This window comes from Callorhinchus milii, unplaced genomic scaffold (assembly GCF_018977255.1).
Source record: "Callorhinchus milii isolate IMCB2004 unplaced genomic scaffold, IMCB_Cmil_1.0 Scaffold3, whole genome shotgun sequence".
NCBI classification, from domain to species: Eukaryota; Metazoa; Chordata; class Chondrichthyes; order Chimaeriformes; family Callorhinchidae; genus Callorhinchus; species Callorhinchus milii.
In genome coordinates this window covers 64,643,990-64,698,466 of record NW_024704744.1, presented here as the reverse complement: position 1 = coordinate 64,698,466, position 54,477 = coordinate 64,643,990, and the positions used below count along the sequence as shown (strand labels likewise).

Sequence of the window (54,477 nt, the reverse complement as noted above, 5' to 3'; positions counted from 1 at the left end):
AGTTGGTTTCAGTAGCCGTATTGAAGATATACTCTTGAAATTAACTCAAATGATGTGTTCTAAAACATACTCCAAGTTTAAACACAATGTTAAATGCATCAAAATAGTCTACGTTGTTCCTATACTGTGTTCAGATTATCCAGTGCATGTCTTTGAAGGCCGGAAACGTATGATCCTGAGTACCATCTCTTGGATGGGGGGAAAGAATCCATTCTTGGGAATCGCTTACATCACTGTTGGCTCCATCTGCTTTCTTCTGGGAATCGTACTATTGATCATCCACAACAAATATGGGAACCGCAGTACCAGTGCCGACATTCCTAATTAATGGCAGACAGCTTTGAAATGAGACTAACTGCATGTGTATCTGTCAACAAAGGCTCATATATATGATGAAGCTTTTAGAAAGCTTAGCCAATGGCTTCAATTATTGTACAGGAAGTGAGATTTGATGGTCTTTAGTGTCTAATGTAGGTCTCGAATGTGCTAAGAATCTTTGAATTGCAAGTCAAGCAGTATGGTGAAGGAAAGCTTGTTTACTTTTTACAACCCACTTATGGTTGAAGATTTTAAATTCTGGGCATATGGATGTTAATATTTCTTTGAGGTATAAATTGCTTTTAATATTTCTCATCAACACAATATAAAATGAATACAACTTTTCGTGCCCACCAAATCCGAATCTTCTCGCACTGTACAAGTTTAGCTAGATCCATACATTATTTTCTGTGCGTGTGTAAGTACTTCACCTGTGGTTCGTGCTGAACAATGCTTGCATCCCTAACAAATATGCATAATTGATAGGCTCTTTTTAAATGCCAGAAATGTATTTTCCGACCCTGTGTATGAATGTGTGCCACAATTGTTTTCTTTCCATAATAGCCTATATCAATATGTTGCATATACAGAAATAAGTATCTATTGGCGATTAAGATTTGACATAACATGATTAGTTTAATATTGGCAAATTACATTACAATGTTTTGAGTATTACCCAAGATATACATACCTCTGCTACTTAAAAACTAATCAAATATATGATTTGCTTCAAAAAGTGTATTACTTGGATGAAAGCATAGTTTGGGGGTATTTACTGAGTGGACAGTAATGCACTTCAGCGAGCCAGCCAAAAATCGATCCAAAAGGGGATAACCATCATGCATGTTAGAGCAGAGTATTAAAGCTGTTGAAATGTGTCTGTGTATTTAGTTGCAGCTATTGCAATATATGGTTAAACTATTCCCTTATTTAACTTCTCCAATATCTGTTACAAAGCAATGGAAGTGTTTTTGTTTGTGTGTCGGGGAAGGCGGAGAACCTGAAATAAATTGTTTAGTCGTCAATTGTAAGTCTTGTCAGCTGTAATTTATTTTTCTTGGTTTGCTGAGTGATCATATTAATGTTTTGATAATGGACGTCTGGCTGTAAGCAGCTCGGTGTTTGTGCTTAGTGCAGAGGATTTTGTGTGTAGGCAAGGCATTTCTACAATTTGCTTCTGATATCGAATAATTAATAACAGAGTAATTCTTGGTTTCTGTTGTGAGACTGAAACATGAAAACAAACTGCAGCACAAATTAGCCATGCCACAGGGTCGTCAGTGTATTGCACTAGCTACTGTTGAGAAAAGCACGTGGAATATGAATGTAATTCAAATGTATTTGAAACTTTTGAAGACGGGTGCATTAATCTGCTTATTCCAATGTTGAATCAGGTTTGATATAACTTGAGAGTACACTTGTCGACCTGTCTGTTCAATTCTGTTTTCAAAGCATGGCAAAGCTGTGCAATGTTTTCTTGCTAGTTCAATTAAAGATCTTTGCAGGTGATATATTATCTCATTCTTTATTACAGAGGATTCTTTGTAGGATATTGCACACAAAAGCTTTTTTGACTGGATTATGAATTTGGTTTAACTCGTTTGAACAAAAGAGTTCACGGGTATTTAGAAAGGTTCGTGTTTGAGTTGTCAGTATATGACAGTGATCATATAATAGTTTTACCCAACTAAGTAAAAACACATTAACTGGCTTACCCTATATTCAAGAGTGAGTTTTTATTTTTGGAACTCACTTAAGCCACAGTGATCTCCAGTCCTGTCCATTTCCATGTACTTTTTAAAGCAAATGTATCATTAAGGCCTGTAGCTCAATGGTTAGAGCACTCACCTCACAAATGAGAGACCTGAGTTCAGTTCCTAGCAGGGCGAAATCTTTGGCAAGTTTCCTTGCTCCACACAATTGATAATAATCTCTCAAAATACAAAACAATAATAAAATAATAATCCCTCCAAAAGAAAAAACAATAATAAATTGGTCATTTTCAATCCACGACTGTTTGTGGGACACTCTTGTGCGCAATTGGCTGCCGAGTTTCGCTCACAAATACAGTCAGTCACTTTACAGTATATTCCGTGAAGCGCTTTGAGACATCTAGAACACGCGAAAAGCCCTATATTAAATGCAAGGATTATTATATTATTATTAAATACAGTAGTTCCACAGCCTATGCATGTCATGTTCATATGATTATTGTTTTGCTTATTACAAAATATAGTCCAGAAATCAAATACTTTCCTACAGTGCCCATTTGGGAAGCCCTAGAAAAAATTAGTTCAGAGAGGTACTTTGTATACCAGCCCTCTTTCAGTAAGGATACTACAAAAACTCATCGACATCCTGGACAATTTGTATTTTAAAGAGAAACTATACTTACGAATTTGCAGGTTATAAATTTCATACCCATCGTGGATTAAGCAAACATTTATTTTGTCAATTTATTGAAATGGAAATATCTGTAGATGAAGCCAAGGTAGGATAAATTAAATTGTAGGTTAATGCTTTCTGAAATGTCTGTTCAAGAAAGGATTCAAATACCATGCGGAAGATCATACTCTGAATCCTAAGTATTTAAAGTGGAATTTGAGCCATGGCCCTTTCCTGTCTGCTGTTTGAACAGGTTTCATTAATTGGAGCAGTATGTCATACGTATACTGCCTTATCTCAAGGCAAATCAAATTATCTTACCCATTTTACAGTTTACAATTGTGCTTTACATTGACTGACGATCATCAACTTGATGATGTCAATTTGAACGAAATCTATGGGTTGAAGAAAGTGCAGTAAGGAATAGTTTGTAAACAGTGTATCGTTTTAGTACATACAATCAAGCTGCTCCTTCAGTTACAGGAGTGTCAAGTCCTTTTTTTTTTACAAAACTTGCTTTTTGTTGAGAGGTGGAGTGGTAAGAGTAACTTCAAGGCCGATGCTGCCTTTCAACCATATGAAAATGCAATACTAAAAGAAATTGAAAATATTCCCAATTATTTGTAATCTTAAATTGCATTTATGTAATAATCCCTGACACTAATACAATGAGCTCAAAGTTCCCAAGTAGGACTTGAGCTTGAACCCATAACCTTCTGACCCAGAGTCAAGAGTGAGCTAAACTGACACTTGATACACATGCACACATTTATATTACACCTTGAATGTCTTGGAGGGTTTCAACTATACCATTCTAACGAATCATCTAGTCTGACTTCATTCCAATATTGTCATGTCCATCTCAACTTTATAATATATCCTGTGAAGTGCTTTGGGATGACCTGAAGTGTACCAAATGTAAGCATTATTTTATTCTCGACCATTTCGACACTGCTGAAGAACATGTGCAATTTCTATAGCTCCTCATAGATGAATTATAGATAAAACAATCCTTTTGCCTTGCTTCCTTTCTCTCAACTTTCAAAAGCCCCTTAAAACATCTGCAATGCTTTTGATCAATCTCGTTAACATTTCGCTGTTCAGTGTTTTCATTTAAACCTATCAAGTACTTTGTTATTCTGTGTGAAAAGTTGAAAGGTACCAATGGAATTGCAAGTTAAAAAGAAACATTTGGCCATTATTCTTTATATCTGCAATTCTGGTCTCTACACTGCAACAGACAATAATTTGCACTTGTTTAATGCCAACCATATGCAAACTGTTGATGCCTATTGCCTAGCAACCTATATTAACAAATCTGAAAAACCTATACAAATGCAGAGAATTCTGCAGAGCTATGAGTTACTTCTGAGACTGCTATAGCTATAATAATAATAATCCTTGCATTTGATATAGTGCCTTATCTCGTCTTCTAGATGTCTCAAAGCGCTTCACAGAATATACTGTAAAGTGAATTGACTATATATTTTGTGGGTGGAACACTGCAGCCGACTGCGCTCAGCAGTGTCCCACAAACAGTCGTGGATTGAGTGACCACTTCATTATATTTTTGAAGGAATTAATACTACCTGAAAAGCGATCCGCCGATCGACTAACAAGCGGGTTCCTATTTACTGCTAGGTAAACACATGAGGAGTGAGGAAACTTGCCAATGTTTTGCCTTGCCAGCAATCAAACCCAGGTCTCTCACTTGCGAGGCGAGTGCTCTAACCACTGAGCATTGGACTCCACAAATTGACTGTATGTTTTGTGGACGAAACGCAGAAGCCAATTACCACAGCAGAGTCCCCCAAACAGTTGTGGATAAAGGAATAAATAAGGGACATATTTACTTCAAAGTATACAGAGATGATGAAATAATACTGAAATGTGGTCTAACTAATAAACCACTGGGGGAGGTGTAATTATTATGAGAATTACCATGACCCATTCTTCCTTTGTTTGCCTTGTGATATAATCCCTGTACCTTCTCATTTCTCATTCCTGTTGCAAGTACTGTATCCTTAATGGCTTGTAAGGTATGAAAGAAATTACGACATTACACTCTGATCAGATCTGAGATGTAGGACAATGTGCTTACCTATTCTACCCACTATTTTACCTCTATCTAACAATTAAATAAGTTGTGATAAGTCTGTGAATATTTAGCTCCCCAAATTACAGTCAATTCTCTAATTACAGCAGAGTCCTGTAGCTCAGAGGTTAGAGCACTCACCTCACAAGCGGGAGACCTGGGTTCTATTCCCGGCAGGGTGAAGTGTTGGGCAAGCTTCCTTACTCCACTGGCCTCGGTTTACCTAGCAGTAAGTAGGAACCTGGTTGTTAGTCGACTGGCGGATCGCTTTTCAGCGGTTAATCAAATACTATATCAAATCCAAGGATTATTATTATTAATTCACTTTCGAGTCTATTCTGTGAAGTGCTTTGAGACGTCCCGAATGTGTGATCAGGCGCTGCATCCAATGCAAGGATTATTTGCAGTTCTTACGAAGGGTCGTGGACCCGAAACGTCCATTCACTTTCCTTTCCCCGGTAGATGCTGCTGAGTGTTCCCAGCGACTTCTGTTTTCAGATTTCCAGCATCTGCAGTATTTTGCGTTGTTTTTATTATTATTATTATTAATATTATTAATTAATCATAATAAGTATTAATATTAATAATATTAATAACGTTGACAATAATATTAACAATAACAATAATTGTAATATTAATAATAACAATAATAATTATAACATCAATAATAATGATTAACAATAATAACTAATGATAATAATAACTAATGATAATAATTAATAATAATTAATAAAAATTAATAATAACGATTATCATTAATAATGATGATTATTAATAATAATAGAGTAGAGGTGAAACTCGTTTGCTCAGTGATGGGCACCAAAGGATGTGTAGTGACTGTGCTCCTGTGGAGGAACCAGGCTGCCCTGTGTGTGTGTGTGTGTGTATGTGTGTATGGGGTCGGGGCACGAAGACTCCGGACAGTTGGTCCGCGCGCACTGCCGCCACCACGCACCGTCACCGCGGGAGCCCGTACCAACAAATAGCACGTCACGCCCAATCGGGCGGGTTTTTCGCTCAGCGGTGCGACTTTGGACCGTTTGGGCGTCTAATTTTTAACGAATAATAATAATTTGAAAATGTTTAACTTAAACTTGCGAAACGTTCCCCCCCCCTTTTCTGACACAGGTCCTGACCCGCCGCTCGGCTGCTGCTCACGCTGTCGCATTGGGCTACTTTTGGGGCTACTATTTTGATGAGCGTTGGGGCTTCAAACGGACGACTGCCGTTGCTGGGCGGCCCGGCTAGCGCTCTGCTCCCGCTTCACGTTTCGACACTGACGCCGTGGAGCGCAGCGGCGATGGATTCGCCCCTCCCACCCCCCCCCCCACCTCCCCCCATTTAATACATATATATATATATAGGAGAAGAATGGAAATATTACGCGTGTATTTTTTTTTAACCCCCTCCCCCCTCCCGCACACAGTGAGGCGGGGAATGTGCGGCCGGGGGTGGAGCGCTGGCTGCGGGGGGTAAGATGTCGGCGGCGGAGGAGGACACGGAGCTGCGGGACCTCCTGGTGCAGACCCTGGAGAGCAGCGGCCTCCTCAACAAGATCAAGGTCACCTCTCCCCCTCCCTCCCTCCCTCCCTCCCTCCAGCACCTCACGGCATCACTTGGCAGCTTCTCCTTCTTCTTCTCCCCCCACCACCACCGCCGGCCACAACTCCACCCCCCCCCCCACCCCCCCCAGTGTCGGGGTCAATGGCGGCGGCGGCTTTGACTGGTTATGATTATAATAATCTATAATAATAATAATAATTAATAATAATCCTCGCGTTTGATGTGGCGCCGCACCACGTCGCCCCGCGCGCCTCAAAGCGCCGCACCGCACCTATACTTTGAAGTATGTTTGACTTCGCGTTGCCCCAGAGCTGGTTCACAGACATCATAATAGTACATAATAATAATAATAATAATAATAATACAGATACCCACCTTACTCGCATGTGTGCACCATCAACAGTACCGGGGTTGCATTTATACACCGACCGTGTAACCTGAGGTCCCGCGTCTGCTTGTTTGACTGGAGGTGAAGATCCGATGGTGCTCTACGAAAAGAGAACGCCATTTCCCCCGGTGTCCCGGGCAACTCTACCCCAAATAAAATTGGTCATTTTATTTGTTCACGGCTGCTGGTGGGACATTGCTGTACGCAACCGGCTGCCCTGTCCGGCTACGAATGCAATCACTCCACAGTACACGATGCAAAAGGTTCTCCTTCACTGTTCCGAGCTCCAGGCCATAAGGCAGAGGGGTTCCTTCAGCTCATTTGTGGAGTCCAGGACCAAGCAGTGAGGGAATTTGTGGTTAAAAAGAGAGAGTGGCTGCAGAGGGGCAGGGATCTGGCCAACACTGATCTATTACTGAGAACCCTGGAAGCTGGAATAGGCTTCAATGTAGGAATGTTCACATGCGGACCAGGGTTAACCAGTTGGTGCTAAGTAAGCCTGGTACATAGCGTTGGACTTAGACTTCTACAACATGAAGGTTGCTGGGATGTTACAAGCTGTCCTGTAAAGGTCCTCCCACCATGCTGAAGGCAGATGTCCATCAACTAGCTAATGAGAAAATTGAGGCTTGGGATGACAGTTGCTGGAAGGCATTACCTTGAGCTTGGATTTGTGAACTCAAGCTCATATATCCAGGATTTGGTATTCAACTTGATTGGTATGTAGCAAGATAAATAGCAGTTTCCTCATCGCCAGTGTCCAACTGGTGGAACCATCACTTAGTGGGTAGCGATGTGTGTTCGAACTGTGGATGGTGGCAAAGCTCTCAGCATTTCATGTTGCAGTAATCTTGTCAATGTTTTGATTGTGCAGATTTGGATTTCTGTGTAGTTGATTCTGCAGCTGCGGATTGAGGTAACAAGAGGTTTATTTATTGGAGGTTTCAACACATTACCTTGTAGAACACTAGTATGGGCTATGGTTCCAGATGTGGTCACATACTATCCTAGAAATTATTTAAATCTGTGTTTGAGAGGATAACTGAGTTTTATCAAACTGATCACCAAAGCTCGGATCTGACAGGGTGGATTATTATGTTGGAGATGCTTTAATTCTCTAGATGAAGTCTGTTTTGGGGCATTGAGGATGTCATTTGTCATGGTTTGAAACACTACAATAATAATCTTTGCGTTTGATATAGTGCCTTATCATGTCTTCACGACATCTCAAAATGCTTCACAGTATAAACAGCAAACTGAATTGAATGAATATTTTGTAGGTGAAATATATACCCATTATTATTAAAATCTCCTCTCAAACTGTACCAACTGAGCTACTCCTTCCACTAAGAGGGCACCGGCCTGCTTCATGCCATCCCACCCCACTCATCTGCCCCACTGCTGGCAGCCAGGCTTTCAGCCAATCAGCACCAACTCTCTGGAAGCCCATCCTAGAGTCCCTCTGCATGGTCCCCTCCCTGGCCTTTTTCAAGGTCCATAACAAAACCTTCCTCTCTCCTTGCCTTTGGTCATCTCCTCCCCCCCCTCTACACGCACATACATACACACGCACACACACTTCCCTTGGTTCCCCACCCCAGCTCGGGTGCCCAACCAGGACTCTAAAGCACCTGGGGAGTTCCTCCCGATGTAAAAGGCATTATCTAAATGTAAATATGTTGATGCTGTTATCTTGTCTTTGTGCATTAGTCAGCACCTATCCCTTTATCTTCCGACACTGTTCTGATATAGCTCAGCTGCTTTTAAGAAGTTAGTGGTGGAGTAGCAGCAAAAGATTTGCTGGTGCTGAATCCAGACAAGCATGCCAGGTACACAAGAGCTGCTGCAGTTGCACTTTTATATTCTACATCTACATCAATCGGAAAAGTTCACACAGAGATTAGCGGTGACTTTTTGCAATAGGGTCTTTTCCCAAACTACATCAATACCTAGAACTCGGTTCCCAAGTTCTAATATAGTTTATCATCACAGTATGTATCAGCTTTCTGTTTAAGGAGAACAAATTATTTGTCAAAGCCATATGGAAAAAGCAATAAATCTAACCATTGTTTATAATTTTGCTAAAATATAAAAACAACAAAATTGAACCAGATTTTTGTTTCAGGCTGAATTACGGGCAGCAGTGTTCCTTGCTCTTGAAGAACAGGAAAAAGTAGAGGTAAGGGCTGTAAAAAAACATGGATGTCCTGTTTAAAAACATTTGGTAGTTTGTTATTTGAAACCGAAGCTTATCTTAGGATAGGTTATAGCAGAACAACATATTGTTAACGATAATTGCATATTACAGTATCTGCTGGAGAAACATAACATTTCTCTTCAACCAAATTTAAAGGATGAGATCAAATGTCTTTTATTCACACTGCCATCAGAATAGCCTCCCTCTATTTTACATTTCGTTTCATCATCTCTCTGTATAATTTGAAGTAAATATGTCCTTTATTTATTCCTTTATTGCAACATTTGTGCTTAGACATTGAAGGGTGAGCTTGAGATATTGAAAGGGAATAGGAAGCACAAAATACTTCTGGCGGTAGGAATGGACAGAAAAAATATGGAAAGGTTCAAATAGAGGAGACTGAGAGGTAGTTAACAAGTGAGAAAAAATAACTAAAATAGGGAGAGGAACATTTTAATGGGAAGAAAGACCCCCCCCTCCCCCACATGACATCAGCAGACCCACTTACTCAGGCACTGGACTACCGAGACCACCACTGAGAGTTGACTACATTCTGACATTCCCATACCAAGCATGTCACCTTGCAGCCAGTCCAGCTCATCTTTAAGGGGACTCACTTACCCCCTCCTCTTCCCCTACCCCTGGGGTAAAATCTAATGCTGTGGAGAATTCATTGTTGTTTTATTCTTGCAGAACAAAACCCCCTTGGTTAATGAAAATTTGAAAAAGTTTCTGAACACAAAGGATGGTAAGCATTTCAATACAAATGAAAAAAAATAATCTTGTAATTTTTTAAAAAGGGAGATGCTTAGAAAACTGGTTGTGGGAAGAAATGCAGGACTTATGTGGAGTCCTGGAGCTCAGTTGTTAGAGCACTTGCCTTGCAAGCGAGAGACCTGGGTTCAACTCCTGCCAGGGCAAAATGTTGGGCAAGTTTCCTTACTCCACATGCCTCTGTTTACCTAGCAGTAAGTAGGAACCCGGTTGTTAGTCGATTGGAGGATTGCTTTTCCGGGGGTAATAATTCCTTAAAAAAGAATTGGTCACTTAAATCCACAACTGGTTTGTGGGACACTGCTGTGTGCAATTGGCTGCCACGTTTCACCCATAAAATATACAGTCAATTCACTTTACAATATATTCCGTGAAGCGCTTTTAGACTTCTCGAAGATGTGATAAGGCACTATATCAAATGCAATGATTATTATTGTTATAAGAAATAAAGTTGACTCTTTCTTGCATAGGACGGTTGGTGGCTAGTCTTGTTACTGACTTTCTCCAGTTTTTCAACCTGGACTTTACTTTGGCAGTATTCCAACCAGAAGCAAGCACTGTAAGTTTTAATTTTACATATTTATTTATTTACTTTTAATTACCAAAAGTAAAGAACATAGAATGTTCAGGCTTTGTCAAGTATATTTCTGAAACAGCCTTCAGATGCATTTTTACCTCTGATACAAGCATAAAATGTAATGTTTCTACTTTTAGAAACAATCTCCACAATCTGCAGGTTATCCAGAACTCTGCAGTTTGTGTCCTCTCTGCATCAGGCTCCTCTCTGCATCAACCCTACCACCCCCACCCTCGCCTGGCTCCACTGACTCCCCATCGCCCAGAGGATAGAGTTAAAAATACTTGTCCTCGTCTTCAAGGCCCTCCACAGCCTTCCTACCTCTGTGACCTGCTAACCCCTATTGATCTGTCTGCTCCCTTTGCTCAGCAGGCCTGCTCCACGTTCCCTGCCCGGCTCGCCTCACCATCGACGATCGGGCCTTCAGCTTGTCTGTCCCCACCCTTTGGAACTCCATCCCACATTCCTTTCGTCTTGCTCCCTCACTTGCCTCCTTCAAGGCGAGTCTCAAGACCCTCCTCTTCGAGCGTGCATTCAGCCTCTTCGACCATGCCTTCGGCCACACTCCTACCCCTGCCCTCCACCCCCAATAATCCCAACACCCTGTTTAGGTCCAAATCCCTGACTATCCAGCACCTTGGGACGTCCTCCCGATGTGAAAGGTGCAATACAAATGTAATTTGTTGTTGTTGTTAAAGTTAATAGTTAGTGTAGAAAATAGCATCAGCTCCTATTGATTATTATATGAACAAGTTGCTAAAGCACAAACGATTCTAATGTTATCCTAGGTGAGTACATTTTAGCAAATTCCATGTATTCAATCACATTAAAGCTTCGTAGCTGTTGCATGAAATGGAACTATTTGTATGAGACAGAACAAAAAGTAGAAAGCATAATTGCCTTTTTGAAAACAATGCCAAAATTAAGGAGGTCACATATCCATTTGCTGCACTTTTATTTGCAACAAAACATTGTAAGTATTGTTCAAACAAACTCTTTACATTACTGCTAAACCTTATCAGGATATAAATGGAGTAGTGAATAAAGATGAAGAGGAAAGACAGTAATCTACCATGTTGAAATGTTACACTAGAATTACTATTCTACCACTAGAGGGACCGAAGGTAGAATATCAGCACCATGTCATCTGCTTGTAATTCCTGTCATTGCCATTGATACTCATGATACATAGATTCCACATGTTCAGGTTATAAAGCTTTCATATTTTGTGCTTAGTTCACAGGGCTCGAAGGCCGAGAGAATGTTGCTCAGGAGCTAGGGATCCATGAATCAGAAGGAATGAAGGGAGCGCCAATATTATTGGAGGTGATGAGAAGAAGCCGGCAAAAAGAAAAAGACCATAGCTTTTATGAAGTAAGTCAGTTTACGCAGTGGAAGGTAATGCACGTTCATATTTTGAGATTATTTGCTGTTGTTTGCCTGAGAATTAAAACCTCTGTTTTGCTGATTTGTAGTTCGCTGGAAACTTTGATTTGTTTGCAGCCTTTGCCCTATCTAATCCAATCCAATCCTAGACTAGATCAGTGTATTTCCTCATTTCACATCTTGATGGAATATAAAATTAAATTTACTATTGTTTAGCAAAGTTGCCATTTTAGGAAACGGTGTGTTCCTGACTTTAATGAATAATTTTAATGAATGAGAGGATATTTGTGCATATGCTGCACTCACACTAACCTGAATACTGAATTTCATTCTGATTTTAAATATATATTCTCAGATTTTATTGTAATGGAACATCTGCCTTTGTTTTTGCTGCAGGGTGAACATCGCAGTGTTATTCCTACGGTAATTGTGGTTTCTGGCTTTCTCTGCACCGGTGATGGGTATTGCTTGCCACTGTCTCTTGAGCTTCTTCTTCACAATCTAGCCTTTCATCTACTTTCAGCCTTCAACATATTTTCAGGTTGCACAAAAATAGCTTTTCAGTACACTAGTGTAACAGTTTAAAATAATTTTCTTTCATGTTAAATAATCGATCATGTCAGTCTGGCAAACTTTTTGGCACCTTTCCTCTCCTCTCCCCCCTTTCCCCTGTCCACCTTTCTCAGCTCCCAATCCCATCTTGGGCTCCCATTTGGCTTTGTGCAACACTTTGAAAAGCGCTGTATAAATGTAGTACGTAATGACCTCCACCTCCCTTCCCCTCCTCTTGACTCAAGTCCCCAGCTTGGGTGCAACCCTTCACTGTCCAGTGCTTTTGAGATGTCTTGCCGATGTGAAAGATGCTTTATAAGTATAAATGCAATTTGTTCTTATAAATTTGTTGATCATAACAAGTTGTATCATTACATCTAGTTCTGTTTCAGTAGGTTTTTATTAATTTCCTATCCCTCGCCTTTGATCTGCATTATTTCAATGCCACTGTTATAACCTAAAATTGGTATAAAACTAATACAGGGCAATTATGTGAATGCCTCTTAACAGTAGAACATAGGAATGCAGATTATTGGAAAAGATTGTTGTAGTTGATCTAGCTGGTTCCAATGTGAATTAAATATATATATATACATATATATAACTTCTTTCTTTCTTAAATAGCAATAACATAATGTGTTATTGCTGGTGTCTCAGTTGACCTTTATTGCCAAGTTTTATGTTTACTTGTGGAACAGCTGTTTTGCGCCGTTGGGTCTGAGTGCATCGTGAGTTGTAATGGTGGTGCTGTGTCTCCCATTTCATTGTGTCACAATGAGGACTTTTGCATGTAAAATGTCTGACTCCAGGTGACTTCTTACTGATATTTTTAAAGCCTATAACACCGTCACAATGATCGATGGGATAGATTTAGAATTTTGTGATCTTTCAGTACTTTTTCTCATGTTTTAGCTTCAAAACTGATTTTTTTCTGATTTTCATCAGGAATTATCAGCAAAACAGATGGCAGAAGCCAGAAAAAAGTTTGACTTTTATGATAAGGTAAGCTATAAATTCTCTGATAATTTTTTTCACACAGTGGAGCTCTGTTTATAATATGATGGGTCCATAGAATTCCGACCAGCGTTTTAGTGAAACGCAATTGCTGGCTTCGCTGCACATGTACCTGGCATACTAGCCCGTTTGTGTGCTTAAAAAAGACCATTTCTGAGTCATCAGCTTGTATCTGCCTTCCTGTTTTATGTGTAAAGCAGAAAGTGAGGTCAGCAACAACCTGATGACCAGGAATTCATCATTCATTTGATGTGGGAAAGCTGAGCTAAAATGGCTGACTTCACGTTACTGCAAAGGTCACTTCCTGCACATGGGGCGTCATCATTGATCCAAAGACCTAGAAATCAGGCATTCAGAGCAAACGCTGGCTGGTACAACAAAACCAATAAAACTTATATTTATACCCCTCACACGGGGTAGCATCTCTGAGTTTAACAGTGACAGCGCATAAAAAGAAAGCAGGCAAGGTGTGCATTCACAGTGAATGGAGTCCACATTGCAACCATGTTATAACTGAATTTGTGCCATAAAGAAGTGTGTTTCAATGGGGTTGCATGGTCTGTATTAAAACCTATAATTTCCAGGTCTAGCTGCCATTGCTTCTCTGGATTTGTAGATAATTATGAACGAATCTTTGAAATGTATTGTGTTTCTAAAGGTTACATTTGAAAATGTTTGTCTCATATAATGTTGAGCATCAGTGACTTTGATTTTAGGACAAGAATGGTGAGATCAGTAAGGATGAACTAAGGGAGCTATTCATGGATCTCTTCCCTCATTTTCACAAGTAAGTCAGTGGCTGATACTTCATCTAATATAAACAGTTTTGTTCAAACTTTGTTGTTAAAATCTCAATTTGAAATTCTTTGTTCATAGGAATATGCTGGAAAGATATGTAAATGATGAGTTTAGAGCAGTGGATAAAGATTTTAATAATGGTAAGTGCTGTGGTGCCTAATTTAATGTACTGATTAAATAAAATGTATGTTTTTACTGAGGCTATTGAAGTTCCGGGCATTCAGTAACTTATTCACCATAACAACGTTTTACCTTACTAACATATTTGAAGTGTTTAATAATTAATATGGTGACTGCTAAACTGTATATCCAATGGCTGGGTTACTTAATCTGTAGTTAAGAAATAGTCAAGGAATACTCACAAATGGATATTTCAATTTTAACTGAAAAGGATCAACTGCTAAAAGTCTGGCAAGCATAAATATGTTTATTCCTGTTTGCTACTAAAGAGTTGTATTATAAAGTACACGTGTATAGAATCACGACAATGAATATCTGAACCAAGCTCACTTTGCCAAAAACATTCCACTCCAAATGGCCATCAGATAATGTGACCATTGCTTCCTAAACCTCAAAATACTTATTGTGTTAGAGTGAACTTGGTAACTATTGTTCTAATTTGGACGACTTTTCTTTTCAAAAAACAAAAACAAAAGCATCCAATGCTGGATTCACGATGCTGACTGTGGCATCACAGAACTTGTTTGGATAGGGCATGTGTGTCCTTGATGAACCAGACAGGCTAGTCAACCATCAGTAATGTGGTTGGGACCTGCCTGGCTTTACTAGGTGTGTTTTCTCAGAGCCAATTCAGATAGGGTGTTGGATAATAATGATAATAATCCTTGCATTTGATATAGTGCCTTATCACATCTTCGAGACTTCTGAAATCGCTTCACAGAATATACTGTAAAGTGAATTTACTCCATATTTTTTGGGAGAAACGCAGCAGCCAATTGCACACAGCAGTGCCCCAAAAACAGTGGTCGATTGAGTGACCAAATTATTATTACTTATTTTTTAAGAGATTATTACCCCTTTGGACAAGTAGTGTTCCTACTTACTGCTAGTTAAACAACAACAACTTTTTGCACTTCTATAGCCCTCTCCACGCAGGTTAGCGTCTCAGAGCACTTAACAGTGGCAGAGCCCGGTCCGAGCTGATTGGGAGGGGTGTGGGTGGTGGCCATAAGCAGGCGTGTGGATTAGAGAAATTTGCCCAACGTTTTGCCCTGCCTGGGAATCAAACCCAATTCCTCTCGCTTGCAAGGCGAGTGCTCTAACCACTGAGCTATAGGACTCCACGGGTCACCCTGGGCCATTCTGGAGACTGTCCTGGCAATTTACCTGCAATTGATATTGAAGAAGTTTCGGAGCAGATTAACTGTCTATTCCCTTATCAAGAGTTCGGTGAATATTTTGGTTGAATATTTTGAAAATATTCCACCTCTTCCTCTACACACTCTAAAACAGACTTGGAAACAGAGTATACCGTTTTTTGCCTTTTTAGCCTGCTGCCTTGTTCTAACCTTATATAATGTTTTCTTTATGACGTGTTTTAGGTCATTTAATCCAAAATGTTCAAACTTTCTTCCAGAAGTACAATCCTAAAGATAAAATAACTTGTGTATTCCTTGTTCCATCAGTGATCGATTTTGATGAGTTTCTGGGAATGTACAAACGATTATTCATCCAGTGCAGAAGTGTGGTAAGTAATTCTAACAAGTGTGTATAAATTATCCCTAGCTCTCTTGAACGACAAGGTAAGCCATTCTAGCTCAGCAATTGATCACTAGGGGATATTGGACAGCAACTCAGATTAACTTGCCTTCTTTCTCGCCTCCCACCCCCTGAAGCAACTAATCTCTGGCTGATGGCTTAAGCAGATTAGAAAGCTACCATGTTTGTAATCCACAAGTGTCTGTAGTGTAGCACGTTGGTGCACAATCATGTCTAATTACTGTACATCAAAATTGACATTATCAGAATAATGTATGAGACGAGAATTTCAATCAGGCCATCAATGCAGCTCCTCCAAAAGCTCATGCGCTGCTGCACCTTCATCTGAGAGCAGTGAATCATCAGTAATTATTCTGGTTTTCCCTCTGTTTCATACCTGTTGTTTCTTCATGTGATAGGTCACCCAGGATGGTCTTGGTATTGTACATTCTTCACGCAGGTTTCCAGAAGGGAGACAAAGTGCAAGTTCAAACAGCAAGGTAAAAGAGATAGCGGTTGGCTTTGTCTTTGACACTGGTTAGCATAATCTTAAATTAGTGATAGTAAAACTCACCCTTGCATGTAAAAATAACAACTTATAGCACTATTCACGTCGGGCGGCGTCTCGGAAGGCTTAAATATTTACAACTGATTGAGTGCAATGAATTCACTGCTGCATTAGATTAAAGCTGTAAAACAGCTATCATGTTAGGCTTTATTTGCATAAACAAGATTGTATTTAAAATTAATTGGTAACTGATATAGCAGCAGTTGCAAAGCTCTCGTAAATGTCACTAGATGGCACCAAAAGCCTTAACAAATACTAAACTTGAATGTGATGGAGCTCATTCACATTCAATTTAGGTGTTCATTATATGAATAAACCACTGAAGTCCCTGAAATATAAAACATGATGTTTAAGACTGGTTTTGTAAAATAACATTTACACAATTTGTTTGAAAGATGTTTTGACCTTCAAAGTTTAATCTTCATCTTCTAGAGCCAATAGTTTTTTTTTATTGTTAGTGCTCAGTGAAACAACAACAAATTGTGTTTATATCCCATCTTTCATGTCGGGAGGCTGCCCCAAGATGCTGGAAATAGATTGAAAACTTACTAAAGTACAAATACTGCTGAGATCCCCCCCCATGCATATTTCAGTTTTGTTCCTTTATATTCTTTGTTCAAGTGACAAGATTTGTGGGTATCTATTCTGCTATGCATCAGCAAGCAGGATGAAGCGTTCAACATGGCAGGATGGGCACCCTGCCACTCAATTGAATTCAGTAGTCTGGCTAGCAAGCAGTTACATTTTGTCAGTCAGTCACCAGGCTGAAATTCAATGAAAGTGAGGGACCAAATTTCTGTGGGATAGAAATCAGCTTTCTACTGATAGAACTATTGGCTTTGTAGACTGAATACTTGTAAAATAGTGTTGGGACTTCTGCTAGGTCTTGTGAGTAGAGAAACCAGAATGCTCCTATTTGCAATTTTTTTGTTAAAACTGGGAAATCTGGTGTTTGGGGTGAGTTTCCAACAGGAGGAAATGTGGAGTGCATAAGTCGTACATTTATTCCATTGAAATTATTATCCCTATTAGCTAACCATGTTTCTTCATCTCACTCAACCAGTAAAATATTTACCCAGCCATGGACCAATCAAAAGTGCAAACAAGTAAACTTTTCCTCAGTTTCAGCTAATACATTGTTGAGACAACTGCTAGAGCATATATTGGAGCATTCCCCCTTTCTCTCGCTTGCTTTTTTCCAAACGTCAAGTACCTAGTTTCCACGTTGCATTTTATTCCAACAGCACATTTGAGATAAAGAACTTATTATATGAGAAATTGCAGGAACAAATCTGTGCCTCACCACTGCTTGGCACCACACATTGAAGCATTAAAGCGCTATGTAGTTGTAGCCATTTTAAGTCTATTGCAAATCTGCAATTGTTCGATGTTAGTGCATTTCTAATGTATTTCAAGTCATGCTCTTAGGAGTCCATGCAGGAGGAGTCCAGTACAGAGAAAAAATATATATTGACTCTGACCTCACCTCTTCTTTGACATTTTTGTTAATAATTTGTTGATGTAATACATTTCTATATCCCATTTCTTGCACTGAGTTCAGATAGTTCTGAACTCATTCATAAACACTTTGAATATGCAATTTTTAGGTAATCTATGTTTACTGTATAAATATCTGTTTTACAGTTACCTATTTATTACAAAGGCTGACCCATTACTGAGTTATAGCAGCACTGTCTTTCAAATCCCCCAGAATTGCATGCTGCTGACTAATTGAGTTTTGCTAAATGTCAGCTTGGATTTAAGGAGGAATGGAGCATCGATAGAGATACTAAATAAAATGTAGGTGCTTATGTACACACAGTTGGATTGTAAACCCAGCCACAGTATAAGATTGATTGACCTGTTTGGGTTTATTCTCTCCAATAAGGGTGTATGTTACAGTATATCATTGGATTCTCACAGCTCATTGTTTGGTTCATTTAATTTCATGGTTAACAGTAACACACAGAGAATATGATGAAATTGGAAGAAATCCTAAATTTGCAAAAATAAATTTAATGCTAGAAGTTATCCTGAAATTTTCCGATCCAAACTAGATTACATGAGATGCTATCTTGTGTGAAGGGTGCTATTTAAATGCAAGCTATCATCGTATCTTACCAGATGGCACGGAGGGTTTAGAATTGTTAACACCATTATATTACTATAAATGTTCCAGTCTCATTTATAGTGGCTCCATAGATATTGGTTTAATCATATTAGCTCCTAACAGTATTAGTGTAATTAGTCAGGATTTATAAATGTTCCTATTCTGTTATCATTTAAATAGAAGTTAAGCCAGTTGTTAAAAGCTTAAGCACGTAAATTGCGTGAAAGCCTGTAAAGATTTGTAAAGTGATAGGAACTGCTTTAAACTATCCTTTTGGTAGTATTGGGATTGATAAATAGTGTTTTTAAAGTTTTATTGGAGCATAGCGGAAGGTCCAAGCCCTATTGTGCAAAAACATCGCAAAATTAAGTATTCTGGTCTAAATCCTACTCCTGAAACTGCTGTAGTACTAAAGCAAAAATTCTAACTCAGGAAAAAGTAGTTCAGTGATGCCAAGACTGGATTTTAAACACCTGCTAATTGAAAGAAGGGTTAAAGTGCTCTTCAAAATTCTTGGTAATTCTCATATTCTCCATTGCAGTCCCTCCCTTTGCCTCCTTCAAGACCCGTCTCAAGACCCTACTCTTCGACTGTGCCTTCGGTCAACATTAAATATGCTCAACATTTGTAACTGCAGGCAATCAAAGAGATGACCGTGTCCATGAGCCAGCTTGTTAAAAATAATCTTTGCATTGATATTGTGCCTTATCATGTTGTCAAGACATCTCAAAGTTTCTATCAGGATTTTACTGTGAACTGTAGTGACTGTACTTATAGGCCAATTTGTGTACAGCATGTCCAACAAACAGCCCTGAAGTGAAAGACCATTTTTTCTGGGGAATTGTTGGCCAGGACACCTGAAGAAACTCTTCTCTTTTCAAGTATTACCATAATATCTTTAACGTTCAAATGAACAGACAGGTGGAACCTTGGTTTAACATCTCATCCAAAGGTTGACACCTCCGACAATCCAGCTGTACCCCAATGTACCCCAGCCTAGACTGAGTTCAAAGTCTCAACATTGCACTTAAACCCATGACCTTCTGACGTGGAGGTGAGAGTGCTGCTGCATCAGACTGACACCTAAAGAATTTAGGGAAATGTTCAGCTGCTGCACCCTAATGGTGAAACGGCACTAATTTTAAGAATAGTTCCACAAATACGGAGCCAGTAAATTAAAGTTGTGGTTCTTGTATCTGTATTGAAATGCATTTCAGATAGGTTATCTGAACAAAAGTTGTCAGAAAAGAATAGAGAGGTATTAAAGGGGGATAAGGGGGAACTGGGATGAATGGAAAGCTCGTGAGTATAAATACTGGCAGAGACTAGTTGGGCTGAATGGCCAATTACATTGTTGTACTGTATGTATGTAATTCTATGTAAGCTGTAAATAAGTGTGATCGAGAATTGTTTGAACTTGTGTGCTGACACTAGATGGTGCTCTTATATAGTACATTTTTGCCTTATTACCATTGTCTTTTTGTGATTAGAAATGGAAATATGTGATTGAAGCATTCCCTTTTTATAAAAAAAGAAATTTCCCCAGTTTCTCTCTCTTAGGATATGTTGTGCTTCATTTATCTTCACACAAATAGTCTAGGGTGATTCTTGTTTTTTTGGACAGTTTCCTATTCCTCTTTGTGGGAAAGCATGTAATTTCCATATGCTGCCTCCTAGATCAGGAATTTAACTTTCTCCTCTGCATTAAGACGGCTGCGGTATTCTTATTTTAATGATGTAACCACACAGGAATGCGGTAAGAATCCAGAAAGCACATACAATGAGCCAGAGATGAACTAGATAGTAGTTTTGATAAAATGGGATCCAAGGATCAGTGATTTCAAATGGAATTCCTTAACTGAGGAGTCACATGGGAACCGTCTCTGATTTTAGAGCAGGTATTCTTAACATGCAAAGGCGCTTGAAGCTGAACTGGCATGATGGAGGTTAAACTAGTTTTGCATCTTTTCTTGATTTAAATTCTGTCCCTGCTAACTTGTGGAAAGTTATTTTGTTTTAAATGTAAAAGGACGACGCCCTCTCTTTCTCTCCTTCCTTGCATCACTATGCACTCGAATCAAGAGGGTGGAAACAAACTGTTTCCAGCCTTCCACAAAATACTGCTTTGAGCTGCTCACCAGAAAGTGTGCATACTGGGAATACTGCCTATTGTGAGAAAGTATCAGCACGATACTCAGTAGCGTGTCTGAGATCAGGAGCTTAGTTTTGTGGCTTATTAATGGTACTAGCATCATCCCACAAATATGCAATGCTATGGCAAAGCACTGTTGTAACTTTTAACAGTATGGTACTGTTTTTTATATATGTATATATATACTAGCTGTAACCATTGCAGCCATGCTTGCAACTAAAGGATCCAATATGGAATGTAGATTGACACATATAGACACACAGACAGACATTTCATCTTTATCTATACTCATTTGGGAGGACTCCTGTGGGAGGACTTGGCGCTTTAAAAATGTAATTTTGTTGGTGTTGCCGCGGCTTAGCTTCGTCTGTTATTTTGTTCCCGCCGCTTGGCAATATGTATACTCTATGACGCATGATGCCATAGCGGCACTTTGACTCGGCCACCACCAGGTGTAACTGCAGCGAAAAACTGAAAATAGCTCATGAAGGATAGGAGACACCTGAAAACAAATATCCCCATGTCTCTCCCAGATGCAAGACCTTTTTGATGAGGTATAAATCATGTCTCTACGTCAATCGGTTATTGAGATCCTTCTTGAAGCGCAGACAGACATTGTCATTTTATTAGTATAAAGAAATATTCAAGGTTATTGGCTGAGCTTTTGAATTTATTTCATTCATGTTGTAGACCTGTGACTGTAGGCATTGACTATGAGCAATATTGGTTCATATTATTATTTTATTATCAACTCAAAAATAAGGCATGGAAACAGGCATAGATTTGACCTTAAATTTGTGAGAAGCAGTAGGGCCCAGCTAAAATCATATATCATCTAGATTGTCCCTCAAAAAAACCCAATAATAATTTGGTCACTCAATCCACAACTGTTTGTGGGACACTGCTGTGCGCAATTGGCTGCTGCGTTTTGCCCACAAGTATACAGTCAATTCATTTTACAATGTATTCTGTGAAGCGCTTTGATATGTCTAGAAGACATGAACAGCTCTATATCAAATCCAAGGATTATTATTATTTTATTGTAAATTTTCTTTTTCAGTCTAAGTCAGTCTTTAGATCCATTTGACAAGCTTAATGCCTAATGCCAAATGAATGAAGGGAACATATGGTCAGAAAATCCATTGCAAAGGAAACAGCCAGTTAAAAAATTAAGAGAGAAAGATTAGATGTAAAGAAAGGAAAAAGTGAAAAATATTAGAAACTTATTAAAGGAAGGAATGTTTCATCATGTAAAAAAAGACTTGGCTAAAATGCACACTTTACTGCTGTGCCTGGAATGAAGTAGTCAAGTTCCACTTTATCTCATTTATGTGAAGAGCAGATCTGGAAGCACTCTTTTCTGTTGAAACTATCCCATTTATTCTACAAGGTGGTTTCACCAATAGTACAGAGATAAAGTTGGCCAAAGCACAAGAAAACATGACTAGCACCAGCCACCTAACTCTTATTTCTGTCCTGGCCATCCTCTTAAGTAGTTTTGTGGAACTTATCTTGAATGTGGAAGTTTTAAAATGTGCACAATTGTATCATATGTGCAGTTCTGTTCTGCTCATTTTAAGCTCCTGTCTTCTCTGTACCAAATGGACCAGCACCACCAGCCCCAAGGGAGCCATTGCTCCATGAGAATCATTTTTGCAATGGAATGTCGGAATCGAGTCAACCCTCGGTGGCGGTCTCAGTAGTTTGGTTCCTGAGCCAGGCGGGCCTACAGTACTCCCGGGGACTGCTGATGCAACCCAGCCAGCCTGGCTCATCGGCGGGACTTGGAGGGGGAGACCAGTCTCTGAGTGCTGGAATTCTTCTTTCTCGTATCCAGTTAACACAGCACTCCAGCCAATACTCTAATGGATAGGGTGCCAGAAAAAAAGTGCTCTCAGTGACAATCTCTGGTTTTAGCTGGTGAAATTCCAGCAGTACCTCAACACATATTCTGGGATCCCCAAGCCTTGGTTCTTGCCATCTGCATCCAATATTCTCTGGAATTTAGTAAACAGATAGTGTCCCTTTAGGGAGAAAGTGCACATTCCATTTCAGATGTGGGGAAATTTCCATATGTAGATTGCGTACATATGTGGAACTCTTCTTGGTTTGGATATTCTTAAGCATGATAGTGGGTTTTTGTAGGTGTCAGATACCTAGCTGACCAAAAAAAAGCTGATGCAAAATCAAGTGTGGAGCTTCCCAACAAGAATTTGCATGATACAACAACAGCGACTTGCATTTATGTAGTGCCCTTCATACAGGGTAGTGTCTCGGCGCGTTTAACAGTGGTGGAGCCTATGGTGGGGGGGAGGTGACGATAAGCACAATTGAAGAGGAAGATCTTCAGTTGTGGTCTGAAAATGGGGAAGGAGAGAGCAAAGCCATTGGATTGAGGAAGAGAGTTCCAAAGCACAACCGCCGATGGTGGAGGGGACAAGGGATAAGCAGGAGGTTGGAGCCAGTCGAGCCGAGGCAGTGGATGATTGACTGGGAGTAAGCGGATCGGAGAGTTAGGAGGTGCCAGGGATTGAAGGGATTTGTAAATGAGTGTAAGGATCTTGAAATCGATATGCTGTAGGATAGGGAACCAGTGGAGCTTGGTGAGGACTGGTGTGATGTTGTTGTTGATGGGTATGCAGATTTTAGAGTGGGTGAGTATACAGTTGGTAGAGTTTTTAATTTACGGTCACAAACATGAACAAAATTTTCTTTTGCCCCGTCAATCATGTATGCCACTATAAAAAGGGTGTTAACTGGGAACTCAAGATTTTCATTGGATTTTTATTACAATGCTTTAAACTGTATATAAAATAGGAAAACCATGATATCAACTTGATTTGTTAATAAATTAATTAATTTTATTAAGTGAGAGAAAAAATGTTAAAACAACAAAACTACCATCAGTTTTTTTTAGGAAAGCCATACTTTGAGAATCCGAAAATGTAATAATTTATGTATTTTTATCCCCATTTTGTCGGTTGGTCGTGTAAAATATTTCATTGCTCTGTCTTTCCTGTAAATTTACTGTTCTAACCCCACAACAAAAATCATTGAGCTGTCTCTATATAGTTCCTAAGTGAAAATGTACATTTTAGGTCTAAAGTTTTGAGGATGCATTTGTTTGATTCTTAATGCTTTTGACTCTATACAGTAGTTAGTCTTCCAGTATTTAGTGTTTTGTATTAAGTTGATTGTCAGAATTATGAGCCTGTTCTCTTCATTGACTTTCCAAGTTTATTTTCATGCTTTCCTGTGAAGAATGAGGAGGTCAGTGTTATGGTTCTCTCATGCCTCTTTCATTGTGTTACTACTCGTTAGAAATCTGTCCAACCCATTTGTGCTTTCTAATGAAGCTAGTGATTTGCTCTCCTTGCTAATAAGCATACTGTACATAAAGTAGAATTAATTTATTTTATATGCACTGTTTCCTTAGGAAAAAAACTTGGCCTTGAATTGATTTCTAGTAGAAAAGTTAAATCCATTCCCAATCTGTTTAGACACTCTTCAGTGGGTATAGATTCAGAGAACAGTAACAAATGTTGAAGGAATACAAGCCTAAATGTTGAATTTCAGAGTGTATATTGTTTTACCAGACTGGGTTAACCACTTTATCATATTGTACTGATTCTCCAGTAAAAGCTTTCTCATATTGCCTCACATACTTGCAGGAAGTTTAAATGAGCTCAGCTTCTATTACTAAAAACATCACCTTTTTACCTGCTGACTACTTGGGGTCACTGATTCCATACCAGATGCGGCACTAGTTAAATGACTTCTTTTATGTTCATGCTCAGATACCTAGATACAAAGGAACTGGTAAAGTTAAAGAGAGCGGGGAGAAAGCTGGTGAGAAGGTAACCACATGTTGGCATACGCTCATACATTTACCCTTAGCACAGGCACAGCAAACAAACTCCCTAAATTGTATTGGGAGATATACACAGGGTGTTTTAGAGAATGTGGATCTTGCAGAGCTATGCATACATTTAGATTACCGTAGTTTAAAATTATTAGTAGGTGATACAGCTCACCAGCAATGCTTCATCACCAGACATAATATTTTGGGGGTAGATCAACAGCTACCCAACATTTGAATCATATTAGACAAATTTCAGGAATGGATATTATTACTGCCTTGTCATCTAATTTATGCTAGAAAGTTTTACACTTTGCTTATTGCTCTATTGCCTTAAGTAAGGAAGGAAAATAACTAACTTTTCAAATTCAGGTGCTTAGTGTTATGTGGCACTAACTTAATAGCCGTATTTCAAGCTCTTTGAAATAGTTTATTACATTCTTACAGTTCATTACACTCTTGTGGTGAAGGTGTTGCTATGAGCTGTTTTCTTCTTTTACATTCTGTTTCTGTGCCAATTCAGTATTGTGTGCTGATCTGTGCTAATGGTTAATGTACTCATGAGAGTAAATAGCCAGCCACTGACCTGTAGTCTGATTAACATGTAGTTAGATATCCCACTATGCCTTTCTCTTTAACAATGGAGATATTCTGTGTTTCTTCACAAGCCAAAGCAGGCTTGTATTCCTGGAATATTTGCATGTTTTTGAGCTAAACATCAAATGCTATATAGTGATTCTGATTTGTAACAGACCATTGACTTCATATATAAACCAGCATATGAAACGAGTTTGTGTGACTAAATTTATATTAACTTGAAAGGAACTTGTTGGAAATAATATCTGCTCTTCGTTTACGTCAGATAACAAAAGTCAAAAAGATTGAAGCAAAATACTTATCAATAATGATTTATCCTTTTTCACTGAGACAGATTTTTATCTCCAGGTAATATAGCAACATCTGATTTTACCTACAACACAATTGGAATCCCTGTAGAGTGCAAATTATTGTCAGTATGCATGTTTGAAAGGAAAGGAAGGTTTGAAATATTCGTAAAAACTTTGAAATGTACAAGAAGTGCTCTGTGAACACAATGCTTTCTGTTCAGAATTGAGGTTAATCTGTCATATGTCTGCATTCACAAGGTTGTACCTAGTAGATTTATATGTCCTTAATTCTGGACATTGTGATTTGAACAATCTACCAAAGTTTGTGTTCACGTAGCAAGAATTACATTAATGTAAGACTGGCTAAAAGGATAATTATTGATTGACACAAACACATTTCATTCCTTGGGTATTTATGAAGTAACCCAGACTATCTTTGTAACTAGGTTAGAAGGTGCAGGAGCCTAGGTTTATTTTGCTTTACTTAAATGTGATTTGTATTTCTTAGCAGTTATTTTACAATTAGAATGTAAAATTCTGTTATCTATATTTAAGCACCTTATTCTTCCAGGAGCTCTAGGCATTAAAGGTAAATGTTTTTTTGGTATCTGGGTGGCATTTGGTGGTTTAAACTTCTTAACTGCTTTTTAAGAAACACCTAGTAGTCTGCTTTAAATTTTCCAGATTTCATACAGTGTTATAATAAGTTGTGTTTTTCGTAATTAATTTTTGTGTGCTTTTATTTGCATTCCTAAGGTTGCTGACATGAGTGTTAGTGAAGCCAGCAAAGTCTCAGGTGACCTAAAAAGTAAAATCAATCAGTCCTGTGGAGAGCCAAAACAAGACGTGAAGCCTAGCACAACTGTCAGCCTTCCAGAATTAAATAAAGGTGGACAGCTGGATCTTGATGACGAAGATGAGGGAGACTCGTTCTTTGATGACCCTTTGCCCAAACAAGTGAAAACCTATGGCTGGTGAGCCAAAACATAGGCATATTAAATATAGCATTCCATTTAAAACTGAGAAGATTGTGAAAGAAGGGATCTTCTATTTGTTCTGCCCTTGGCAAAGTTTTAAAGAATGTACACCATCTTGCTTATTTTTATTTCTGTTTTTTAAATTAAAGCTGCATTCTCCACAATTTGTTTTCAATCAATAAGCAAACTGAAATATTGATCCTGAAATATGCACTTTAAAGGATGTGTTATTGTCTGTTAATATATTCTGCAATGTTTTGCCAGGTTTAGAAGCCTGCATGCACAGTAAAATCAACTCAGTGATGACAGCTGCATTGAAACCAATGAAGCTGGCAGACAGAAGGCCCAAAATTCCAACTTAGTTTGTAAGAACAATTTGCCTTAAGATTTCAGATCATGCAGAATTGTGAAAAAATCTTAAATTCATTTTTAATTTGAAAAACAAATTATTTTATAGATAGATCACTTACTTTCCCAATAATCTTAGTATTTACTTTTCTAAAGGGCATTGCGGTAATGTGGTGCCATCACATTACCAACATATTTTATTCACATAATAAAACGCTTTTTGGTAAAACATCACACGACATTGTAGCACACGAAGCATGCTATCTATACTATAATACTGATATAATATAACTGGTAGGTTTCATTTGAACAGTTTTGCAAAGACCTGTAAAGATTCTGATACAATGCCCTTTTGAAAAATAAATACTAAGATATGTTGGGAAAGTAAGTGATCTATCTATAAAAGAATTGACTTCGAAATTAAAAATGATTTTAAGAATTTTTCACAATTCTGCAGGATCTGAAATATTAACACAACATAAACTAGAACACGGTGGAATTTGTCTGCCAGCTTCATTGGTTTTACATCAGCTGTCATCATGAATTTGGTTAGTTCCAAGTCATTTCATCTTGTTAATGTGCCACTTGTTTTTTGTTTTCGACACATTAGAAGTTAAGCTTTGGATAGTCTTTATTTAGCCCAAGTATTAAATGTTTACCATATTGTGGATTCCCCAATTGTATGTATTTCGACATCCAGATCTGGGCGAGTTTATTAGTGACATGGCTGTTTCAATTATTTTTACTTTTACATGAAAGTTGCTATCTTCTAATTATGCTGCATCTGTCTGAGCTTTCTTTTTTGCAATCGAAAGCCACAATCAATGCCTCTAAACTAAAATGGAGTTTAAAGACTGAAAGAGTTATCTGGGTCTCTGAAAACAGAATTGGATATTGTCATTTGAAAACATAGGTTCCGTATCAGGTCTCAGTGCAAAAAGATAAAGAAGAAGCCCAAGCCCATTATTTCATTTACACTTCTCATGTTTCATTTCAAGCCTCACTATTTCTGATGCTTGTGATATCAATGAATTAATAATGATAATCCTGCATTTGACATAGCGCCTTATCAAGTCTGCGAGACGTCTCAAAGCGCTTCACAGAATATATTGTAAAGTGAATTAACTGTATATTTTGTGGGCAAATTCCATCCCATCTAGCTTGATATGGAGCGTGCTTTGCATTATAATTCCAATATCAACAGAATGAGTTTCAAACTGAGCTTTTTGGACTTCTAAGGCATTCCTTTGACAGTGGTAACTACTACATTGCAATTCTCTTGGGTTTTAGCTCACTGAATATTGCTGCAGGACAAGTTTGATTTTGGATCTAGTTGCACTTTATTTGGCCTTGTTTTCCAGATTTTCCCTTTTGAATTTAAGTATGGTCTTACAAAGCTAACTTTTAAGGTCTGAATAATTTTACACTGCCTGTTTGAAATGTTACACTTCAGCTGTTATGCAGAAAATGTTTGAGAACTCCAGCATTCTTTCTAGAAAGAAATATAAGCACCTGATGTCATGATTTTCTGAAGTGTCTGTTTATAGCATATCAAATGTTCACTGTAGCTGCCTACTCTTAAAGGGCATTATCATTTCCACATGGTTGCTCCTCTTCAGGCTGTGCACAACTACAGAAAAACAGACCTTATTGAGTTCAGAATCTTTGTAGAATATTGTGCTCAAACTATCTACCTCTGTTGACTTCTTGGATTATTTGTTACAATCTTTCCAAACCTTAATGAAAGAACGAGCACAGGGTGCATTGCTTATGTGACGTAAAATTTAGAGTTTGAACTTAGTTTCTGTAATTGTGCTGATGATTGGCATCTGATGTTTTGTGATTCAATGCATCCTTACTGGTACACCATTTGTGCTTAGTGGGCACGTATGATTGTGGGAAAATGATTGCTGAAAGAGAGATGGACAGAAACAAATAAATAATAGCGAGTTCCTACGATTTCTGAGACCTCCTGAATGACAGATTGGCAGTCATCAAAGTAATATCACACTATTCGTGGGTAACAAAGCTAAACCTATCTTGTTTCATGTTCCACTAATTCAAAATTGTAGGCAACAGCAGCTTCCATTTTTATAAAAATACTAACAGCTTGTATTTTTATATTGAATTAGCACTTTGTGTCTCATAGAATCTCAAGAGGTAATTGATGTCAAGTGTAGTACCTGTTTGGTTGGCAAATATTGCTCATTAGTCAAATTACTAATTAATCTGGAGGACTGAACACTAGGAGAAACTTGTTTCTCTTTTCAAGTAGTGTAATGGGATCTTTAATATCCTCTGAAGAACAGACAGATTTGTTCTGGAAAGATTATTATGCTTGATAATTTCACTCAATAACTTGGTGGATCAATTTTTAAGATTCATGGCTAGACTTTCAGATCCCTATGCTAACTATTAGCCTTCCAGTGCTGTGTTCCTGGCTCTACACTCTGCTCTTCTGATTCTGGTCTATTTCTCTCTCTCTCTCTACTCCTTCCATTCCACCAAGGCCTCAGACACCATATTCCCTCTGGAATGCTCTTTGCCTTGTTTCTGTTTTCCATGCTTTTAAAAGCCTTCTAAAAATCATGTTTGACTATGCCTTTGGATACCTCCTTTAATCTCCCTTCCCCGCTCTGAGCTCAGCATTACATGCTCTGAATATTTTAGACATGTTTTTCTAAGGTGGTATACAAGGACAACTTGCAAGTTCGGGCCGGTGAGCTCATAGTCCAGGCTGACACAGTTCAGGTGGATGTTAAAGATCCAATAGCATTATTCCAAAATGAGTATAGAGTTTCTCCTGGTGTCCTGACCAACAATCCTTCAGATAATGTAGTAATTCACTTCATCCCCTTTTTGGGGATATTGCTGTTCTGTCAATTTGCTGCTATGTTCACCTTCAAGTTCACAGTCACTACACTTGGCAGTAAATCTTGTGAAGTGCTTTGAGACATCCCTGACATTATAGACATCAAATGTAAGGATTATTATTTTCTTAACTTGTAATCTTTATACCTTCCAAAGGCAACTAAAAAGAAGTTATTTCTAACAATTAGTCATTAATGAACTGCATTATTATTTTAAAAAACTTGCATTAGCTGCTGTTTTGACTATTACAGCTATTAACCTATTGTCTATCTGTTCTTTCCTTTCTGTTGCATATCCTGCTCCTTTTCTTTGTTTAATTTCTGCTGTGATATCAGTTCATCCCAGAAAGATAGAAGCATTTCAGGGCTCCACTCTTCAAATAGTAAAAAGAAGGGCAGCCAAAAAGTGTAAGTACTTCAGTTATTTGTATCTGGATAATGTCGTATCCATAATGGGTACAACCTGTTTCTGTTGGCTCTAAAACTTTGAACATTCAATAATTTGATTCTATAGAACTATAGATATTTATGCTGGCAGGCAGTATTCGTGCTGGTAGTGCTGTGCTGTGTCTTTGTCAGATTCAAAATATTATCACCATTAAAAAGACAGCTTTTTGGCCTCTATGAAAGTTTTGACATTTGAAATATATATACATACATATATTGCACAAAATCCTTGAATCTGAAATTGATGCAGACATTTGAAAGCCTCTGAACACCACGGAAATGTGGTGCCTTGTCACAGAAAGTTGAAAGAAGCCATAGGTGTTGAAGAATATTTTCAACCACTGAGTGCCTGATTTGAATTGCTTCAGTCATTAAACCCATTATTGCTGCCTGATGTATTAATGTTTGCACTGCACTGGAGTGTCAACCTGGATTGTGAGCTTAAAGTCCCATAGGAGGGGCTTGAATCCACAACCTTCTGTCACAGAGGCAAGAATGCTACCAACTGAGCCGGACTGAAACCCAAGTGCAAATTCAAAGATTGTTTTGGTGTGCTTATCATTACCTTTGCTTTGTGTATGATGCATGTCTTTCCTTGATTCTCCATTTTTCATTTCTTTCATGCTGCATTATTTTCTCACTGGGTCAGAACCTCTGATACAAACAGTGACACCGATGAAGAAGCAGAGGATCCCTTTGTAGAGGCAGATGATAAACAGAGTGCTCTGGAGAGGTGAGATCACCTATACCATTTATTGGTTTGAGATTAGCTGAGATTTGTTAGGGGAACATTAGTTGTTTGTAAGTGGAAACAATTTCAAGAGTCCAGGAGTGAAAATGTTTCCAAGTGCCAGGAATATGAATGTGCTTGCAAAGTGTTTGAAGTATAAAAATACTAATAATTTGAGGTCAGTGGTGTAATCTATTTTCAACCTTATTTGAATTCAGTTATTTTGGAAGAATTAACATTTTATAATTATACAAAGGGCTTAAATGCCTCGCAAAGCATTTGAAACCAATCCCAGCTAACTCTGTGATTAGTGTTATTACATGTCCCCTTCTTTCTATCATTGTGATCCATCTGACGTTTTCTGAAGAAATAAAAAATCATACAGTACTCCATCTCTTATACTCTTATACATCTCACTAGATTTCTCAACCAAATAAACTTCTAATTCCCTCCATGCATCAACACTCATCCTTGAGGATTCTATTCCATTCTTTGTTTGATGTTGTTAAATCTAAACTCTCGGTTTACTTTCCCTCTTCTGAGCTTCACTTTTCAACATGTCAATAAAATCACCCTCTAGCCTTCTCTTTAGTATGAAAATTCCCATCTTTTTTTCATAACTTGGGTGCCTAATTCCAGCTGTCAGGCTAGTTACCCTTTGCTATAGCCTCTTCACTGCCAATATGTCTGTACTATAATACAGCAACCAGAAATGCACTCAGTGCTCCAGGTGGTACCAATATGTACACGTTCAGGATCACCTCCTACGTCTAATGCTCATCATTCTAGCTGTACACCCTAAGACCTAGTTTGCTCGCTCTACTGCTTCTGCACACTGATGCGTTATGATGAGCCATGCAGAATATTCAGCTGTTTTAAGTTTGTTAGTGGCTGTGGGAGAGGTACAATGCAGACAAAACTATGGAAACACAAGTGCATAGATCTTTATTAATAAGAAGCAGTATCATTTCAAGGTTGTGCCATACTTGGGATTTTGAATAACTGGGCAAAGTACTTACACTTTGTTCTTGCCAGTTATAACTTCATTCAAACTAATACATTGTATTACAGCTGTGTGCCATTTATCCACAATATATTACTGGCCATGGAATTTCGAAGTAATCCATTGTAGATTGTTTTTTGATAACATTTGCAAATTCTCCCTAATGAATTATGGATCAAGGATGCGACATAAACCTAAACTAATACTAATTGTAAGTAATGGATTCAAGGGAGCGATTTCATGACAGCATTCTAATTTCATCATTCATATGTTAGGTATTTCTAATGCTGTGTTTATCACCATGACACTCTTTGTTCGCAGATAGAGAAATCTGCTTAGCCTCCAGTCAATGTGATTAGGAGCGGAAGTATAAATCTGGAAGTGATATCCCATTGTCGCTTCCAGCAGTATAAATGGTGCATAAATGACTAACTCTTTAATCTTTCACTTTGACAACCGAGCCTCTGTCTCTGTTTAATTCCTGGCAATCATTTGTTAATTATCACTTGATAAATCTATATTGATTATTACAACTATTATGACTTCAGTATGGAAGTCATCCCACATCAATAACAGGGCACATCAGCCATCTACGTCCGCCTTCATTTGCTGCTTGCAAAGAAAACAAACCAAACGCGACATGAAACAACCCCTTGAAGTTCACTGTGTACTTTATTTATTTGGAGTGATTTCAAGGGTCTAATGTCATCTTGAGGTCCAGATGGCAAGTTACAAATTGTTTGAGGTTTACTGCAATGGCTTATGAAGTCATTGAACAATGTGATTTCTAGCCTATAAACTGTTCCTGGCTCTCATTTTGTTATGCAATAGCTATTATTCTCTACCTTTTACTTGTAAAGCTATCCATCTGTATTAATCGGCCAAATCTTGAAGCAAATGTACTTGACTATGGAGCAAACAGTAAACTTTTAAGTTTTTTCTGTGGGTGGTTGAGAATTCCATAATTTGTAATCTTGGTTTAACCAGCTGCTGTCTTTAGTACCTAGTTTCAAAGATAGAAACATATTGGGTTCAATTTAGCATTTTATTTGATATTTATCGCATCAGACGATCTCTTGATGCACTGGTGGCAATAACGTTCTTAATGCTGACGCCCATAGCATTGAACTTGCAGGTCACGACATTCAAGTACCATTTAGTGAGATATCAGCTACTCTAAATTTTTGTTTACAAAAAGGGCAATTACCTGGTAACCAGCTGAAAGTTCAACTCTGGTGGTTCAAGGACACTGAAAATTGCATGGGGAGAAGGTGGGGTCTTTCTCTGGCATATCTAGGTAACATTCAATGCATTACATATCAAATGTACCACTAAATTGACTCAAATAACAGTTTAAAGCAGGAATAGACTTATTAGCCCATCCACCAGCACCTTGGGACGTCCTCCCGATGTGAAAGGCGCTATACAAATGTAATCTTCTTCTTGTTATATTCTACCAAGCCAACGTTTCAAAAAATTCACACCAGTTTCTTCTTGTATAGTTTCTGTATCTACCATTTGAAGAAAAAATGTTGGATCAGATCATAAATTATTCAATGAGAAACATGTAAAAAAATTGTTTTTTCCCCAACTAGGCGGATTGACAAGCCTTCAGATGGCCTTACATCCCTTTCAGATGCTCCACCTCTGAGTGGGGCCTTAGGGTCCCTGGCAGGAGCATCTCCATTAAAAGTAACTGACAAGAGAGGTAAGTGAAAGATGGTCATTAGAACACGTGAGGATATAAACAAGAAGTAACTTCTATTCCTGTAATTATTCAGTGTTCAAGTGACTTCTGAAGGTACTTGCAGCATTTTGTGACTTCTAACTTTTAAGTGAATCTTTCTACTGTGCTCCTTCTTTAAGGTTTAGGCTACTGCTGTACAGTTTCTTCTTTAAAAAGAACATTGAGTGTAAGTGTATACAAATGTTTAATCTGCATAAAGGGTATTTAATGTTGAACCAAATTTTAATATGTACATGCATTACCAAAACAGAACCCTTAATTTGCCACAAATTAGGGAAGCGGTTGAAGCAGGAAGTGTTGAGTCCTTCAAACACAGATTAAATAGTTTTAGGAAAGAACATTATGGGATATAGCGCATAGGTAGTTTGGGACTTGTGGTGCGACCACCAGGAAGGCGAACTAGATGGACCTTGGTCTTTTTTTCGTCTAGCATTTCTTATGTTCTTGTACAAATAACATATTAGCTTTTATAATTCATTGTAAAGAGTCTTCAAGAGTCTGCTGAAGGTAGCACTAACTGAGAGTGTATTGAGTAACTTTTTTTTGGCCTCTATAGGTGGGGATAAAAGCAAAGAATTATTGGATCTTAAGGCAATGAATGAAAACATTGGCACACTGGGCCTAGGTAAGTAACAGCACTGTGAGAAAAAGGATTTGATACAATTAAATTCACCACTGATGGAATTTCAACCATTATTTTGAAATTGTGTTCATAAACCAATTAACATTTGCTGTCTACTTTAGGAACAGGAGATGAAGAAGATTATTATGATGATGACTTCATCAGGTAAGGCAAAGTTTTTCATTCTTGTTTACATTTTACTGTTGTATTCTGGATAATACCTTTTCATGGAACTTTGTTAAATTGAATTTGTTCAGTCAAACATTAATGTTGATCATCCATGGTTAAACTTTATTTAATGGGCAAAGATATCTCCATGTTAAAATCTTTTACTTTGATTGTTTCAGTTCTAGATTTAGCTCATAGACTGCCCGCAGATCTCCATATTTCCAGGAGGGCCTTATAATTGTTCCAAAATGAAATTAATTTTAATAACACATAAAATAAAAATCGTTGTTTCCTTTTTTTTAACTTTATTATCTTTTTCTCTTTTTGTCTACTTATTTTTAATTTTACAAAACTGAGTAAACTCAGTGGGGCTCCCACGTAGTAATCATGCTAGGTCAACAGAACTAATCTGTGACATTCTGAGGATTAAGTCACTGAAATCTGGGTAGCAAGATGTGTAGTGGAGAAAATTCAGACTTGCTGGATATCTTTGCAAAGCAATCACAAATCATACAAAAGGATATGAAATATTGCTGTATATAAGTAAATCTATAAAAGATAAGTGCATGGAAATGATACCATGTTTGGGCATTCTATTTACAAACAAATAACCAGATGTTTGAAAGGATTCAGTGAAGAGCAACCAAAATGTTTCAACAACAAATCAGAAGTAATTGTTACATGGTTGAAATTGGTATGCTTTCAGACTTTTTCAGAACCAATATAGAATCATAACATTTTCATATAGTACATAAGAAAGCCATTTGGTCAATGGTGCTCGCCTCTGCACCCAGAGCTATCACCTCTAATCCCATTCCCCTCCTCTTTTGCCATATGTTTAATATTAATTTTCTTCAAGTATTTATCCAGTGCTGTCTGATCTGAAGGTGACACTTTTAAATAATCCAGGTTCACAGTAATAGTCATTCATTTGAGTAGATAATGTAGCTTCTGATTCTTCTGTTGTATTCTGATTCACACCATGGATGGAAACATTCAAATGTGACTACTTATCTTTTGCAAGTAACTTTCTTTGTACTAATCAAATGAATGAACTCTTCCTCATGGGAGAAACCTACTATCCTAGCTGGAGAGTTAGTCAGATCTTCTTAGTCACCTTCTTCAATGAGCTGCTTCGTGATGACTTGGATATTGAAAGAACTATTATCTTTGTTCAGTGTGGAAACAGTTATAATAATAAATAATAATCCTTGCATTTATATAGATCTTATCACGTCTTCGAGACGTCTCAAAGCACTTCACAGAATATACTGTAAAGTGAATTGGCTGTATATTTTGTGAGTGAAACGGCGCAGCCAATTGCGCACAGCAGTGTCCCACAAACAGTCGCGGATTGAGCGACCAAATTATTATTTTTTTATTGAAAGGATTATTATCCCCAGAAAAGTGATCCGCCAATCGACTAATAACTGTCTTGCTATTTACTGCTAAGTGAACAGAGGAGATTTCAAGATCCTCACACTGGTGTTCAAATCCCTTCACTCTGGCACCTCCCTAACTCTCAGACCTCCTCACTCCCCAATCCACCACCCCGGCACCTCCGCTAGACTAGCACTGACCTCCGGCTCATCCCTTGCACCCTCCGCCCCACCATCGGAGGTTGCGCTTTCAGCCTCTTCCCCGAAACTCTGAAACACTCCCTCAACCCGTGCGCCTTGCCTCCTCTCCCATTTTTCAAGTCCCGCCTGAAAACCTTCCTCTTCGACCATGCCCCCCACCCCCCCGACCTGAAGTCAGGCTCCATTGCCTGTTAAGCGCTCTGAGACACTACCCTGCGTGGAAGCCACTATATAAGTGCAAGTTGTTGTGTGGAATAAGGAAACTTGCTCAACGTTTTGCCTTGCTCGAGATTCGAACCGAGGTTCTCTCGCTTGCGAGGCGAGTGCTCTAACCACAAAGCTACCGGACTCAATTGAATCGAATAAGGCACATAATATCAACTAGAAATAGTTTGTTCTTTGTGGACAGAACAATTTCTTAAGCCTATTTTATACAAAGTTATGTTTATCTTTGGCCATCCCCAAATGTTGACTTGATACAAATATTAGCACAAGGGCATACTGTAGCGATCAATTTTCACCTTGTTGATGCTTGAATAGAAGAACATCTGTAGATTTCCTATTTTATGAGAGAACCATGGAAACATAATCTAATTAGAAATTTGCACATTTGTATTTGATATTGTACAAATATACATACCAAATTTTCATCTGATCTAGTAGAAGGATAGCAATTTTGTTTGTGGCAAAGGTCCTTGGACTAGGTCAGAGACCACTTTTTGGATCAATCTTGAAAAATTGACTTGGATCAACCTTGAAAAATCTGTTGGATTGTCACTTCAAACAATCTTTATAGTATTGCCAAACCTTGCCTTCTTTCATCAAGAAAGGAATTTATAATTTACTACATGTGTTCAGTGCAATTTTCTCATCCGTATTAGAATGTTCACCCTCAACACCATCTTTGGGTACCAGTTAATTTTAATCCTGAAATATATGGGTGGTAAAAAAGGAAATAGCATTCCATGTTTTGTTTGATAGTAAATGTCATAACTTTAGTAGCAACATAAGTGAAACAATAAGAGAATGTAATGAAATATTTGTTATTTCTTTCTTCAGGTGGGAGGGGATTGTCTGATAGAGTATTGCTATCAATACTGCTATGCAGCAGGATGATTGCTGCTGTGGCCAGCAATGGTCCTGATTTTCCCTCAGAAACTCAGTCAAGAGCTAACTAAACTCTGAGCTAATTTTAAATGGTAATCCAGACAGGTATCCAGACTCAAGTATTCGGAACTGAAGTTGAGCATTTCCTAATCAGAAGTATCAGGTCACAATGTTTTCTTTAAAATTCATTTGAAAATTACTTCTGCAGCTGCTATTTGATAGAACATATCTGGTTTTGTCATCTGTTCAACCTCTGCATACAAATAGGATATTGCCAACATCTCATGAGTGAAAATCATCAAGTGTTTCTATCTCTTTAAGATTTTAAGATAGTTGTATTGTGTGGTTGGATGACTTCACGTACTATACTCTAAATAAAGTGCTTTATTGGGGGAAATAATCTGATTTGTTTTTTGCTGATTGCTATATGGACATAAATTTGATTCAACATGAGCTAGTAGTGTCAGATGACTCCAGTCTGGTTACAGAGCACTTTGAGCAGTTATTGAGAGGTTATGGCTTACATTCTCTCTCACTATTGTCTACCAATGAATTGGCCCAGACAATTATTAGATTTGTTTTCCATTATTGAGATGTAATTTTTTCCCCAATTTTATGTGATTCAATAAAGCTCACTGCCCACCCTATGCCATTTTAGACATTTTATTGCCTGTTTTCATCATCTATAAATGTTTTTGGAGTCATGGTACAAAAACTGGGGTTTCACTTAGAAAATCTAGTTATTTTGTTTGTACCCATTGTTTAACATTCTTTTGGTTCTGAATCTTTGAGTTCCAGATATTTTAGTTCTGTTTTTCTTTAATTATTGGACATTTACTTTCCAAGATTGCACATGTTTTACTGCTCTAGGTGTTACTCACAGTGGGAATGTCTGAGTGGATCCTGGCCATACAGCTATGATAGCATTACCTTGTGTCAGTTTTACATCAGTGGTAACATTTTTACTCATTGGCAAGAGAGGAACTTTTTATATTTGTATGTTAAATACAAAGCTTTCCAGTTAAAGAAATCCCTCCCCCAAAATTCCTTATTTGGCCCTCGTTGTGTCCACATTTAATTATTCTATGGCCCTGCCCGGCAGACTCTACAGCTCCTCTACATAAGCTGCAGACAATCCAGAACTCTGCAGCCCTTGTCCTCTTCCACACCAAGGTCTGTAAACCCATTCAAGATCCTCGTCCTCATATTCAAATGTCTCCATGGTCTTGCCCCATCCTACTTTTGTGAACTCCTATAAAGCTAACAACCCGTTTGAGCTCTCTGCTCAGCAGACTGTCCCGCCCCTAATCCACCCCACTGGGTTAGGTTGCAGCCATTTTGCCGCCGATCTCTGGAACTTTCTCCCCTAGTGCCTCCAACTTGCCCACCTCTCACCACACCTTTAAAGCCCACCTCAACTTATCTTTTTAATCATGCTATCGGCCATCTTTCTCACCTTTTCCCCTCCCCACCACCACCTGGGTAAAGTGCTCCTGAGTAACGAGACGCTCTCCTGACACAAAACATAATATAAATTTCTGTTTTATGTTTCCTGTTTATGATTTTGTAGTTTTAAAGAACTTAGAGTTGATGACTAGTAGGCTCATTTTAGTTGTGACTTTTCTCCAGTAAAAATAACTTCAAATTGTATTGGTAGCAAGATTTGTTTACTGTATTTTGTAGTGTTGGAATTATTCTGTACAAATTAATTTTTTTTTGCTGTTAAAAGGTTTAAATCACACATTATCTTTCAGACTTGAGACTAAATTTTTACAATTATGTCTATCACAGTGGCAGCCAGCGTTCAGATAAAACCAAGAGTGATGTGAGCATTGGTGAAGAAATTGAAGAGGACATCTCCATCGAAGGAGAAGATTTTGCTATCAGTGATAAGGTTTGTAATAGTTCCTAGTGAAAATGATTTTCCTCAGTTCCTTGTTCTTAAGTTAAAATAATGAGGTCAAATGCATTTCACATATAGCCTTTCAGCAGCACTGAAAACACATCAGTTTGAGTTTCCCTGTTTTTAGAAATGTAATGATGAAATATAGAATTTTGTAATGTTTTTTTCTCTGGTGCCTTTCCCTGTTTTTTTCGCTTTCCCTTTAAACCTTATACATTACTAGTACAGCCCAGCATTGCTATCGCTGCTTAATTAGTCTAAGTAGACCTGACCAAGCCTGGTGAAATATACTGACAGTATCTGCAGAAACAGTTTAAAATCTTCCAACTTTTAGTATTCACAAAAAATTAAATATATGCAAGAAAATTAAGTGTATGTTATATTTATGTATCTTTACATGGTCAATATGTACACATGGAGTCCTGTAACTTAGTGGTCACAGCACTTGCCTCGCAAGCGAGAGAACCTGGGTTCGATTCCCGGCAGGTCAAAAACATTGGGCAAGTTTCCTTACTCTGCTTACCCAGCAGTAAGTAGAACCCAGTAAATCAATTGGCGGATCGATTTCTGGGGATAATAATCCCTTCAATTTATTTTTAAATTGAATAGATTTCCCTGGATGTTGGTTGCACTCTGGCCTTTAAAATACAGTTTAAATAGTTCTGAAATAGTTATCTGCAGCAGAGTCCATAAGTTTGAGAACTGTGTGGTTATCCGAGTTTTGTTTTTTGACATCTACACACTAGCACAGCATTTAACCTTAAGGTACTAAGGTTCAATGTGTTTCATGTAGATGGTCTGAGCAAATGCTTGAGGTATTTGACAAGCAAATGCAATATTGCCAGAGAAAGTTCTTCCACCAAGTGAGTTTTAACGTCCATTCGTCAGGCTCTAATTGTTTCAAGAATATATGAATAAAAGAGCAGCACCCAGAGTTTATAATGCCTTGTCACTTCTTAGATATTTGCAAATGTTAAGAATGCTCATTACTGATGTAATTTTTTTAACCGATTTTAAGATTTCAGTGTTCGCTCCCATATATTTTTTGTTGATTAAGTCTACCATTATTTTCCTCTTCTTTTCTCATCTCCTTAAAATGCTCATTCTTGCTGGGGTGAGGTTACATTACTGCCAATAGCCCAGGAGGCTCTTAATGTGAATCCTAGCTGATTTTTCTCATCTTTAAGCTAGTGGCATTGATGGAAAATGTACTGCCCCAATTGCCCCTGGTTCAGATATGCTGGGTCAATCAAGCTGAGAATTGAACTTTCAACCTTCTGATTTGTATGTTGTTGTAGTGCACCTTTCCATGCTATGTTACCAGGACAGCATTTTGAAAATATTTTGTGTACATAAAGTATTTAAACTACGCCAACTCCCTGCTTCTCGGCCTTCCCAACTCTTCCCTACACAAGCTGCAGATAATAGATCATCCAGAGCTCTGCAGCTCGTGTCCTATCCGGCATCAAGCTCCATGATCCTATCACCCCCACCCTCGCCCGGCTCCACTGGCTCCCCATCCCCCAAATAGAGTTTGCCTTCAAAGCCCTACGTGGCCTTGCTCCCTCCTACCTCTGTGACCTGCTAACCCCATATCAACCTGTCCACTCCCTCCACTCAGCAGGCTCTGGCTTGATCCACATCCCCCGTCCGGCTCGACCCACCTTCGGCGGACGGGCCTTCAGCCTCTCTGTCCCCACCCTTTGGAACTCCATTCCACAGTCCCTTCACCTCGCTCCCTCTCTTGCCTCCTTCAAGGCATGTCTCAAGATCCACCTCTTCAAGAAAACCTTCGGCCACCCTTTTAACTCTGCCCTCACTGCCCTCCACCCCTCAGGATCCCAACCCTCCCCAGTTCGGATCCAAATTCCTGACAGTCCAGCACCTTGGATGTCTCCCAAAGTGAAAAGTGCTTTACATATGTGATTTGTTTGTTAAAATAATCCAGAAAATATCAGAATGTCTGTTTGAGTCAAATAAGCATTAGTGCATACCTGTGTTATATTGATATGTTATGTGGAAATGATACAAAATATATTGGATGATTTAGAAGTCACAATAGCTTTTGCTTTTTTTTATGTTTTATGAATCTAGAAAATATTTATATGAATTTGTTTATTAAAATTAAATTAGTTTTTTTAAATATTTGCATAAAAGTTTTGTTCTAATGTATTTCATCCTCGTGGAAGCAGTAATTGAATTATACACATTCTTTTGTGCAATATTTCCTCACGCTTTTCTCTGATTTACTTTCTTGCAGCTTGACGATCTCACACAAGACCACACCATCTCACAGTTTAGCGATGTGGCCGATTATTTAGAGGAGGTTTCATAGAAGCTCTGGCCTTTGGATGAACTGCACTGTACAGATCAATGAGTAGTTTTTTACTGCTTCTGTTCAGCAAATACTTTTTAGTCATCGTCCTCAACAGCTTGTAGCTGAACTATTGCAAGCTGCCTGTGCCTTGTTACATTTCAAAGCCTTGATTGCAGTTTAATCCTAAAAGCTGGGAAACCATAGTTTCAGGTTAAAACAATGCAAACTAAATTGGACTAGAAATTGGAGAATCTATCAAGTGGAATACAATACAGTGTGTTGTGAACATTTGGTGTTAAATTATTCCAACTTTAAGCTACATTGCACATGTAACAGAAAACCTGGTAACAATCAAAGTGTACTGAATTGTGTTAGTGTAAGGCGCACTATTTCACAGATCATCTTTCAGTGTGTGATAAATAAAGAAGAAATGCCTCACATTCACTTTACAATGGACAATTCAGTCCTACATGGTAATGAAATCTAATGTGTAAATAATATTTTGATTAAAAGCTGTTTTTAATGCAGACTTATTTACTGAATGGTGCTTATTGTACTGCATACACTTGATCTTCGTACATTTTGAGGAGTTGATTGAAGTCTTCCAAAAAATAGATTTTAAAAATATAACCAAATGACATACAATATTGGTCTGGTTTTTGTTGCATTTATTATTTATTATGAGAACAATACTATTTGTAAGATTCTGGAAACTATGCAAAGATATTGAATAAAGCTACGATTCAATGCAACCTTTTGGGTATACTAGAAATTAATGTTATAGAAATAAGGGCCTGGAACTTATAGCACCCTTATTTATATTGTTTGCTTATTTATTTACTTCCTAAGACATCCTCTCAATGTGAAAGGCACCATGCAAAAGTTAATTGTTGCAAAATGATTCACCAGTTTATGTATATAGTTAAGATAATTATACAGTCAGAATGGGTGCTAATACATAAATTGGAGATGAATACAGAATGAGCATGGATGCTAGAAGGGAAGAAGAGATTGGGGATATAACAAGAAAAGCTGGCAGAGGGTTTGTGGAAAAGAACTGATGAGAGCAGGAGAATGGTCAGGGGTATGGAGATGAGCAAAATATGAACCGAAGATGGAAGTGTGTTCAGAACCCAAGCCAGCTAGAGGTGCTTTTCCATTCTCTCAAGAAGCAATGTTTGTGTTTGCTTTCTACTAGATACTAAAAAAATTACAGCAAATCATTTAACACTTATTAGCTGAGAAGAGCCTATTCTGGCCAAACTTGAGTTAACAATAGCTTAAGCTTTTAAATATGACATTAATCTTTCAAGGCTGGATGTCCAGATCAAACTTCTTGCCTCAGTATTTCTACACTGAATGGTAAAGAACAGGATAGTGGCTAGAATTTACTCCATCTTCAGAAAATCCTGTGTACTCAACGCATAGAAATACAAGTCACAGTCAAATTCTCTTCAGAAATCCATAGTACCGGGACAGTTTAGGTATAAGTACCTAATGCCTCTGATAGGTTTCATAATTACAGTTTCCTGTAAACAAAAACAACACAGTTCAGTATTCCAAGTATTCTAATTTATTTTGCAAATCGCAACCTAGACTTGTTTAAACTCACAGCATGGGCTGAGCACATACACCAGCAGTGATACTGAGATTCATCTCTTCAATCTGAGTGAAAAAAAATCAGTTGAGAAACAGTGGCCATGACTGACCTCTCCTTAATTTAGATGTAAAGTAGCTTTGTATTAGTACATGAAAAGAACGTCAAGCACATTTCCACAATCTTACAAAACGGTCATAAAAAGTTTAGTCTTAATAATGTACATCTGCTGATAGTCACATGATAAATATTATTGGGTCACCTACACGATCCTTTACTTCAGTTAGTCCCTTTACTCTTGATGGTAAATACAGATAAAACGACTGAAAATTATGCCATTGTTTTAACTAAATGTAACATCTCTGAATTAAAGTCAGCAATGTTACGCTTACCTAGAGTACAGGGTGTTCACAAAGTCCTGTTACCCTCATTTTTTGTTTCTGCAGTGCACAGACCAACAACTTAAAAGGTGGGAGAATGATTTTATTTAGAAGTATTTAATTGTATTCTGTAAAAGTGTTTACTGTATTTAGACGTCCATCATTTTCATGGCAAATAATGATCCGTCGGCATCTTCGGTGCAACCTCTTCTGTAACGTGGATGGAGTGACAGAAGCTACTGGTATGAGATATTGTTACACTCTACTCATCTGCCACAGAAAATAATTAATTGTAAGAAAAACACAAGAGGTAACAGGACTTTGTGAACACCCTGCAGAATAAAACTTGTTGCTCATCCCTTAGTAACATAACTTATCCCAAATCTTAAAAGGGCACATTTACTGCCCCAGTGACAGTTTCTCCAACTACTAAGTGAGATGCCAATTTAGTGCCACTTTGTGCAGAACTACCGCCCATCGCCACCCCCACTGCCGCCATTTCAATTCCAAACTTCTTCACCCCAAACTTCCACCAGTGCAGGATCCCACATTCAACACCATCGCCAAATCCTCACTTCAAATGACTTTCATTAAATTGTTACCTAAACTTAATGCAAGCAGCGGTATTGGAGAGAGTGGTATTGGAGAGAAAGGTAACAGATTGGTTTGAATGCAAGTGAAGAACAGACAAGTTGAATATACACTGGCAACTATCAAATTCAAAAGACTTCTGAAGGATTTGATCGTGAAGACTTCTAAATAAATGTCATTTTTATAAACCTGAATGGTACAAACTGGAACTCGTGTAGTTAACTGCAACCGTTGGTCCTGATCTGCAGGTCACGTATATAGAATCCTAGAAATGTCAGCACAGGAGGCCGCTCAGGGTAGATTTGCTTCATTTGGTGGTGCTCTCACCTCTGTGTCACAAGGATACATTAAGACTTGAGCTCATAATTTAGGCTGACATTCCAGTGTGAGAAACTGGCCCTGTCTATTGTTTCAGGAGGATGCTGACGATCTCATGGTTTATTTTGAAGAAGAATTGGGAGCAATCCCAAATTCTAGATTAATGTTTCCCCCTCAACCAAATACCACCAAAAGCTGATCAAATTTTTATTGCTGTTTGTAGGACATTGCTGGTGGTAGATTAGTTGCCACGTTTGCCTTCCTAATCATAGATGCACTTAAAAGTATTTAATTGTGGGAAGCCCTTTGAGATATTTTGATGTGATAAGGCAATATTGTGCTTGTGTATGGTACTATTTGCTATAATCTAACTTCTGTGCCGTCTCTGTAATATATATAGGAACATAGGAACAGGAGTAGGTCATTCAGCCCCTCAAGCCTGATCCGCCATTCTGTAAGATCATGACTGATTCTGTACCTCAACTCTAACTACCTGCCCCCTTATCCTTGATACCTTCACCTAACAAATATCTATCCACCTCAGTCTTGAAAATTTGAATGGATCCAGCATCCACAGCCTTTTCAGGTAACAACAACAACTTGCTTTTATATAGTATCCTTCATGTGGGGTAATGTCCTGGAAGGCTTATCCTTTTATATCTATATCCAAGTTTTTATCTAATTCTCTTAAATGTTGGCTGAAATAGGCACATTTAAGATGTGTTCCACATCTTCATAACCCTTTGTGTAAAATACCTCCACTTTATGTTTCCAGTAATGATCTTAATTTGTGCTCACTTTGTGACTGACAGATCATCTTGTGGAAATAATCTTTCCCCGTTTAGATTCCAAAATCATAATTGTAAACACTTCAATGAGGCCGCCTCTTAACAATACAGTCTCAGTTTTTGATCTTTTCATTATAACTCATTCCTCTTATCCATTTTATTATTAATATTTACTGAATCTACCCTCTCAATGATCCTTTATAATGAAGAGTCCCAAAATCCACACAACGCTCCAGCTGTGGCATACGATAAGAAAAATCGCATGTCACATGAATCCCTATTATTATTAACTCCCATTTATTGATCAAATGATATATAATTTGGTATATGGGATATAATCAATAATTTTTCTCCCTATCTCCCCACCCCCAAAAAAATCACAATAAGTTCACAATGTTATGTTTATTACTGTGTGAGAGAAAACGGGACCATTTTCTTTTAAAAGAACTTCTATTATGTCCCCTCTTATGCTTACCTTTTTTAAAAAAATCTGAAAAAGTTATTTTCCAACTCAGCCAATATGAGGGTTAAGAGGTCAGCAGTGTCAAACATTCCTGAAATTTACTCCTTTTTAAAGGTAAGAGATAGGAGCACCTGGTTTGTGTTAGAGCTGTCTCCTTGATCCAAATAAAACATGAAAGGAATGGTGTGTGTGCTGATTTGATTAATCTATCACTTAGATTTTAATGAACTGTCTGTCACATTGTAAGCCATGCAATTAGACATTTGTACTGATTTTTCCAAAACAGATAAGTATTGCTTAGACTAAGGTCAAGTTATCCAAGCTCAATAATAATGCATTAATTCTTTGAAAACTGAATAATTTGCAGATTTCAAGCTTCAAATACAGGATACCTGCAAAATCAAGGACAAATATAAGGAACATTTAATTGCAAAAATCTCCGAATAAATGTAAACCTCTAAGCCTGATTTTAGTTCGGCAACAAATATACTATTACAATATTAAACTACTTTTACTATTGTCATTCAGCATATACAGACATGGTCTTTCAAAACAATGTATCCAGCTCATTCTCTTTTCCATTTACCTTTTACCCATTTTTATTTGGTTATTTAGGTTATTGTACTTGTAGGTACTTATACAGTAAGAAGCCGATTAAAATATTTATGAAGAATTATTAGTCTTTATTTCCTGATATATGAGTGTAAAATGATACAGTACCGGGCATTAGTGCAGAGCTAGGTTGTTGAATGAACGATTGTAGAGCAATGATATTCAAAAAAATGGTATTATCTTTGGCTGTTAATTTAATGGATTTAATGGTACATAGATTATTATAAATACTTAATGTTAAGTTGCATCAAATGGAGTGTCACCATACATGTTACACAGCATTGAGTGAGGCATTTGTCAAGATTATTTCTATGTTAACTTTCTGACCTTTCTAAAGTTTTGGATTAATTACTGAGTTCAGTAAGTTCACCTTTGTCTTTTTTGCAAATCAATTTTGCAAACATAACGCACTTAATAAATACAGCATCAATTTATATTGTCATCTTTCTTGAAACCTGAAACTAACTCCATAATCTAGATGGAATCTGCACCTCAGGGACGAGCCAAAAATCTTGTAAAAGTACACAAACTTCTTTCTCGAAAGAAACCTCTGCTTTGTTTTTCTTCTGTTTTACTTGGCTAGAGTCACAGTGAGTTGAAATGGAAAGGAATGACTTTATGAGAGTAGGGGAGTGGTGGTGCCAGATACAGGACGTGACCTGTCCGAGTCAAAACCTCCCGGGAAGGCTGCAGCAGTCTAGTTAAATTGGCAGCTACTGTTTGTAGCTTCTCACACAGTTTCAGACAGTGATCGCTGGATTGTACCTCATCATACTGTACTGACCACAAAATAACAGTTTGGAAAACCTTCCCGTTCTGTCAGTTGTTGATTTTATAGACTCTATGCCACGGTCTAATAATAATAATCATAATGATCCTCGCATTTAGTGTAGCGCCTTTCACATTGGGAGGACGTCCAAACGCGCTTCACAGGACTTTCTGTGAAGTGGAGTGACTGCGTATTTGTAGGCAAATGTCAGTTTCAAGGTCAAATGGGATATGATATGGGTACACAACTAACAACCTAAAGAATATCTTCTATTGAATGAAAGAACTTACATTTTTATAGCTTGTGATAAACCATCTCAACGTGCTTTACACTAATTGTGAAATATAGTGACTTTTTGTAGGGAAATGTGATAGCCATTTTTCACACAAGTTCCCACAGACTCAAGCAGACTCAAGTTCTCAAGTATAAGGTAAGTGCTTGAATAATCTGGAAGATTGTTGGTCAAGGCTTTGGAAAGAGTCTCTTCTGGAGGAACAATTATTGTTGTTGTTATCCTCTTCTCATGTGTTTTTGATATCCATCTCATGATTAGACAGGCAGGACATTGATTTAATGCAGTGGTGGCCTACCTTTATGGTTGGTCGATAAAATTAATTTTCTTGATTGAATATTTATTACTTTATGCCATAAATCAAGAAATATTCCATCAAGAAAAAACTGAAAACATACTGACGATCGAACATGTGCTTACTTAGACTCATGCGAGTATTTGGGTGAGGATGGGTGCTTCTTGATGGCCTCATGGGCCACTTCTGGCCCTTAGCCACAGGTTGGCCACCACTGATTTAATGTCTCATCTGAAGGATGGTATCACCACCAATGCACTCACCCTAATTCTACACTGGAGTATCATCCGTAAGTTCAGGACACAACCTGGAACTTGAATCCACAATCTTCTGAGCCAGAGGCAAGAGTGCTAACAATTGAGCCAAAGAACTGTGAAAGACACTAGGGGCAACTTAGGTTGTACTAAAGCAGATGTCAGCTCTTTCTGCCAAAACTAGTCAACCTTTAAATTGTATTATTACACTTCATTTGGAAGACTGTCGAAATATATATAAAAAAAATAGTAAATTATATAAGTATAGAATTACCAGAATTATATTTTATGAAAAACTATATTCGCATATCTTGCTCTTCTCCAGATTTTTACCATAATAACACAAGCTTAAAACAATCCTTGCATTTGCACACAGCAACGTCCCACAAACAACCATAAAGTAAATGATGAATTTTATTTGGGTTTGGATCTGGTGTCTTATATCCGAAGACACCAGGAGAAATCGCTCTTCATTTTAACATCCATCTGAGGAGACAGACAAAAGCTCGGTTTAACATCTCATCCAAAGGATGGCACCTCCAACAATGCAGTAAAACCCCAGCACTGCATTAGTGTGTCAGTATAAATTTTATGGATTCCACATTGTGACATAAGCCTTGAAACCGCACCTTCTGACTCAGAGGCAACCGTGTTGCTAACTAAGGTAGTCTGACATACACATGTACAGATGATATATAGGCACACAAAACTTGTGCATTACAACCAAAATTACCTGCAAAACAAAGACATGTAAAGCAATATTAAATATTGGAGTTTAAAAGAAACTATTGCATTATGTTTGACTCATTCCATAAGAACTGCAGTGTGTCTTTCATTTATGAGTGTTGTTTCTGTAGATCGTGCCTATAGCTGAAGGCTCTGTTCAGTCAATCTGTACCCAATGTATTTCAGGAAGAAGAAACGACAATACCAGGTGCTGGAGCACATTACATTCTGGAGATGTGCTGACCTTCCACAATGCAACAGCACCAGCCAGGAGAGTATTTTCTTTGTGATTACACTTTTACCATTTTCAAAGAGTGTATGGTTCTTCTTAGATATTCAGAAAATATCACTCACATGTTACCATTTTCCTTCCAACAAAGCCCATCATTTGGTTGGTATTTAAGTTAAGCCATATGCTACGAGTTGGTCTACAGACCTACATCTGTGTGTCTGAGGCGATTGGCTTTATATATTTTCACTGCCACCCAATTAATATCCAGCCTTACGTTTTTAATTGCATTTAGAAGTGATTCCTGTGATTGTGTAAAATAATATTAATCTTTGCATTTGATCTAGCACCTTATCACATTGTCGAGATGCTTTACAGGATATACTGTAAAGAAAATAACACTATGTCTTAAGAAGTAACTTCTTGATCTTGATTTAGGCTCTGACTACATCTAATTCTTCTATCTTGGGAATCCTCCAGTTTGCATAAAACTTCTTTTCATTAGATCAATTCTCTTTAGTGCTATCAAAGCTCATCTACTGACCACAGAGGCCCCATGGATTTAGAAACAGCAGGTCACGCCTCAGCAATTCACTGGAATTCTACGTGGAAATAACTAAACCGGTGGATGAAAAGGATCCAATGAATATTATTCACTTGAATTTTCAGAAAGCCACCACAAGTGAGGCATTTTACCTCTTTAAATGCTATGTGGCCTCCTACAAGTTTACTTGCTTTTTATGTCAGAAGTTGATCTATGATGTGACCATGTCGATAAAACAAATCTCGTGGGGATGGTAAAAAGAGAGAGAAAGGTTTTTAAAACAGAATCTAGAATTGGCAGAAAAGATTAAAGATGAATGAAAGTAGAAATAAAATAAGATAGGGAAGAAGAGAAATATATTGGAAAAGAGACAACAGGACAGGCATAAAAAAAGGATTTAAAATGTTTCATGGTTTTTTAAATTGTGTATTGGGAATTTATTTCAGTATGTTATGGTTAACCTTTTTTGCAATAAAGGCATTTTTGATATCTTAGCGGCTTCATTTACAAGTTTTTCTTCAGTGTCCCTAACAAAACCTGTTGACCCAGGGAGATAGGAATTTCTATAGACCTACTGGCAGCTGAAGGGTACCAAAGATAAAAGATCATGGAATCGATGGAAAATTAGTAAAATAGATTTAAAGCTAGCTTGGTAACAGGAAGCAGAACAGTAAATTAAATGAGTAATACGCTCTTCTAATTGGTGGATGCAAGGAAGCTTTTGGCCAACTTACTTTTATCTTCTTGGTCTTGGAAGTTCGAGGTAAAGAGAATAATAATAATAATAATCCTTGCATTTGATATAGCGCTTTATCACTTCTTCGAGATGTCTCAAAGAGCTTCACAGAATATACTTTAAAGGAATTGACTATATTTTGTGGATGAAATAGGTAATTTGAGCCAAATAGTTTACTTCTGTGCTGTACAATCTCTGCAGCACTGTTAATTGGTGTCCCCCTATCTCCCTGGTGACAGGCCATATCTAGAGGAAAGTTGAGTCAACTCTCTGCAGTGGACTCAGTGATGCTATTCTGTACAGTTTTATTATACCTTAGAGGCTTGTTGAAGATTAAAAAGCCTGTCTGGCTCATCAATGAGACTTGGAAATGCAGATATGTCACTGGAACTGGGATTCCTTCACACTCAGCTTTTGATAACTCCTCAAACCAAAGCCTTACTGGATAGATAGCCTGAGCTGGACAAACAGTGGGAGACTGACCAAAATTTTCAGAGTATCCCAAATTGAACTTTGGGGCCATAAAAGTTTGACTTTCACGCAACTCCCACCTTTACTCTTCCTGCTAAGGAAGGGGCTAAGTTAAATACAAGGAAAATATACAGTATCCAAAATGACAGTTAAATGAATGTGCTATACAACAACAACAACAAGATTACATTTGTATAGCGCCTTTCACGTCAGGAGGACGTCTTAAATCTATAGAATTGTGAATTAACATTACAACAACAACTTGCACTTTGTGTCTCAGCGCTTAACAGTGGCGGAGCCTGGCTCAGTGTCGGGTGGGGAGGGAGGGGTGGGGTGGGAGGAGGTGACCATAAGCATGGTCGAAGAGGAAGGTTTTCAGGTGGAACTTAAAAAAGGGGAGAGGTGGAACAAGGCGGAGGGATTGAGGGAGAGTGTTCCAAAGTTTCGGGGCGTAGTGGTTGAAAACACAACCTCCAGTGGTGGAGCGGAGGGTGCGAGGGACATGCAGGAGGCTGGTGCCAGTTGAGCGAAGGTGCCGGGTGGTGGATTGGGAATGAGGAGGTTGAAGAGGTAGGGAGGAGCCAGGGAGTGAAGTGATTTGGAAATAAGTGTGAGGATTTTGAAGTCGGTGATGGGGAGCCAGGTGGAGCCTGGCTAGATCTGGTGAGATGGGGTACAGAGTTTGGTCTGGGTAAGTATGCTTTTAAACTCTCAAAATGCCATATTTGTGGATTTGTAGGCAAACATAGCAGCCAATTTACGCACAGCAATCTAATTTATGCAATCCGAGATATTACCTGTGTGAAGGACAATATATAAATGCAAGTTGTTTAAATGCAAGCTTTTGTTTAATAAAGCTTGGTTTTATCTTGACTCGAGTTGGTAGCACTCTTGCTTCTGGTTCAGAAGCTTGGGACTTGGAGCTCAAGATCTAAATTGACACTCAATTCAGAGTGCACAACATTTGAGATGTGATGGATGTTGCAGTCTGCTCATAGAGGTGGGTCCACCACAAGGCTAGTGACAACTTGTCAACCAAACTTGACACAAGATACTCAAAACTCTCCAGACTGGCACCCATGTGAACATTTTAAGTACTATATATATATATATATAAAATATAGTTATATATATTATGGTTAGATCCTCTAATGGTTCAAAATAATAAAAAGAGAAAAAATTGGTCATTCACTTCATGGCTGTTCGTGGGATATTGTTATGCTCAAATTAGCTGCCGTGTTCACCTATAGATACAGTCAATTCACTCTGCAGTACATTCTGTGAAGAACTTTGATTTTTTTCGAGGATGTGATAAGCACTCTATCAAATGCAAGTATTATTATTATTATCATCATCATCTCAGGACATTGCTTCAAGTGAGCAAAAGGCACAGGAACATTTTTCTTGTGTTAGTTCCATTACATGTATCTCTTCTTTGTTGGAACACCAGATGCTGCAAAAATGCTCTCAGGGAGCTGAATATTTTCCAGTCAGTGGAACTTTAGAATTCTTTCTTTTAATCAAGGTGATCAGTCACACTACAACGAAAGGTTTGCTCCAGAAAAATAGGCACCAATTCATGAAACACAGTAATAATATTAATAAGAGGCTTGTGCAGGCAAATACATAATATTGAAAGCAAGCTTGTACTTCATAATAACTAAGAGGCACAACTAAGCTGTCCATAAGCTGTAATTTCCCCCCATGGACAAACAATCCCATTTATTTGTGATTCGCAGCAGTCAATAGTTCAAAGCAGAGGAAAGCCAATTGATGAACCTCCTGTTCAAAGTACTACTGCAAAAGAATAAAGTTACGTAATTATAAATTATACATTGAGACAGAACTCCTTGGTGTATGAAGATCCCTGCTCCATGTTCCACTTGTCCTGAAGTGGCACATGGTAGAAGGTCACTTGGTACCAGGCTGAGAGGTAGTCTAAAACTGCCAATTATCTTTTAACAACACAGAACTAGAGGTGCCAAAATTCATGTGGTTCTAACCTTAGGAACAGTGTCAAAGTATAAGATGCTTCAAAAATTTGAAATATTTCTAGGCTGACACCTCAGTGCTCTACTGGGTCTGCAAAGTGCTGCATTGTTGGAGGTGCCATCCATCGGATGAGATTTTGAACCGAGGTCCCATTTGCCTATTCAGGTGGATGTTAGTGACCCCATGACACAACTTGAAAAACAGAAGGAAGTATCTCCCAGTGTCCTGGCCAACAAACCTTCAATAAAATCGGTCACTCAATCCATCGCTGTTTGTGAGACATTAGCTGACATGTTCGCCTACAAATCAGAGTCACTACACTTTATAGAAAGTAGATCGACTAGTATCTGGGATGTTCCGGTAGCCTTATCATAAATGGCAAAGAGCGATTAAAGACGTGAAGGTTCATCAAATCCGCTCGCTCTAGAACTCACCCCCACCCATTTTTCTATCTCAATGATGACCTGACATTTCATTTCTCTTCATGAACATCGGTATTCTTACTACCATTAGTAAATGCAGAAATATAGAGCCCATTAAGAGTTAACTTTTATGCCATTGAGTGTCCCAGATCCCCATCTACTTTTGAAAATCTCTTGCTCGCTACGTCATAAGTTTGTTAATCAAAGTAATGTAAGGAAGGTTACATGCCAATCAGTCTATATCATAGGACACTGATAGATAGCTTTCAGTGTGCGCCCGCACTCGATCTGTCCTTACCAGTTTTGCAGACATAATATTTATAGAAGCCCCTTGGAGTTTATGAAAGACATAGTTGATTCATGGTTGAACAGGAAGCAAGTCAAGGAAATGGAGGTCTGTGTTAGTGAAACTCCTGGATGTTAGTGCTGCCCAACATAGCCATTTTATTGTAGTGGAAGGTAGGGTCAGAAACCGAATCAGTTATGTAGTGTCAGGGTAAAATACAGGAAGGGGGTGCAGTCAATATGTAAGGCAGGGTTTGTAGTGAATACCGATATCTGTAGGCAGACATTTGTTTCTTTTCCTTTAGGATTTGAACATCTACACAGGAGAGAAGATGCCTTCGTGCCATAGAATAACATAGAACAATATACAAAGCACATCATGCTTTGCAACCAATGCATGTTAAAAGGAAGAAAAAAAGATTGATTGTGGGAGTGCTACGACAGGGCCAGCTGTAAGAATATATTAGAAAAAAATCCTATGAATAATAATCTTAAAATGGCATAATACGTTAAAAACTATTAAATAGATTTGCTTTGAAGATACAAACACAAATGTTTCACATTAGCTGTACAAACACTCAGTGCATCATTATATATTATGACAAGTGAGGTTTTGGAGGGAACAGAGCAACTCTGCAAGAACCCAGCTCACTTGGCAAATTCCATTCAGCTGATTGCAGGCCAAATACGGCAGACGTGTTCCTCCCTTCATCTCAAAGCTTGCAGCCAACGGAGAACACAAATAGTCCAAACACCTGAAAATTACTGCGGTGAGATGTCAGTGAAGACAAAACACAGGAATGAACCGTCCAGCCCCAAGGTAAAATAATTAACATGTAAAAAGGAATAAATAATCCTATTCTATTTATCTCTCAAACCCTGTCAATTGGATTCTTTGCCAAATAGCTATCTAATTCCCTCTTGAATTTGCAGATGTTATCTGCCTCCCTTGGTATTCTATTCCACATATTCACCGCTCTCCGTGTAAAGTAGTTCAATCTACACTGTCTTAAATCTTCTGAGCTTCACTCTCTCTCTCCTTCTTCTGGCAGTGTAACGAGAAGGTTGCTCTCCTAGTATCCTGGCCAATAATTTCCCCCTCATCCTTTGTTGGATTATGCTGGCGCAGGTTAGCTGCCGTGCCTCCATACAGAGCAACACATTCTACAGTTCAATGAACTAATGTAGACATTTTATAACAACAACAACAAATTGCTTTCATATAGTTAGTTTTATATAGTGATTTTACATTTATAAGGTGTGATTTCAAGTGCAAACATTATTTTTGAAAGATAAACATTGTGGTCTAACATGAGGATTCAATTTAGGATAGTATAAAGTATCAATCAAGAATGTATTCGAATGCACCAGAGATGAACTCCCTGACCCCCTTCCCCTTTCCTCCCTTTAACCCCTTCGTCCCTTCCCCCACTCCTGAGTCCATTTTCACTGATGAAGTACGAGAACTCTGTGGATTTTGGACGTTGCACTGACCTCCCCCACCTACACGTTGGTTGCCATACGAGACCCCAAGAGGAGCGATGATCTGATT

General features: G+C 38.2%; 2 protein-coding genes across 5 annotated transcripts in view; both read left to right on the top strand.

Moving 5' to 3' along the window:
- LOC103174819 (cell cycle control protein 50A) overlaps nt 1-1,827 on the top strand; it is a 10,462-nt gene extending 8,635 nt beyond the window's left edge. The window contains exon 7 of the mRNA XM_007887386.2: nt 135-1,827. Within this exon, the coding sequence (XP_007885577.1) occupies nt 135-328 (194 nt within the window). The 3' untranslated portion in view covers nt 329-1,827. The remainder of the gene's footprint in view (nt 1-134) is intronic.
- A 4,416-nt stretch (nt 1,828-6,243) lies between these two features.
- On the top strand, nt 6,244-41,688 carry cep43 (centrosomal protein 43). 4 transcript variants are annotated; one of them, XM_042333266.1, is made up of 21 exons: nt 6,244-6,359; nt 8,875-8,928; nt 9,640-9,694; nt 10,191-10,279; nt 11,534-11,671; nt 12,080-12,106; nt 13,181-13,237; nt 13,966-14,036; nt 14,126-14,187; nt 15,694-15,755; nt 16,186-16,266; nt 23,858-23,866; nt 24,394-24,453; nt 26,099-26,316; nt 29,874-29,945; nt 30,634-30,717; nt 33,313-33,425; nt 34,021-34,089; nt 34,209-34,251; nt 38,733-38,835; nt 41,105-41,688. In XM_042333266.1, exons 1-21 carry the CDS (start codon nt 6,276-6,278, stop codon nt 41,177-41,179), a joined length of 1,626 nt encoding a protein of 541 aa, XP_042189200.1. In that variant the 5' UTR covers nt 6,244-6,275; the 3' UTR covers nt 41,180-41,688. The 4 variants fall into 4 exon arrangements, with proteins under 4 accessions (XP_042189200.1, XP_042189202.1, XP_042189201.1 ...); XM_042333268.1 differs by lacking the exon at nt 12,080-12,106; XM_042333267.1 differs by lacking the exon at nt 23,858-23,866.
- The last annotated feature ends 12,789 nt before the right edge of the window (nt 41,689-54,477 follow it).

Bases quoted from the DNA above. Each gene is read 5' to 3' on its own strand.
- cep43 (XM_042333266.1), top strand. From the start codon at position 6,276: ATGTCGGCGGCGGAGGAGGACACGGAGCTGCGGGACCTCCTGGTGCAG. The intron at 14,188-15,693 runs GTAAGTGCTGTG...TTGTTCCATCAG, and splicing joins GGATAAAGATTTTAATAATG to TGATCGATTTTGATGAGTTT. The intron at 30,718-33,312 runs GTGAGATCACCT...TTCCCCAACTAG, and splicing joins AAACAGAGTGCTCTGGAGAG to GCGGATTGACAAGCCTTCAG.